Below are 56,361 nucleotides of genomic sequence, written 5' to 3'. Positions count from 1 at the left end.
GGGCTATTTATTAAACGTGAATATGAATTATTAAATGTTGCCAACGGTTGTGTGAAATGGGTTTATTACATGTAAATGCTGCTAATTTATTGTCAGGCTTTTTTGTGGGGAGGGAAATAGGTTTATTTATTAAATGTGTATACTATTAATTCAATGTCGGGTCTGGTCGGTAAAAATTGTTCTATTATTAAATTTGTATACTATTAATTTTATTTAATTTTATATTCAGGACTGGTCGCAGGGAGGGAGGGCTGCTTATTAAATTTGGGTGCTATTGATTTAATGCCGGGTCTGTTTTAGACTTTCACGAACATTCCAGGATCTACACAAGCAACAACTGAGCTTAAGACACCAGCTGCTGCAACTAGTGATGGCGGCAAGAACAGGTAGGAGAGAGCAGGACAATCTGTTCTGAATCTGGTGGGGCAGTCCCGGATTTGGTCCTACTACAAGGACAGTTGGGGGTATGTCCCGCTTCACACTGTACTGCTTGTGAAGCGGGAGCTGCCTGCACCTAACACTAGTGCACATAGTATTGCCTGTGTAGTTTTCTAAAATTATAGCCATATTACACTATAGCCCCCCTCTCCCCACCCTGTCACAGCCCCCCCCCCCCAGAGCCTTAATCCAGCTCTGTATTTAGCCTTTGGGTTTTTGAGACCCAAGTGCATGATTTTGTATTTTTTTGGTGTTAAACTGTAGCTGCCGCGCTGGTAACCATTCCTCTAGTCTACCTAGATCATCAGTCACTTGTTTACCCACAAAATGATTACAGATACTCGGCCAGCGGGTATGTGCAGGAGCAAGTGGTAGGGAGACACGGTTTGGGTTCTATAAACACAGTCAGACAGTCTGTCATATATAATTCAGTTTATGCATCAAACTCTGTCCTAAACACAGTGGAAGCAGTCAGTCTATTAGTGGAGCCTATGAATTCACTATAACTCAATGATTCCAGATGATTTGTAAAGTCTAACCAATAAGAACAGATAGAGAATGCTGTATCAGATATAGAGGGAGCCATTTACCAGTCTGGACGAACGAACCAGCTCACAACAAGAAACGTGCCCGTCCTTACCCTCTAGGGCATCACCTCTGTAAAGTAAAAGTTCACCGATGTATAGAGAGGTGGAAATATCTTTAGGAGGTGCACTATGCAAATGTCACACCATAGTCCAGCTCCTACTACTTTAGAACAATCTCTTCCGTTAAATAAAACTCACATTTTTCTCCCAAAATACTTCACGGTTTAACCTCATTTATAACTTAATTTGAAATCGGCAAATCAATTTGGCCCATTGCAGTAACATTATCCCGCCCCTTACCCCAGCGCCATTCTCGATGTGTCAGTCCCAATTTCCCAGCGCCAGTCCTGATTTCTTAGAGTTGGCCCTGCGGCTCTTCCCGACCCCCTTCCTAATATTTGCTTCTATGGTGTTTAGCAAAAACTGTTGTTGTTTTTATTTAAATGATGTATCCCAGGCCTGTGGCTTTCCAGGTGTTGTGAAACTACAAGTCGCAGCATAACTTGTCAGCTATCGGCTGGCTATCTGCTGGCAAAGCATGCTGGGGCTTGTAGTTTCACAGCACTAGGAGAGCCACAGGTTGGCCAGGTCTAGTGAGATGAATTCAACGTGTTGTTTACATGTTTGTCTATATTCAGTTTGTATACTGACATTTCCGAGAAACAATCTAATTTATCAACCCTCTGGCGCCATCTTTTGGTGGCTATCTATATAGCAGTTAGCTGTGTTTCATAACCATGATCACGTGATATTTGCCACTGTACAGACGACATGTCTCCACCATCTTACATGCCACTGCCACCATGTTAGGTGTAAGAAGGCACCTTTGTGGCCATAACCACGTGGCATTTTTACTTATACTCCCTGGATCATATATAGATCTGATAGTGCTTGATTCTGACAATCCGTTTGGCCCAAAAGTCATACTTGCCAACTTTTTTCATATGGCTTCCGGGAGCTGCGGGAGTGAGGTGGGCGTGTAGGTGGCGGAGCTCCGGAAATCACGCCATTTTAGCCCCGCCCCCTTGACATAATGACGCAAATTGCATAATTTTACACCGGGGGGCGGAGCCAAACACCGCCATTCCCAGTGAATCGCGGCGTTCGAACAAAATTCTGCCCACTTAAGTGGGCAGATCAGGGAGATTGCCACACTCTCCCGGGAGTCCGGGAGACTCTCGCGAAATGCGGGAGTATCCCGGATATTCCGGGAGAGTTGGCAAGTATGACAAAAGGTGTGAAACAGAACGGCCCCATTATCCCACAAGATCATGTGACTTCCGTTTCATCGGTCTGAGGTACCACATTTTAATGGCAAATATGTATGTTTGGGCTTAATAGAGTCGATGGAAGCCGGTTATCTGAAGGTGGGCATGTCCTCTACAATTAAATCCCCACATTTCGCTTATTCTTCTTCCCTCAAGACTCTTTATACTGAGGCCTCAGATTGCCTCACTCTGCTGCCCCCCGGTGTGCAACTGTGGACATTACAGCTTGTCTCTTATGGATTCACATTTCAATATTGAGCTATTCCTCTTTTGATCAACTTGGGTGTTTATAATAAAGTGATTTGTACTATAAAACTCTACAGAAAACAAGTTACTTTTACGTGTTTACCTGGTTGTATGTATTTGAGACCTTTCAACTCATTACGCAGATCTACATATCAATTAAAGAAAAATTGGTGCAACTTATTGTCTTATGGGAGAGCCCCTTATAGGGTCACGTCCGGTATGGGGGATAGCCTCTTAACAGAGGCTATCCCCCATCATTCTTCTTACGGCCGTCTAATGTCCCCACTATAACATGTACCCTAATAAGACACAACAGATTGAGGTGCGGTATTGGTGAAATATTTTATTGTGAGTTTCTTGGATATCCTTAAACACAGTAAGGGTCAATGATGAACCATAATATCTGCAAACCCACCTACTTCTCTGCCACGCGCATTTCAAGTTGAACACCCAATTTCCAGTCTTTGGAAACACCCCCATAAAATAAGATGGCTCCTAGTTAAGTGGGTTTGGCAGATGCTGTGTTGATTTTACACTTTGTGGTTCACAAATGACTCTTAGTGAGTATTCCACTGAGAAATCTTAAGAAAGTATCACCTAAATGAGCTGTGTTTTCATCTCGGTGCTAAAGTCAACATACACAGCAATGATTCTGAGAATCTTGGGGTTACAGGAAAGCACCCGTGTGGAACAACCTCATGGAGATATACAGAGGCAGAGAAAGTCCTTATTACTTATCTGTAGGGAATCTACAAGGCTGTAGACTTGTATCCAAAGTAATATAGAGTTATTCTATAGAATGTTCACTTTCGTTTGTGGCTTTAGCATTTCATCAAATTAAAGGGTAAGTGATTATTACTCGTACATTTCTTAACGGGCAGTGCTCCAATGAAACCTCTCCCATTCACGTGTCATTGGTGGCAATCACTGGCCACTGGAGTGTGGCACGTAGATCTTTAGAGGCTGGGCATTCTTTCCCTTGTCGTGCCAGCAGACATCAAAAAATGGAAAAAGTCGGCCGGAAAATCGCTCATGAAAAGTGTACAGGAGTTTGACATTGTCCTCATCATCAGAATCAAAAAAGGACACCACCCCATCAGAGAAGCTAAGGTAGATTCCTATCTTCTCGGGACGCCCATCCACACGGAGGACTCGTGGCTCCTTCTGCTCTGCGTGGGCTTCGTAAACCTTTCCATCTTTGCAGCCCATGATCCAAAAGCCGTTGGAGGGGGTAGCATGGAGCTTGCCCTTACGTTGAGCAGTTTCTGAGATGACACCTAGTGCCCACCTCGGCTTGTCTTCAACCAGTACCTCCCAGTAGTGTTCTCCATCTGCAAAGCTTTGTTTGCTTACTAAGCAGTTGCTCTTGTCAAATCGAGCAGGATCATCGGAGACGGGCTGCTTGTGGTCAGAACATTCCACCGATTTACCTTCAGAGGAGACGACCAGATTCTGCTGGGCTGTGTCAGGGTCAAATGTGAGATCTTCCAGGGCTTAGGAGAAATATAAAAATAAATATATACAGCTTTTAATAAGGTATGAACACAAATATAATTCCAATACAGAACAAGATGTCGTATGTAATTACTGAGTATAGCCATCTCGATGTAGAAGCCACTCCGGCACGGTCAATGTGAAATACACCATTCCTAAAAATGATTAACCCCATTATAATTTCAAGGTCCCCCTGTAGAAACCAGAGGTAGGCATTGTATATGTTTTGTGGCCAGATACGCTTGGTAAACTATCATTGCTCAGTGTCTCCACCTTCTGGTGTGTCATGTTTTTATAAAAACAAAACTAACACTCCCACCCTACCCTAGATCATACTGTTTGTTGATGTCTGAGAACTTCTATAAAATGATGACTGTCATAGACCTTAAAACAATACCTTGAATCCTATCATACTGTAACTAAACACTGGAAGAATTGTAGGGCTCCGATTTCCAACTAGTGGCCATGCTTGGTAATGCAGCAGCTGAGTCTTTCAAGAATCCAGGCATTACTTTATTTTGGCTAGACTCCAGGCGGCTCTGCAAATAATTTCCTAATTTCCATCAACTCGTACAGAGTTCTCACCTGGCATCAACGCTCGGAACATCTTCCTCCACACCTGGAATTTGAACTCATCTGAGATAATGGGGAGCTGAATATCCAGACGCCCAGGAAGAGGAGACTCCGATAAGATCTTGTTCAGCCTGTGAATTATAGTAATAATTATAATAATCGATTATTTAAAACAGAGGCAGGCAGAACTTCAAGTCCCAGCATGCATAGTTGGACAGAGACAAGCTGCCTAAGCCTGGTAATATATATGTGTTATACTGCTCACCTGGCTGTAACCACACAGAATTTCTGAAAAGGAGAAAATGCACAAGTTTAGAATGATGGATTTAGAGTACAGGCTATATATAAGCAGCAGAATTAGGCTGGACGACAAGGACGGGGCCCAAACCAACTTTTACATATATAATTACTATATACATAATTAATATGCAGATACTACTACCAATACACATAAGGTTAATACATCACTTTTAGCTTTATTTTAGGGCAAATATGGTATCTTTCTACTTCTGGTTCCTAGTGATAGGCTGCATTCATGAATATTGGTTCAACCCCCCAAAAAATAGTCGCTTCCAAAGTCTGTAGGCACCAGAAGCCTTTTAAAGGATAACTCCATTTAAAATGTAGTTTTGGATAAAGTTAAAGGAGTTGGAAAACAAAAATCAAAGTATCATGGATGCACCGTTTGTCGGATTCACTGGAACCCCGATAAGTCTGAGGGGGGAATCCAGGTCCCTGCGATGTGCCTCCGGAACGGTCGTGAGGACACCCGGAAATAAGCGCAGCTGGACATGACTGTGATATCGGCATACCGGTGGCAAGTTGCAGGGAACTGACTTCCCCTACTGTCCCATAAAACATTCTCCTCTCTTCTTAGCTTCTTTCCAGCATCAATACTCCTCCCCTGTGGACTTCAATGTGAATGGCAAGTTTATCAGGGAGGGGCATTGACACCAGATAAACTTGTGTGAAAGAGGCCCTGGCTTAAGAAGAGGGCAGCACGGACCGTTAGAACCATCTGGGATCCCAGTAGCTCTGTCCGACAGTCCATTCAATCTAGGTACGCTGTCAGGTTCTATATGAACTCCTTAAATGCCACCTAAAACTAAATTTTTACTTATTGGGACAAGTACTTCCTTAAGACGTAGAAGCAATACTTTACAATAACACCAGTATATTATACCTTTATATATTACACGGACCTGCCAGTGTTTACCATATTGAATATCAGATTTCTTGACAAATCATATCCACATCTGCTCCACTACTTTGCAAATCCCTACACTGGCTCACTGTGTCCTCCAGAATCCAATTCAAATTACTCACCCTTACCTACAAAGCCCTCAGCAACACCACCCCCGAATACATCTCAAATCTGATAACAAAATACATCCCCTCCCACCCTCTTAGATCTACCTCTAACCTCCACCTTGTCTCATCTCTGGTAACCAGTAACCACCTCTCACTACCACCCTCTTAGATCAACCTCTGACCTGCACCTGGTCTCGTCTCTGGTAACCACCTCTCACTCCCGCATACAAGACTTCTCCCGTGCTGCTCCCCACTTATGGAATTCCCTACCACACTCATTCAGACTTTCCCACAGCCTTCAAATCTTTAGACGCTCTTTGAAAACCCATCTCTTTATTAGACCTTACCTTATCCCTGATAACACTTTTTATGTCTAAATTTATTTTGTCTGTCTTGTATGTCCTCTTTTCCCTACTGTACGGCGCTGCGGAGCACTGTGGCGCCTTATGATAATAATAATAACCACTAAGTTCTCAAACGCCATTTTACCCTGAGGAATTCAGTTTGTTCCTGGCCTTCCACATCTTTCAGGACTCCCTCCATTTGGCTGAGCTGCTCCACATAATGGGCCATACTTTTCCTCTCGCCCAGCAGGGCGGTGGTGGCATTTTGCTCGGCTTTGTCTGCTTCTCGGGCTAGTGAGGTTTCCATGACGGTGAGATAAGTGTGCATGATTTTGAGCTGTTCCTTCACACTGTTTTTAAAACGGGATACAGTGTCCTACAATATAAAGATACAGGAAAAGTGGATGGGCATTACTTAGAGAGATTTGTGAATAGTGAAAATAATCATGAAAATGTGGAGTATTGATAGATAAGACACATGAACTGGGAGGACAAGGAGATATTGGGATATGTGGACTAGTAGATGAGACACATGAACTGGAAGCATGTGGAGATATTGAGATATGTGGACTAGTAGATGAGACACATGAACTGGAAGGATGGGGAGATATTGGGATATGTGGACTAGTAGACGAGACATATAAACTGGAAGGATGGGGAGATATTGGGATATGTGGACTAGTAGATGAGACACATGAACTGGAAGGATGGGGAGATATTGGGTTATGTGGACTAGTAGATGAGACACATGAACTGGAAGGATGGGGAGATATTGGGTTATGTGGACTAGTAGATGAGACACATGAACTGGAAGAATGCGGAGATGTTGAGATATGTGGACTAGTAGATGAGACACATGAACTGGAAGGATGGGGAGATATTGGGATATGTGGACTAGTAGATGAGACACATGAACTGGAAGCATGTGGAGATATTGGGATATGTGGACTAGTAGATGAGATACATGAACTGGAAGAATGCGGAGATATTGAGATATGTGGACTAGTAGATGAGACACATGAACTGGAAGAATGTGGAGATATTGGGATATGTGGAGCAGCAGATAAGACATATAAACTGGAAGGATGTGGAGATATTGGGATATGTGGAGTAGCAGATGAGACAGATGAACTGGAAGGATGGGGAGATATTGGGATATGTGGAGTTGTAGATGAGACACATGAACTGGAAGGATGGGGAGATATTGGGATATGTGGAATAGTAGATGAGACACATGAACTGGAATGATGGGGAGATATTGGGTTATGTGGACTAGTAGACGAGACACATGAACTGGAAGAATGTGGAGATATTGGGATATGTGGAGCAGCAGATAAGACATATAAACTGGAAGGATGTGGAGATATTGGGATATGTGGAGTAGCAGATGAGACACATGAACTGGAAGGATGGGGAGATATTGGGATATGTGGAGTTGTAGATGAGACACATGAACTGGAAGGATGGGGAGATATTGGGATATGTGGACTAGTAGACGAGACATATAAACTGGAAGGATGGGGAGATATTGGGATATGTGGACTAGTAGATGAGACACATGAACTGGAAGGATGGGGAGATATTGGGTTATGTGGACTAGTAGATGAGACACATGAACTGGAAGGATGGGGAGATATTGGGATATGTGGACTAGTAGATGAGACATATAAACTGGAAGGATGGGGAGATACTGGGATATGTGAGCTGGTGGATGATATAAATGAAGTGGGAGGAAGGGTATTACTGACACTGACCTGCACTTCAGACACTTGTCTATCCAGAAGAGCGACAGTTTTCTCCTTCCGTAGACGTGCTTCCTGTAGGAGAACCTGCTGCTGAGGAAGTTGTCTCTACAAGAGATTTAAAAGATGTAGACATTATAGAAATTCAATACGGTGATGCAAACTGTTGTTTAATTATGCAGAATTTTTCAAAGTATGCTGAATGCAGAATTATTACATTTTGGACGTTGATGTTGCAATATCTACAAAATAAAATGTGTGTGGTGAAATAAGACCTGGAGGAGAATTTTCACACAATTTGATTTTTACAGCGAGTAAGGTTTTTTTCTTATGGTTTTGCATCATTTTCTCTGCTGATCTGTGCACCTATTGCGTGTTTATAAAATAAGATCACAAGCATTGTAAGTTCATTGGAGCATGTTATATATTACTGCAGGGATAGACTTACACGTGTTGTGGCCTTCACCCTAATCTACAGCTGGATTTTACTTACTTCCAGCAACTAAAAATAATTTGTTGACACAATTTCATGGCAGGTGGGTCTGGGCTCTGGTTGCCGTGTTCTTATGAAGATCCGATCAGTGCAGTACAGAGTTTAGTATAACGCCAGAAGGTCCAACACAACCCTCTCTACCCCACACAAAATGCTCCAGAACTTCCCACTTCACTTACTATTCCCGCTGCCTGAGCTGAATTGATTGCCGATAAATATGATTTGTAACATCAGTTAATGAATTCAGGCCAGGTAGCAGCAATAGTAAACTATTGCAGCATTTTGTACCAATGGTTGGGAGGTGTCACTTCAGAGTGTCTGCAATCATATATAATATGCTGTGCTTCTGCATCTGAGAACTCCTGGTGGTCACATGATCATCGCCCCCCCCCCCTTCCTACCGGAGGGAGAGCTAGTGGGTATCAGAAGACTAAGATTCAGTGTCTGTGAGTGGAGGGGAGAAGACAGAGCAGAGAGGAGCAGCTTAATGCAGGTAAGATAAGGAAAGACGTGGGGAGGGGAGGGAAGCGCCGATTTTGATTGACAGGGTACCTGCGGCGGGGGGGGGGGCGCCGATATTAAAAGTGTGCCTGCGGGCAGGAGGAGGGGGGGGGGCGCCGATTTTCACAGTGTGCCTAGGGCGCCAAGGACCCTAGCACCGGCGCTGCTAAGATTAGCTGCCAGCATTAAAGAAATAAAAAGCAACTGTGTGTAACTGATAATGATAAATTATAAAAAGCAGGTGCTGTGAGAATAAAAGTATATTTGTAGTGTCCCCAAGGTCTAGCCAGACCTACAGACCTACTGCAGGAGAGTCTAATAAAAATAATACAATTTAGCAGTCGGGAAGACCATCTCTCGGCCTGATGTAGACCCTATTCTGATTTGCAGCTGGAAAAGCGAGGCCCTTCAAGACTTGTCGAAAGAACTTACTTGTAAACCCCCAAGAGAAATAATATTCCCTTTTAGGTACAGTAACTGTGTCTGGTTGGCGAGTGCCCAGCGGGAATGCTCCAGTCTTGGAAGAGTCTGTTTAGATTTGTGGGCAGTGGAAGGTCAGCATGCCAGAGATGCCTCTGGAGTATCTCTTGGTGGTTTGCAAACTCTAACTCAAGATTACGCTTGGCTGCAATCTTCATATATTACAAACTAGTAATATTGGGTGCAAACGACAGCAAATTAATTCATTATTTAAATTATGTTTTTTTGTGTTTGTTTTGTGTGTGGGGGGTTGTTTTTGCGTATGAGTTTTGGGGGAGGGGTGTTAAAAAAATGGAGGGCAGGGCTTCCTAGTGTAAGGAACTTAAATGCTGATTATAGTGCTAAATGTATGTACCTGGATAGAACACGTGGTATTTTGTTTTGTATAATTGTTTTAAGATTGGTCATGAGCTGTTTTCGCATTAAAAGTAGTGGGAAAAAATAAATAAATAAAAAATAATAATAATGATACAAGTTCTAAAAAAAAATGCTGAAAATGAAATAAAACCACACTCACTGATAGAGAAATAGAGGAACGTAAGCTTGCGCGCAGGGCCTTCTTTCCTCTCTGTCTGTCTGTATTACCCAGTATTGTTTTATTACTTTGCTTGTTTCCAAATTGTAAAGCGCTACAGAATCTGCTGGCGCTATATCAACAAATGTTGATGATGTTGATGCGGAACAAATGTAAGAACAATTGGGGGCTCTCTAACTGCATGAAATGTATTTTGAAAGTGTAATTTATATTATTTTAATCTAATTTAATCAATATAGTCCTAAATATCTCATACTTATAGACAAACAGCAACTCAAAATGTGAATGTATTACAAGGGCTCAAGTACCTTAATATCTACAAGGGGACTCTGTTCCGGCAAATATTTTTCTTGCACCACTTGCTGTAAGTATTATTATATGCAAGACTTTAATTCTCAGTGACAGTCATGTTTAATGAGTCTTTTCCAAGGGCCACAGGTGCATTAGCCAGTACCACCATCAATCTGGCCCTTATTTTTTTAAAAAAGCTCTACCACTAATAACATCCTTAAATATACCATGTATGTAAATATTTCAGGAAATGAGATAATTGAGAAAAAAATTGTTATTGTGGTGTGAGATACGGCATTTGCCCTGTCTGCATTCCTGTTGAAGGATCCTTTTATCTGAAATCATTTATAACATAACAATCCCATCTCTGAGGAGATTCCTAATACATACTGTACCTGTTAGGTAGCCCTAAGGATACATTTGGGAAACAGTGCATTAGACAACAGACGGTTATATGGGTTGTGTTGTGTGATGCATTTTATAAACATTTAGCAAATGATAATGTTTTTTTGGCAATCTTTTCTTACAATGCACAAGTAAATTATAAAATGTGTTAATGTAGGAGTATTGTCAAATGGATTGTCCAGTTGTGGTAAAATTGGCTTGTCGGGATGTGAATAATTATGTAATTGTGCAACCTCTATTACCTTCATCTTGCCATGGGCCTCGGAGGCTGTGATGATGTTATGACCCTTGTGCTTCCCCAGCGAGGCGCAAACCCCACAGATCAGCTCTTTGTCCTGCTCGCAGAAGACACTTAGCGGGTCCAGATGTTCCAGACAGTGACCTCGTGGGACTTGCTTGAAGCTCTGGACAAGATGTTCCAACTGGCGATTAATTTTAAGGGTCTCCGGACGGGATGGGGCCTGGCAGCTGGGACAGAGGGTGGCCCCATTTTCACCCTGACCCTTGGGGGCTCCAGTCAAGCAGCTTTGGCAGAAAGTGTGTCCACATTCTGGTGTTACAGGTGATCGGAACAGCTCAAGGCACAGTTGGCAGGTGAGGTCATTCTGCATGCCCTGCATCAGCTGAGGGTTCGCCATGCTGGTGGCCCGGGAGGAGAGTTAGAAAGCATCAATGAGTGAGCGTTACAGCTACATTGACCCACCAGACAATGCACTGCCACTCACACAGACATAACTGAAGATAAATACTACGCCCAATAGGCATCTAAGGTGAAGGAGCAGTAGGAGTTGTGACCCAACTCCCATTACGATACACATTAAATAATATATTATATTGGGTGTCTGAACATATCTGTATTCAGAATATATTTCCATAGCACGCCTCTCCCTCCCAACCAAGTGCTGCCATCACAGGAAATATGGTTAATTCACTGGTCGGACACTTTGAAGGGGTTCTCCATCTAAACGGCAATTCAACAATATATTGCCTGTAGTTCTACCAGTTGCCTATAGGAGGCAGTCTGTTCGAGCTAAGGAGGTTGCCATGCCCACTATCTTATTTTCACATACACTTCTCAGACTAAGCTCAGAGGTTGGAAGCATTGATTCAAGTGTAAATGTTTCAACCCTCATCAGTGCACAGATATACGCTTTTAATATATATATTTTTAAAATCTTAGTTTTCCTTTAAGAATTATGGAATAAAGTATTCCTCCTTCTTCATCCAGACAGCAGCGTCATTACAGAACTATATAGCCGGGACAAACATTGCTCGCTGTACATGACAAGAATTTGGGAGGGACTTTCTTTTCTTTAAATAGATTATCAGGAAAAGGCCCTGGAATGCTACAGAGGCTAATGTTACAGGAGCCGGATGACATACACATGAATGTAGAGAGAGGGGAGGAATTAAGAGAGATGTAACTTTGTGAACAAAGAAATATATGAGGAGGGAAGTGAGCAATGACAAAGAGGGCTTGTAAACCAGTGGTCCTCAGATTGGTGACCCCAGCAGTATTTCTGAATGTGTTCTTTCTGACTAATAAATATGGTACAATTATATAGCTGGGGACCTGCCTAGCTCTCTTAAAGTGGTATGCCACCCATTCACAAAATTAGATCATTTTTTAAAACAAACATTTAGACCGCTATTAAGATCACTTTTGTGAATTTGGGTAGATGGATTCTTTAAAATAAATTGCAGCAACGACACACAGTGTAGGCCAGCTGTTCATGATAATGTTGTACCCGAAGAATTCTATAGAACTCTGAGAACCAGTGATGTCAATCACTCCCAATCAATCGAATTGAAGTTTGGTTCAGGCCGCTGACATTTTACACTGTAGAAATTGGTAGGCTTTAAATAAATAAGTTTATGGGTGCAAAGCATTAAACCGATAGGCGTTAACAAGACCCTTTTACAATCTGCAGACTAGTATTGCCGTAGGAAACGCTATGTGTGCACCTCTCAGTGAATGCAGTAATTTGGATATAGGTGAGACTTGCTGGTAAGGAGTGTGTGAGTCTATCAGGCCCAATGTTCTACCACTGATAAAGGCTCCTCGTGCCTCAAAATGGCAGAGGTACATATAACCACAACCACAGTGCTGAACAACAGACATAAACAAAGTAGTAAAGTACTATTGACTACAAGCAGGGCTGTCCATCTGTTGGCCTGAGGGGACAGCTGTGCATGCCCACTTACTTATACTGCTCTGCTACTCAGCTGTTCTGAGATTCTACATAGATTTGGTTGTATCACTTATTATTAGTTATAGAACATACATGGACCTCCCTATGAAGAGCCTGGACAGTCCTGTCCTAGAACATGGACAAAGCTAGATCAGACATGATGTCACTACGGTTCCTAAACATAGGAGCAGTGTGAGGTTAACCTCAGTGCTCAAGGTCACACAGAAGTTAGTGCTGAACGTGTTACCTGCAGACAGTCTCTAGGTCTCCGTAGGGAGGTCACAGGAAAGGTGCACTCTGTAGCGAAGGGATACAAGAGACACCTTGAGTTAATGGAGACAGATCACATTAATGGAATCAAGATACAAACACTGACTAGAAGAGAGATAAACACTGACAAGATTAAAGACATACACTGAGCGAGGGAAATGGACATGGAATAGGAGAGACAGACACTGACTCTAAACACCGGTCTAGAGTTATGGACACCAAGACACATGGACAGTGACTAAGAGGGACACTGACCAGTAGAGAAACAGACATTAATCAGAAGAGATGGCCGCTGACTGTAAGAAAGACAGATGCTGACTAGGAGAGAAACAGACATTGATCAGGATACAGATGGACACTGACCAGGATAGAAAGAGAGAATGGCCAGTAGAGAGAAAAACAGTGACTAGGAGAGAGGAAAACAACGACTAAGCCAGTTGAACAATGACCTGAAATGAAACAGACTCTGACCAGGAGAGAGAAGACTTTGACTAGGAAAAAGAAGCACTGACTGAGAGAGATGGACACTGGCCAGCAAACAGAAGACACTTATCAGGATAGAAAAGACAATGACGTGAAGAGAGGAGACATTAACCAGCAAAGAGAAGCCACTGACTAGGGGAGAGGACATAACTGACCAGAAGAGAAAAGACACTGACCTGGAGAGATAGACACTGACCAGCAAACAGACGACACTGACCAGGAGAGGTGCACAGCCAGTTCTGAGTGCCCAGTGAGATGTATCCCAGCCCCCTCCACGCCACACTCAGTTATTTCTGACTCACTTATCTGTCCTGGAACAGCTGAGAGTTATAGAAGGCAGGGATAGATAGAGGCAGCTGTATATAACACAGTACCAGGACAGACACATGCATGTTCAGTATATCTATATATCCACGTCTGACCAGCTGCCTGTATTCATTCTAAGGATCACTAAAGCAGGATTCCCACCATTCCATACAGTACTGTTGTTTCTATATAAAGCACCAACATATACCAAAGTGCTGTACCGTCTGCTAACTAATCTCTTGCACTTGCAAAATCTCAGATTCTCATATTTCTTAGGTCTTCCCAACTCTCATTTTTTGCTGTAACATCTCCCCAAAAAATTTAGTTGGTTCTTGCCAAACTAAAAGCTTGGCAATCAATTCAACAAACTGATTTATCAATGTGGCAAGTGTAATAAGGCTATTTATTTCTGAATTATCCGGGGTTGGAGGCATTATAAGATACAGTAGGCTTTTACTGCTGCAAAATCTGTAAAATTAGTCTTTCCCTGCATATATGGGATGATTTACAAAGACCAAGGGCTAGATTTACTAAACTGCGGGTTTGGAAAAATGGAGATGTTGCCTATAGCAACCAATCAGATTCTAGCTGTCATTTATTTAGTACATTCTGCAACATGACAGCTACAATCTGATTGGTTGCTATAGGCAACATCTCCACTTTTTCAAACCCGCAGTTTAGTAAATATACCCCCAAGACTTGCGCCGCAAAGCACACACACCTTGTAGCCATTGTAGGCGCTCACCATTAGCAGATGGCTCATTTTTTATTCTACTCTCCATAATCTCTTGGATCCTCTCCCCCCAACTCCTCCCACTCCTGTCCTTCACAAATTTCCTCTCCATTTCCCTAACCCTACCCATCTTCTTAGAAAAACCTACAATATATATTTATCTCTGGTTGTATTGTTGATGTATGATCTGCACCTATTGTCAAATCATTATGTTACTGACTTGACAATAACATTTATTAAAAAAAGGAGTCTCCACAGTTTCTTTTTCTGTAACCTCTGAGGGCCATGGGCTGCAGTAGCAATAACATTTATCGAGTTAGCTTGATTTAAAAGCTCAGATTCTGCCCCACTAGACAGAAACAGGGACCTGGCCAGCACATTTAGGGTTAGATTTACTAAACTGCGGATTTGAAGTGGGGGCCTTGTTAAAGCCAGTATGCGAAACGCGCGTCGCGTTCGGCTCGCTATGCTTTATTATAATAGATCCTTTCTCTTCTTTTAGTCCTAGATAACAATATTCAGCGGCACTACCTTTGGTATATCCAGGACATGAACCGCTTAGAGTAGCGTTCATTTCTCTAACTTTATTATAAGTAGGCTACTCTTAAGATAGCATTTACTCAGGAGTGAGAGTATCATAACATTCCACTAGGAAGGGGAGAAGCCTTTCATTCAGTCCAATCTCCATAGAGAGGCTGTTACCTGTATAGAGCCATCTAGACCTGGTGCAGCATATTTTTCAATGGCTTTTTTCTCTTGTAAATAGCTAATCCTCAGATATATTTATTTATCTGTCAAATCTTAAACAGTTCTTGCTATATTATATCAATTAGGATATTAAAAGAGATTATATAATTTATATTGAGAGATTAACTATTTAGGATCCTATAACAATTTACTATTGTGATTATTGATTCACCACTAATATATATCCAACATAGCGAGGCGGGGCAGCTGCCAATTTTAATCATACATTCTTGCACTTTTGTCACTGTTTATTTTTGTTTTTAAATATTTCGCTACTGGTGGCTCATTGGCCATTTAGGGATCGTTTTAATATAAATCCAATAAAGTATTTATTTTTAAATATTACTCCAAGAGTGCCCCTCTTTATATTCCATGCTTTATTTCTTTTGCCAATTTCTAGGAGTTTGAAATGGATTCTGTAGGGGAAGGGGAGCCAGCGAAGGGCGAGGCAGAAGAGGAACGTCGGGAGAGGAAGAGGAGTCTCGCAGCCGCCTTGAGTATAGACCTGAGGGGGGCGAGGGGGAGGTCAGCGAGAAGGTTACAGCAGTCGATACGGCAAATGATGAGAGCATGAATGATGGCTTTGGTGGCATATTGGGATAGGAAGAGCTGGATGCGGGCGATATTACGGAGTTGGAAGCGATAGGATTGGGAGAGAGATTGAATGTGGGGAGTAAAAGAGAGGGAGGAGTCGAAGGTGACGCCCAGGCAGCAGAGTTGGGGAACAGATGAAATGGTGGTCTTGTTGACAGTGATAAGAGAGATCGAGATGGGATTAAAATCTAGAAGGGAGGAAGAGGATGAGCTCAGTTTTGGCAATGGTAATTTTGAGAAAACGTGCAGACATCTAAGATGATATGGCGGAAAGACAGTCATATACACAAGAGAAAAGGGAGGGGGGGGAGATCAGGAGAGGAGCGGAGTTGAATGTCATTGGCGTACAGGTGATATTGGAGACCGAAGGAGGCGATGAGATCACCCAAGGAGGTGGTGTACAGCAAAAAGTGTAGGGGGCCAAGAACCAAGCCCTGAGGAACTCCAACAGGGAGGGCGGCGGGGGGGGGGGGGGGTTTGAACCCAAAATGGATACAGAGAAGGAGTGGTTGGTGAAGTAAGAGGGTAAGAGGAGAACCAAGCGAGGACAGAGCCAGAGAGAGAGAAGGGTTTGCAACAGGAGGGGCTGGTCAATGGTGTCGAAGGCCGCGGAGAGGTCCACAAGGATGAGCAAGGTGAAGAGACCCTCAGATTTAGCTGAGAGAAGGTCGTTGTCACTAGCCGCCGCGGCTCCGGGCACCGCCACGACTCGCTCCTTCCTCTGGCCCAGCGTCACTTCTGGTTTGTCCCGGCTGTCGCCGAGGCAACCGTCGGGACGCTCTTTTGCTATAGCGCCGTGTCCCGGTATCCAGGGCAACCGGGCGCACGCGCATATAATCAATTAATCATCAGCCCCCCTGTGGCTGATGATTCCTGCTGTGCCCCAATGCTCCTATTGGTTGTTGCCAGTATATTAGGCAGAAAGGGCCAAGCCTCCCTGCCGGTTATAGTCCCTGCTTGCTAGTATACTTTTCCTGCTGTGTTATATCTGCTGACTTCTGTGTTCCCGTTACTGACCCCTGGCCTGGATTTTGACTTTGCTGATTTGACTGTGACCCTAACCCCCTTGCTTGGATATTGACGCTGCTAATTCTCCTGTGACCTCGACCCCTGGCTTGTATACTGACGTTGCCGATTTACTCGTCACCCAGAAACCCTTGCCTGGATTCCGGATTCCTCCTCTTTGTAAATACCTGCGCTATGATCTCAGGTTATCAACTCCTACTACTAGAGAACAAGACCTGGGGGCGTCCGAGTACGTGTGAGCGTGTCTAGCTCTACGGGAAAGGCGGCTGCTATAGGCGAAGACCTCTGAAGCGGTTCTAGAAGTTGATACCTGGGGCGTGAGCCGTAACATTATAACCAGCCCAAAGATAACAAAGACATGAGTTATCCATCCTGAATTTTGCTAGTCATGGAAACAAGTCCAGTTCAAGTATTGACGGGTCAAATCCAGACCTTGTCCCAAATGGTCCAAGAGCTGTCTCAACGGCTATCCGCTCAAGAGAATGCTTCAAGAACTTCACAGGCCGCCCATTCTTCTGCTCCAGAGCCGAAAATGAACTTGCCTGATCGTTTTTCAGGGGACCGCAGAATTTTCCGCAATTTCCAAGAAAGTTGCAAGCTTTACTTCAGACTAAAACCACTCTCGTCGGGCTCACCACAACAGAGAGTGGGGATAATTGTGTCTCTTCTGCAAGGGGATCCCCAATCATGGGCATTCAGCTTGGATCCTAACAGTCCTCAATTGCGGTCTGTTGACGCATTCTTTAAGGCACTGGGGTTGCTTTATGACGACCTGGATTGGGTAGCTTCAGCAGAGGCACAGCTTCGGTCTCTAAAACAAGGACGATGGACTGCTGAAGAATATTGCTCTGATTTCAGGCGTTGGTCCTCGGACAGTGAACGGAACGACCCGGCCCTCCGCAGCCAGTTCCGTTTGGGTCTTTTTCCAAACAGATTAAGGATTCTCTTGTTCAGTATCCTACAGCAGGATCCCTCAAAGTGCTTATGCAGCTCACTATTCGGGTTGACCGTAGATTCAAGGAAAGGAAAGCAGAGAAGGAAGGTTCTTCACCCTATTTCCCTGTTCTGTCTCAAGCCTCCTCCCGCAATCAGGTTGAGCCCATGCAACTGGGAACCTACCGGTTGTCTTCGGAAGAACGGACCCGGAGACGAGCACTAGGTCTCTGCTTATACTGTGGAGAAAAGGGACACCTGCTTCATACCAGTCCCATCAAGCCGGGAAAAGACCAGGCCAAGTGAACATGGAGAGAGTTCACTTGGGCCTACAGATTATCTCTCCGAAGGATTCCCTACTAATACCTGCCCAGCTGATGTACGGTGGACAAGTAATTACTGTTCCCGCATTTCTGGATAGTGGAGCCGCTTGAAACTTTTTAGACTTGACTCTTGCCCAGTCCCTGGGTTTCTCAGCTGTTCCTCTTGAAACCGTAATCGCTGTGTATGGGCTGGATGGGAATCGCCTGAACAGGGGTGAGATCCATCATCGCTCACCTCCTTTGCAGTTGAAGATAGGTGCCCTTCACTCCGAGACTATCTCGCTGTACCTAATTCATTGTCCCTTGGTACCTCTTATCCTGGGTTATCCTTGGCTGGCCTTCCATAATCCCAGTAACGACTGGACTAAAGGTGAGATAACCCAGAGGAGCTCTCTGTGCTCCTCCTCTTGTTTATCTTTTCCGCTCAGGGTTACTCATACCTGCCTAGAGCAGCTACCCTTTCCTTATTGGGAATTTCATGACGTTTTTTCCAAGAAGGAAGCAGACATTCTCCCTCCTCACCAGGAGTACGATTGTGCTATTGATCTTGTCCCAGGTTCCAAATCACCCAAGGGAAGATTATACGCCCTGTCTATTCCGGAGACACTAGCCATGGAATCGTAAGTAGAGTCTGCAGAAAGGCTTTATTAGGCCTTCCAAGTCACCTGCAGGAGCAGGCTTCTTCTTTGTGGCCAAGAAAGATGGCAGCCTGAGGCCCTGTATTGACTACAGGGGATTGAATAAGATAACTATAAAGAATACATACCCTTTGCCACTTATTTCGGTCATCTTTGATCAGCTTAAAGGAGCTAGGATCTACTCAAAGATTGATCTTCGTGGAGCATACAACTTGATTCGTATCCGTAAAGGCGACGAGTGGAAAACGGCGTTTAATACCCAAACAGGCCACTACGAATACCTCGTCATGCCTGTCGGCCTCAGTAACGCTCCAGCCATCTTTCAAGCCTTGATTAACGATGCCCTTCGTGAATTCCTGGGTTCCTTTGTAGTAGTCTACTTAGATAACATCCTGATCTACTCCCACTCACTAAAACATCGCAAGCATGTACAACAAGTTCTTCTGAAACTCCGCCATCACCACCTCTACGCTAATTTGGAAAAGTGCGAGTTCGAAGTTTCCAAAGATACATTTTTGTGGTATGTCATTTCCCCGGAAGGTTTCGCCATGGACCCCGAAAAGGTACAGGCCATTCTCGACTGGGTGCGACCCTCAAATCTTAAAGCTATACAAAGGTTCCTGGGGTTCGCTAACTATTATAGAAAATATATCAGTTCCTTTTCTACTCTTGTTGCTCCTATTACAGCCCTGACCCACAAGGGAGCCGACGCGAAAATCTGGTCTCCAGTTGCTATTCCTGCCTTCGAAGCCTTGAAACGTGCCTTTGTGTCAGCACCTGATCTGAGACATCCAAATCCAGACCTTCCATTCATCATCAAAGTGGATGCCTCAGATGTAGGTGTGGGAGCAGTGCTATCCCAAAAAGACCTGGAAGACCATCACCTTTACCCCTGTGCCTACTTATCCCGAAGATTTTCTTCCGCTGAGGAACATTACGATGTTGGCAATCGGGAGTTGTTGGCCGTTAAGTGGGCATTGGAAGAATGGCGCCACTGGCTTGAAGGTGCTAAACATGTAATCACAGTATACACCGACCACAAGAACTTGTCCTACATTGAATCAGCTAAAAGGTTAAATTCTAGACAAGCGCGGTGGTCACTCTTCTTCTCCCGTTTTTGCTTCATCATCCCCTACCGGCCTGGCTCAAAGAATATCAGGGCTGATGCCTTGTCTCGTAGTTTTATCTCTTCTCAAACTCTAGTCTCTGAGCCCTGTTTCATTGTTCCCGCTTCTTCTATTTTGATTGCCTTCACGCAGGAACTAGGTAAAACCCTTCAACAATTTCAACCACAGGCACCTCCTGAAACTCCAGCGGACAAATTCTTCGTACCTGTGCACCTCAGGAAGTCGGTCCACTCAAGAGTGTCATGACAATAAGACTTCTGGACATCCCGGTATTTCAAAGACCATTGAAATTATCTCCCGTGTTGTCTGGTGGCCATCATTTTCTGCGGATCTTAGAGAATATGTATCGTCCTGTGATCTGTGTTCCAAGAACAAGATTTCTCAAAATTCTCCTTCTGGGTTACTACTGCCGTTACCAGTCCCGGTCAGACCTTGGACCCACTTGTCCATGGATTTCATTGTCGATTTACCTCCATCTTCCGGGTGCAACACCATCTGGGTAACTGTGGATCGATTCAGTAAAATGGTCCATTTTATCCCTTTGACCAAATTACCCTCAGCACGCTCTCTGGCCGCCTTGTTTATTAAACATGTGTTTCGTTATCATGGTCTGCCGGAGGATATAGTGTCGGACCGGGGTTCAGAGTTTATTGCAGCTTTCTGGAGGGCCTTCTGCTCCCTCTTAGGTATCAGTCTCAGCCTATCGTCTGCCTACCATCCGCAGTCAAACGGGCAAACCGAAAGGGTGAACGAATCCCTGGAGCAATATCTTCAGTTGTATATATCCAAGAATCACGACAACTGGGCTGACCTTCTTCCATGGGCCAAATTTGCATACAACTCATGCCACACTTCTTCCCGGTACTCTCCCTTTTATTGTAACCTTGGGTACCATCCGAGAGTCAACTCATTGTCCTCTCTATCTACTGATAGACCACCCGGCTTAGGAAGATCTGGAAATCTGTACATCAGTCCTTACTCCGAGCTTCTTTTATGTCTAAAGTCTTTGCCGATCTACATCGTTTTGCCTGTTCTTTCAAGGTTGAAGATTCATTGTGGCTCTCTACTCGGAATATAAGACTCCGTCAACCTTGCAAAAAATTAGGACCCAAATTTATTGGTCCATTTACCATCTTAAAGCAAGTCAACCCAGTAGCTTTCAGACTGAAGCTTCCTGAATCTCTAAAAATTCCCAGTACGTTCCATTGCTCTTTGTTGAAACCTGCCCAGTCTTCCAAAAGATTCAAACCTCGACAGTCCTCTAGACCTAAGCCAGTTTTGGTGGATGGACATCAAGAATTTGTATTCGAGAAGATCCTTGATTCGAAGAAGGTTCAGGGTCAGTTTCACTACCTCGTCCATTGGAAGGGTTATGGCCCCGAAGAACATTCCTGGGTGCCACAAAGAAATTTACATTCAGACAAATTACTTGCCGATTTTTTAAAAAAATTACCTGGAAAACCTGGATGTCGGGGTTCCTTGACCCCTCCTCAAGGGGGGAGTACTGTCACGAGTTCTGGCGGCTCTGGGCACCGCCGCGACTCGCTCCTTCCTCTGACCCAGCGTCCTGGCCGTCGTCATGACGACCGTGACGGCACTTCCGGTTTGTCCCGGCGTCGCCATGGCAACGGTCGGGACGCTCTTTTGCTATAGCACTGCGTCCCGGCATCCAGGGCAGCCGAGCACGCTTGCATATAATCAATTCATCATCAGCCCCCTGTGGCTGATGATTCCTGCTGTGCCCCAATGCTCCTATTGGTTGTTGCCAGTATATTAGGCAGAGAGAGCCAAGCCTCCCTGCCGGTTATAGTCCCTGCTTGCTAGTTTACTTTTACTGCTGTGTTATATCTGCTGACCTCTGTGTTCCCATTACTGACCCCTGGCCTGGATTTTGACTTTGCTGATTTGACTGTGACCCTGACCACCTTGCTTGGATATTGACGCTGCTGATTCTCCTGTGACCTCGACCCCTGGCTTGTATACTGACGTTGCCGATTTACTCGTCACCCAGAAACCCTTGCCTGGATTCCGGATTCCTCCTCTTTGTAAATACCTGCGCTACGATCTCAGGTTATCAACTCCTACTACTAGAGAACAAGACCTGGGGGCATCCGAGTACCTGTGAGCGTGTCTAGCTCTACGGGAAAGGCGGCTGCTATAGGCGAAGACCTCTGAAGCGGTTCTAGGAGTTGATACCTGGGGCGTGAGCCGTAACAGTCATTAGTAACTTTGGCCAGGGCGGTTTCAGTGGAGTGGAGGGGTCGAAGCCGGATTGGAGAGGCCTGAAGCTGAGAGGTGTTATAATTACTCCTTCCTATAATATCCAACATTATTGTTGCTTTTTTATATATATATATATATATATATATATATATATATATATATATATATATCCTATTTAAAGTAGGTATAAACAGATCCTTTTATCTGCAGTTAAATGTCTCCATTCAATTTTGAACAGATCTGCAGTATAAACACTTCTTATCATCCAAGCATATAATCTCTGGTAAAAGCAGAGACTTCTAGATTTCTAGTTCTAGCTGGACACAAAATAGAACATGCTGAATTTACTTTTAAGGATCGGACTGGCCCACTAGAGTAACAGGTAAATTCAAGATGCCCACCCACCACCATGCATTTTGCTCTCTACAGGGAGGTGAGCCAGGGCCCTAGCCTGGTATTTTGGTGCTTCTTATTGACTGGCCTCTCCTCAGGGACAAGACGTCGTATTAAATGTCCTTCTGCTGTAGACAGGTATCAGCCCCCTGCCAATACTGACACAGCTCCCAGGGCATACCGCCAGCCAGGGCCAGGGGTTTAATTTGCTCCTCCTCTATGATAGTCTGGCAAGTTCCTACACTTCCCTGCAAAGGTTCATGCTGATGATCATTGTCATCAACAGGGGATATTTGCACCAGCTCTCAGGAACCCGACAGGCATATCTTCAGGAGCCATACATGAACACACTCTTACTGTATTCGGGCTGGGTGAGAGTACCCTTTCTCCCCTCCCGTTCTGCCTCTTCAGCCGTAAGGAGCCGTAAGTTTGAGATGCAAATAGTGGCACATTCAATTACTTAAGGCCCTATCATTGGCTTCCTCAGTGGACCCGACACTGGCTAGCAGGGACTAACCATCCAGCTAGACAGAAAATTAATATATGCAATTTCCTTTCCCCTGCCTATAGTCTATTTAGTAGTTACAACCCTGCACAGGCACACTGGTGTCTTCACAACAGTACATGGGCATGTACATGAAACTATGTTACGAAAGATAAACACTTCTGACAGTAAAAAAAGATAAATTCCTGGAAACTACTCCAAGAGGAGGGAGGAGCCAAATATTACAACTTGCTTTCTGTACGGTGAGCGGTATTATAAGTCTACAACCAGAAAATACAGGAAATAGGAACACATGCTTTCACTTTCAATGTGAAACTTAACACCAGTGCTAGATATATATGTTTTTTGTCTTGCAGAGTAGTTCTTCAGAACTGGAGATTAAGCAATTGCTTCAAGTAGGTAAACCCTAGAGATAGGACGAGATGGTGAGGACCGTGCGGGACGCCCTGGTAACTGCCCTCCATAATTTGGAGAAGAAAGGACTGAAGAAGTTCAAAAACAAGTTAAACGACTGGGAGATCAAAGACGGATATAGCAAGATACCAAGAGGCCAGCTAGAGGACACAGACCATGAGGACATTGCTGATCTTATCAGGAAATACTACACTGATTCCTATGGGATTGAGGTGACCTTGGCTGTTCTAGATGCTATAGATGAGAAGAAAGTGGCTGAGGACCTCCGAGCAGATCTAGTGAACGGTAAGAGAGCAGCCAACAAGACGTGTGAGACTAGTAAGAGCTGCACTATTCACTTCTGCAGATGTGACTGACTTATTAGTACAAGTTGTTTACTTAGAGATATATAAAACTTATGTAGAAGTAGAAAGGTAAATCTAGATAGAAATAATGGTAATTGTGTTAGCAGTACAGAGCTTATATTTTGTTTTTAGATATAGAAATATATTTTCTTCTTGGCGGTAAAGGATGTTTATTCTTGTAATAGTCACCCACAGCTGCAGCAGAGAGGAAGAAGTTAGAAAAGTCTGACTGTGCAGATCTGTGTTACAGATAACAGGAGGGTAATGTCAGACTCCAGCTTGCAGAAATAAAACTGTTTTACCAGGGCTGTGAAACTCCAGTGAGCTCTATAACACACTCACACAAGTCCTAACAAAATTGTTCAAGATACAAATGATGGTTACCTGGAAATACATGTGATTGTATAACACTCGGCTACATATCCATGTGCCACGCCTTTTCAGGATCACTCCATACAATGCTGAATAAGTTAAACAAAAGTGGAAAATATCAGGACACATCTAAGGGTTTAAGGATAAATCTTAGGATCGCTGAGTCCAGAGCATCTTACTGTATGCTTCTCGCTGTTATCATTTATTCCATGTGTTTCAATCACTGACATGATTAGAATGAAGTAAATATTGATGTTCTAAAGAACCTCAGGGGTAGCTTGTCTATAAAGTTTCCGACCATGTATAGAAGGCATGAGAATGAGATGCACGTATATTCCCTTTATATAAGAGGCCTATTATATAGCATCTCTAGCAGCATAGAGGGGCACAGGGCAGTACATCAGGGAGGTCGATTGGGATTTTGGGGAGCCAGGGGGTGAGGTGCGATTCTCTGCATTGGACCAATGATGACATGAATGAAGTGGGGGTCTCCTGGACATTCTGGGAGAGTAGACAAGCATGGGTACAGCATGTGTACAAATGTATGAAGCCAATCTATTTTTTGTCTGCTTTCCGATCACCAGGATAAACAATGACTTCTGAATGTAACAAATGTCTTGCCTCCACTAATCCTTACATTTCTCCCTTTTCAGTGGGTGGCTTTAAATTTGAAGTAAAGCCAAAAGGAACTGATCAAGGAGCGACCTTTAAAGGTAAGCATTGGAAGCGCAGGCTGCTTTTACTATGTGGAGATGACTAGTGCACATTAATAGGAAATGAAATACAGACTCAAAATATGTTATAAAGAGGATGTAAACATAAAAATGATAGAGTTATAAAATGGGTAAAGAGACAAAAACAAGAGATAATGATATAAATGGGAGAGGTACATGGGCGATAAGTTATATTTTTAATATGAGGAAGTTTGGGTAAATTATTATCCTAGGTTGAGGTTGATCTATGATTAAGATGTTTTGTTATTACAGTTGATCCTTTTCCTGTTCATGAACCCAGAAAGCACTTTGTGATAGAACACCGGGAAGCTCTCATAAGTCGGATGTCTCTGGTGTGTCCCGTTCTAGACGATCTTCTGGGGAAGAATCTTCTGACAGATGAACAATACGACACTATCCGCAGCAAACCAACTTCGCAGGAGAAAATGAGAGCGCTCTACAGCTGTGTCAGATCCTGGGGTGATACCGACAAGGACAAGCTCTACAAATCCCTGGAGAAACATAATTCTCCTCTCATCCAGGACCTAAAACAAAAAGCCTAAAAAGTGCCTAAAGCGTTCCAAGAGTAATAGTAATACTCATAACAGTTAAAGAGTTGTCCGACTGAGACCAGTATCCTGTATCTGCAGAGATGTTCGGAGTGTGTAATATCACAATGTACATTGGTGCCCTCTGCTTCATACATAAACATTATAGTCACTTCCTAATGACAATGTCCACAGCTGCAGTCATGCCCTTGACGTTTTTAAAATATTTAACATTTGATTTGCAAAAGAATTTCCTAATATGCAGAGATCTATATTCATATCTGCTCTGTAGGTTTTTTATCTTATTTTACATAATGATGGTCAGTAATTTTCTAAATTTGCACAAAAATGGAGGCCTTACTTTACAACACATTCCTCCTGAGTATTATTCCACATTGAAACGATCTAATGGCCTCTAACACACAACATATTCCACCTCTAAACTTTGTAATGAAATAAAGCTCATTAAAGGCTGGGATCTGATCGGAATATTTACCATGTCACATATATACCTCATAACCCACCAGATCCCATGTGAGATGTGCAGATAAGTTGGTAGCATGTTTTAAACTTAGTCCCAAATAAACAATCTGAAAATGCAAAAACAGCATAGGAAATATTTCTTTCATTATGGTTAAGTTTTCCAAGCCATGTGTACTAAAAATAAAATACATTTTGTGGAAAAATCATATTCTTAGTGGACTGTTTTAAATATGAATGTATCCAACTGTTGAAAACAACCAGTGGTGACAGTTGTACTCTTTCCATTTCATTGTTTTTTCTGATGATCCATTGCCCGGATTTAGCCTTTGCGCACTCAAATGATGTGATCTGCCACTGTCCTACTTGAATAATGTGATCTACCAATACGATACTGTGGAAACACCCCTTGCGGATAAATCAGTAGAGATGCTGTGTGAAACTCTTGATTGGATGGCATGTGCACCATCCAGAATTCCAACCAATCAGAGAACACACATTGTCTCTTCTGATTGGTCTAGTGTGCTGTCCCAGTAGTAGTTGTTATAATTCCCTGGGTGTTTGCAAAGATAGCACAATGAGTCAGTAGCTGGTGAACAATGTAATAATTTTTTATAGGACAAACACTAGTAGCAAAACAAAATAGAAGCCAAGAATGTAGAAAATAAACACCACTTAGTCCAGGTAATAGAAAACACAATCTGGGTGTGGCTGGGTGAAAGAAAACATTCTCTAAACTAATACTGGTTATGCAGCAACCAAGGACACTAACAACATGGATGATAAGACACTGGTAGGTAGCAGATAACTGCTGGGATAATGCAGACAGAGAAGCATTATGAGGAAAATGCAGGATTGGCGATAGTCAGTAGAGCCAGGGATGCACAGAAAACAGATACTGAAAACACAGTCAAAACACAGGGTAAAAACAACAACAATTAACGAACAGCCATGTGCAATGTGTGGGGCAGGTATAAAAAGCAATGGGGCAGGTTCAGGTGATGATCAGGAAGTGTTAACTCCTCAATATTCCACAAGAGCAGTACCTCTGGCAAGATAAAGGTACTGCCGAGGCGCATGTGTGTGTGTATATATACTTACACACACACACAAACACATACACATACACACACACAGGGTCTTAACAGTAGTGCACTGTGGAGTCAGAGGTGCAGAGGAGGGAGAGCAAAAGGGGGAAAAAAAGGAGAACTTAAGGGTGGGGAGCAAAACACTGGGGATGGGAAAAGAAACTTGGGTAATGCAAAGAGAGAACTGTATAACAAGACAAAAAGAATCTTGCAGGGAGAAGTAAAGCATTGAGGGTAAAAAAAAAAAAAAGAAAGATCTGGGTAAAGAAAAAAAGAACAGTGAGGGAGGAGAAGAAAGCTCTGGAGTAAGAAGATATACACTGATCTGCCACAACATTAAAACCACCTGCCTAAAATTGTGTAGGTCCCCTTCATGCCACCAAAACAGTTTTGACCCGTTAAGACATGGACTCCACAAGACCTCTGAAGGTGTCCTGTGGTATCTGGCACCAAGACTTTAGCAGCAGATCCTTTAAGTGCTAGAAGTTGCGAGGTGGGGCCTCCATAGCTCGGACTTGTATTTCCAGCACATCCCACAGATGCTCGATCAGATTGAGATCTGGGGAATTCAGAGGCCAAGTCAACATCTTCAACTCTTTGTCATGTTCCTCAAACCATTCCTGAACAATTTTTGCAGTGTGTCAGGGCGCATTTTCCTGCTGAAAGAGGTCACTGCCATCAGGGAATACCGCTGCCATGAAGGGGTAGACGATAAGTGTCAAAGTAACATCCACATGAATGCTAGGTTTCCCAGCAGAACATTGCCCAGGCTGCGCCGACTTGTCTTCTTCCCATAGTGCATCCTGGTGCCATCTCTTCTCCAGGTAAACAGTACACACTGAACTCGGCCATCCACATGTTAAAGAAAACATGACTCTTAAGAACAGGCCACCTTCTTCCATTGCTCCAAAGTTCAGTTCTGGCATCACACATGCCCATTGTAGGCGCTTTCGGCTTTGAACAGGGGGCAGCCTGGGCACTGTGCCATTCATTGTGTGTTCTGACACCTATCTATCATAGCCTGCATTCACTTTTTCAGCAATTTGTGCTACAATAGCTCTACTGTGGTAATGGACCAGGCTAACCATTGCACCTCATGAGCATCAATGAGCCTTTGGCGCCCATGACCCTATCGAAGGTTCACCGGTTGTCCTTCCTCAAACCACTGCATATCGGAAACAAGACCTGCCGTTTTGTAGATGTTTTGACCCAGTCGTCTAGGCATCACAATTTGGCTCATCAAAGTCGCTTAGATCCTTACACTTGCTCATTTTTCCTGCTTCCAACACATCAACTTCAAGAACGGACTGTTCACTTGCTGCCTAATATATCCCACCCCTTTACAGGTGCCATTGTAACGAGAAAATCAGTGGTTTTAATGGTATGGCTGATCGGTGTATAAGCTGTAGAAAAGACCAACCTGTGGTAGAAATATGAGCTAGGTGTGATAAGAACGAGTGGAGCACAAATTTAGACTTCGGGGTTTTTTTGCATTTTTTTTTTTTAAAATTAGTTGCCTACAGTTTTTGGCTCTCAACAGCTGTCATAGTTTGACCGTTATGTGCAGACTCTTGCTCTGAATTACTATTAGCACACAAAATAAAATGTGTGCTACTGTGCAGGTCTCCTTCCATATACTAAAAACAGATGATGTTTACCCAAATCACACAGAATGTGAAGAGACACTGGTAATGTCTAGTTGCTAATGAATATAACAATGCAGCAACTCTGACTGGCTGGATTGCTTTCATATTTGGCTATAAGCAATGACACGTGCATGGCTTAATTAATCAATGCTTGAGCAAAATGGCCAGTTCAGACAGGGCACATTAGTGCAGTCTGAGGATTACAACTACACAATCAGATGTTGTCATCATTTAATGAATTTACTGAATCCCAATGAAGAATTGATAACTGGGGATGTTTTGCCACAATACATGCTGTGATTTGTGTCCAATATAGTCTAAAATGACTGTCAAAATCAGAACGTATACAGGCACCTTGAAAATAGATCCTTAGGGGCATATTAAATTAGGGTTCCGGTCCGCGGTAACGCGCGTTACCGCGGAAAGTGCGCGTCATTGCCGGTATTACGGTACTGCAATAACGCAGATTTTTGTACGCAACCCTATGGGCTGCAAACGAAAATCCACGTTATTGCGGTAATGTGGATTGAGTTCACGGCCCGTTCCGACGCGATCCCGCGGACCGGAATTGTAATTGAATATGCCCCTTAGAATTACATCTAGCATACTTGAACAAGAGTAGAGAAACTTGTTGTTAATGCATATAGGAGTTGGAAATACAGAGAATTAATTTCAGCTTATACGACAAAGGGAATGATACCAGATAGAAATAAGAAAAGTTACTGAGATTTACACACACACACTCAGTTTATGTAATGTCCTGCATGAAAATATATATTCCTTGCATTGACAACAATGAAGGCCAAACACAGTAAAACATAGCTGCCATAGGCCTACACAGCACATGGCATTAGGGTGTGCACCCAGGGACATCTAGAGAGGGAAATTCTGTGCCATTGTGCCAATGTAGAGGAGTGTCTAAAACCACCTAGGGGGTTCTCTTCAACTTTCTTCTCAGGGAACATCACAATTCCCTCCCACACTGAGCAGAGTTGAAGTTTGGATCCCTAGAATGCAGGCTCATGTGCACTGCAATCTTGATACCCGTGACCTCTACCTTCAGATCAGATTTGCGGTGGATGGTTCCCCTTGGCCTGTCTCACTCACCAGAGCTGCAAGGTAGTGAGCCGAGCATTGGTACTGGAATGCTGGGTTGCAAGCTTAAAACAGCCAGATAATGGATTAGTCTAATCTGTAGGTCACAGGAATTGCCACAGGTAAGTAGGCATCAAAGCAGTATCTAGAAGCAGTCCTGATAAGGACAGTGACACACGCCAATTTGTAGTACTAGTGATCTTTCCAAAAGTTACCGATGGTATGATGCATTACATGGTAAACAGAGCCAGGGGGTAGCCCAGTCCGCTGATCCGACGAGGCACCGACATGTCTGATATCACATTAGATAATTTAACATCAGAATATAATCTAATTTAACCTCCAACACAGTTTAATTTTCGGACCAACCTGATTTCCTCCAATGTGCTGTCTATATTGTTAGGAGGCTTCCTGTCTCTCTAACAAACCATACACGCACCTAACGACCCCCTGACGAGCCTTCAGGCCAAAGTAGATGTTGGTCACTTTTGAAAAACAAAAGAAGAAATCCCTTGGTGCTAAATATAACAATGAGCGTGAGGACCACTGCAGGAGGGCGACCCGTGTCACTTTTGAGATGAAAAGAATTAACTTAATTTAGGATTTCCTTTCCTCTGTGTTAAACTAGGTACACACTACAGAAAAAGTAAATGATTAACGATATACTAACGACAGAATAAATTAAAAAAATCCCGATCAGCATACCGATTGACATGTACACACTATACATGATTATCATCATATCTCTGCTCTTATCTGTCAAAATTATCGGCTGCAAGGTGGTCCATAAAAGGCAAAAGTGACAGCTCAGGTCTTAATTCATTGAGAGACATTCAGCCCGGCAATTGTATTGGGCAGCCTGTCTTGACACAGCACTGTGCCAAGTGCAGAACTGTAAACTGGCCGTAAATTCAGGGCGACAGCTTTATCTCCGGCAGCTGAAGCTTAACCCCAGGAACGGACGCTGCTCTAATCTCCGCCCGTACCATTGATATCCGTCTCTTCTCTAAAGCAAAACCTTTGAGGATATTCTGCAATGCTGCATGCCCCTTTTTCTACCTGCTCTGTCTCTGACAGCTACTGGGGACAGCCGCAGACAGTTGACAAAAACCGTGGATCATGACGAGCAGCAGCAGGCAGACAAGGTGAATGAGACCTGTCACTTTCAGATCCATTATTGGCCTACAGTCGGGTGAATTCATACACACTGCAGGATTGGAAGGTGATTGGTCAGATAATATTAAACAGTACGACCAACCAAATGACACGATGATCGGCACTTTGGGGCGACTTTAGATCATTGTGTAAATATACACACTACACGATATCTGACCAAACAGTCGGATGTCGGCTGATTTGTCCAGTTATTGGACGAAAAACCTGTAGTGTGTACCCAGCTTTACCGTTTGGAACTGTGGGTTTGGGGTGCAATGGTTAAACATCATTTGCATATAATTTATAAACACGATCTCAGACTTCTATTGATTTAATACTGATAAAAGCTTCAGCATGTGCCGTAACTAGCAATGTGTAAAAGGTTCTAGAAAGGCCTTGATTAAATAAGCACTGCGAAATCACTTGGTTATATAAATGAATTTAGTCTTTTGACTGGTACAATAGAGATAAGAAGAATACATTTCTCTGCATCTGCGCTGAGAAGTACTCAGGCAACACCTGGCAAGATATGTTGGCACTGTCTCGACTCTGCCGTGTTTAGTAAAAGCATTTAAAGTAAAACGCACATGAAAGTATAAAACAACAAAATGGAGTTTTCGGCAGGCATTTTGTCACACACTCCATTCTTACACAAACACATTTCCTCCCCCATGGAAACAGTACATTCAGAATACACAAATATAACACAGTATCAAAATCCTAAGATAAATTGGCGCACTGTGCTAATAATTTAAATATATTTGTACAATAAGTTATTTATAAGTGATCCAGCCACAGGGAGTAAGATTTAAATTACAATAGGCTGCAGTGCAGACTTTCTTTCCCAGTTGCTAAAGGAGAACACCCAGCATACAGGAAGTGGGTGGGTCAATACATTTTCCAGCATATTTAAGAGCAAATATTTACTTTCACTATCCAAACGAGCATTCTATACTCAAAGCGAAGATCATTTTCAATTGTGCAGAAAATTCTAGAATGTGCGCTGCTCAAATAAAGAACTCATCTGAGATGGCTGGTAAGTGCAAACAGAAAAGCTACTTGGTTAAATGAAATATCCACCTTTGTAGTCTATTTTCCATTAATTTCTATACTCAATGAGGCTTATTTAGTTAGGAGCAAATCGAATTACTGGGTGCAAAATTTACATCATGAAAAACCATTTAGTGTTGCAGGGGAACATAAAAAAAATAACCTGTGTTAGAGGAAGGTGGGGTGACAGACTACATCCAACTCTAAAATGTAGTACAAAGATAATGCTGGCTAATATAAATGTGCAGCAAGCAGTATTATCCCTGCATGGAAATGAAAAAGGTTTGCATTTGCACCACTTGCAGTGCAATATGGTTTTGGTGCATGCAAGATTACACCCAGAAAAAGATAGCATCTAACTCTGTATCAGTCCTTGCCAAACCTGTTTCTCTGCACTTGTTCATCATCACCACCACCACCATTTATTTATTCCTACCCAATGTGCTTGTATTAGTGCTGGTAGCTAGGCAGATCTATGTTGGATTTTCATGACAATGGAATTGGACTATGTATTTATGATTGGTTTTACTATAGGAAATAGTATTGTAGTGCTATAATACTCTCTCCACACTAAGGCAGTGGGTGACTATAAATGATGTGTGACCAGTTATTTGGTGCCTGGGAAGTAGGTAAAATGGTTCTTAAGACACAGTGCTGGAATCAGGAGAGGGTAGGCATCAGATTACAGCCATACTTACCCCTGTATGATAAGTAAAAATATTTAGCTCCCTTGTAAGTTCCATCAAACATAAATAAAAAAAATAAAAAAATAGGAACTGTAAGGCAGAATGAATTTATGAAGCAGTGTAAAGTGTAAGAAATAAAGTTTCCCCTTAATTTTGCAGCAGGCGAGCACTTTGTGGATAAGAATCGTCTTGATTTGATAGCTAGGGTGGCACTGATAGCTCCTATCCTGGATGAACTTTTGCAGCAGAAACTGCTGACATATGAACAGAATGACACTGTTTGCAGCAAACAAAGTCCACAGGAAAAGATGAGAGAGCTCTACCGTTACGTCACGCCCTGGGGCAACAGTGACAAGGACAAATTATATCAAGCTCTAAAAAAACATAATGGTCCTATGATCAAATACCTGGAAGATACCAGTAATGCTTCACCTTGTACCCGAGATATTTGAAGAGTCATAACAGTAGTGCTTTCTGCTACACAAGTCAACGTTTCCAGTAACAATGTCCCGGTTTTAACTTCTTTTAATAACTGTCCATATGGACTAATAATAACATTTCAACTGACATTATTTCTCAATGTCTACTTCAATATGTATTTGTGCCTTTTCAAATTCACTATATATATGCATGTACGGTATATGTTTATTTATATGTTGTATACAGTACCTTACGGTTTAAGGGAAAATACATATCGGGAGCAACAAAGGCATTGACGGTATATAGTCCTGACCCTGTCCTCAGATCACAGATGGACAGGATCAGGACCTTTGTCTGCTAACAAATACCTCATTGCACATTAGATCCAAGTTAACCAATGTTACCTACATATCATTTCTCCCAGAATGTTAATAACAATATCAAACAATTTACAAAGCAATGCAGGAAATATATCATGTATTCTGCATATATTACAACATATTAAACAGAAGTGTATTTGGAAACTGTTACACACCACGTTACAACACAGCTTATGTCTGGGGGGTTTCAAACCCAAAAATAAATTCATTCTCTGCAGGTCTTTGTTGATAATCTATCTGCATTGTAAGGTGAGTTAAACTGGCCAAACACAAGGTGATCTGGCTACTCCGTCCAACTACCGTATCTCTGGTAGATTTGTTCATACACAAACATATGCTCCGGCTACACAGCTGCATCAGACATTGTATCATGAAAGTTATAAATAGACCCCACATGCCATTCAAAACCTGTACTCAACCAAAAATACCCTTCAACTTCCTCACAATACCCATACTCCTATATGCTCTTTAGCACCCCAAAGAGCCTCAGTTCTCAACACGCCTCAACTTCCCCACTATGGTATTTAATAAGAGCTGATCAGTGGGGGCCTCGATGAGACATCAAACAGAGAATAAGAGTTGTGGCCAACAGGGCACAAAGCAGTGAAATGGACTGTTGAGTTACAAATCAGGAAAGACCTGGGGGCCACCTGTCATCTGCAATGAGAGATTTGACTTAAGCTAGGTACACACTACAGAAATTTCAACCAACTTTTTATGCCGAGCGATTTCACATGCCATCGATGTTCCGATCGCTCGGTCCATGGACTGCATACACACTAGCCTTGTTTAGGATAATAAAGGGAAGAGCGGACGTCCCTTTAGCGACTTTTTACAGCCATGTTGTCGTGAGCAATGACTGTAATTTCGTACACACTGTTGTGGATCGGTCGGAAGTTTATACACACTACACAGCGGAAACGAGATTGGAATGAAAATATTAAACGGTGCGACCAACCAAATGAGACGACAATCGTCCATTTGGGCAGACTTTCGACCATTGTGTCACTGCACACACTGACCCGACTTTTGAATGAGCGGTCGTATGTCGGCTGATTTAGCCGATTATTGGACAAAAACCGTGTAGTGTGTACCCAGCTTTAGACAGCATGCTGCCTATTATAAGGTCACACAGAATGTGACAATCTGGAAAATCCTCAGTAGAATGTAGCATAAAATGATGGCGCTTTACAAAGGATAATAATGGGGTTTGCAGCGTTAAACGTACACTTGTAGTGTTAAGCTTGAAAGTCTTCCCATACACAACAATAATAATAAGGGCCAGTTCCATCGAAAGATATGGACCTGTTCCTGCTCGCAACATTGAACCCACCCAACAAATTTCTTCCAAGCCATATTATTGCTGCACCAATCACCAAATTTGGCAACTAATTTGAATTACATAAGTATCTGAGCAACATGGGCTCTGGCTATGGAGCTGGAAAACTTTCAGGAAAGGGGCTTTGCATACGACATACACTGTATTCACATAGCTGCCATATTATCCAGCCCTAAGACTGACATATATACTGCTGAAAAACTCCATTTTATACCACGGAGTCACGTGACGTCAGCCCTCACATTTGGCGGGCTTTTTAAGCGGCTTCATCCCCTCAGCGGGCACCGCCGCCATTTTGTGAGATGCAGCGTCAGTCGCGGTTAAAGCGGGAGCTGCTGCTCCTGAGCACCGAGCCGCCCTCCGGGGCCAGCTGCTGGCAGCTAGGCGATAGAATAGACGAGCTGCGGGCACAGGTGGTGGGCGGCCAGGGATCCCCGTACGAGGGCGGCGTGTTCAGCCTGGAGATCGTGGTCCCGGAGAGATACCCCTTCGAACCCCCCCGGGTGCAGTTCCTGACCCCGATCTACCACCCCAACATCGACTCAGCCGGCAGGATCTGCCTGGACATCCTGAAACCGCCGCCGAAGGGCGCCTGGAGACCGGCCCTCAACCTGTCCTCCGTGCTCACGTCCATCCAGCTGCTGATGAACGAGCCCAACCCCGAGGACCCCCTCATGGCGGACATCGCCAGGGAGTACAAGTACAACAGGGCGGCGTACACAGCCCACGCCAAGAGCTGGACCGAGAAACACGCCGTGCCCCGGGCTCTGAGCGCGAACAGCGGGCACAGCCCGGCACCGGGGGCAGCACACAAGCGGCAGGGCCCGGAGGCGGCGGAGCCCGCCAAGAAATCCTGTCAGGGACTCTGATCCCGGTCATGTGATCTGTGGCCGTTGGAGTGATGCGGGGATCGTGACGTCACGGGGCTTTGGTGTTGTTCTTCTGGCGCCCGGCAGGTGGCGGTGTTGCAGTGACGTCACTACACCCACTGGACATGTAATATATATAATAAATCGGTTATTTCTATTTCCTGTACTGCCAAGTCTGATATTTCAGTATTTAATTATGGATCTAGTGTGCCTGTGGTGGAGACTGGCAGGTATTTTATTTGTTATGCTGCAGAGGGGGGCTGCACTAGGATTTATGGAAGGAAAGGGCTGTGCTAAGTAGAGAGCTGATCTGTAGTTATGCAAGTAGGAAATAACATGTCAGTAAGGTCTATGGAGTAACCTGTCAGTAGGTAATGACATAGGAGCAAGGGTATATAGAGTAGCATGTTGGTAAGGTTATGGAGTAATGTCACTAGCATGGTGGTCCCCAATGTTTCTCAGTTTGAGGCACCCTTTCCGACTCTCCAACTCCAGTGGGTCTTCTGGATGTGATTGCATCGCAGGGACTAGTCCAGAACAACGCAAAAATAATGCATAGTGCTACCCAAATGTTCCCCTTGCAGAAGAAAAACCCCTTTTTGTGAGACATACTACTATGGTTTTTATGTATTTATATTAAAATACAATATTTATTAAACACCCCATTCAAATTCTTCTACCAATTCCCCACCCCTATGGAAAAAAAAATCAACCACCCTGGACTGAACAAGGATCTTACTGCAACTTTCATGAAACAACCTGTTGAATATGCTAAAATACACATACAGCTTCAATAATTAATGGTAACAACCCTTCTAGCAACGTATTTGCTAAACAGTATACTCATTATCCATACAAAATAACAGCTTCTTGCAAACTAGGCAATTCAGCAGCAACACTAAGTGATAGAAACATGATTTGCAGATGTGCGTTATCAGGTTTGTTTGTTTTTTTTAATTGCCTTCATCGTGACTATTGTATGACTTATTTTTTTTAAATATCCAGATTACGTAGAACCCTGAGCCTGTAGGTGCAGCTGTCCTGCCTGTACACCTATGCAGGAATTGCTCCAAAAACGTGAATCATGCCGTCGGGCCCAAAGGACCAGCTGCCCAGAGACATTTTTCTGACTTTTTTATTACATCACCAAACATGTGATATCAGCTGTAAACACTAATTCTATTCTACTGGGTTAGACTGCAACTGTTTGCCAATCTGAATTGTTCAAATTTAAAGAAAACTGGGACTGATTACCAGCACCAAGTGACTGCAAAGTACAACATTAAATACAGAGGTGGCTTTCCCTTTTAGCTTCAAGTCACTAAAGTTGCGATAGTGGACCTCATGTATCCCCTCCAACAGTGTGGGCGATAACATCATGCATTCTTGCAGTCAGCATTCTCCCGACACAAGTGACAGCAAGGCAAATTATAAGAAAAAGAAAAAAGTTCAAAATCACATCATCAATAACCCCTCAGAGGGAGATTATAGAGTCTAATATCACTAAAGACTTTTGGTTCTCTTTTTAAGTTTTACGAAAATTACACATTTCTGCACCAGAAAATCGGTGCCTATCAAGCCGCCCTGTACCTGCAAGCTCCATGACATCCCGAGCAAGGAAGACCGGGTACAACAGAGACCTAAAACACCTAAATTATCTAGCAGAAATCAGAACTCTAGAGAAAGCTTACAGAGTTGTGGTGACTCCTGCATTCACTTTGCCGGGGAACCCAAGGAGAACTGATCTGTCTGCAGCAATAGCAACATAGCCAACAAAATGAATACATTACATGATATCGGCCAAGTCATCAACAGTGTCAGCAAAGATTACCTCTAAAACACTCATCTTCCCCAGCAGATTTTGGAAATGAATCACCGCCAACCTCAGCAGCTTTAACAGCTGCATTAAAGGTCTCAACAATATCACAGGTCACATAAGGAAAGCAATAACCAAGGTGCACACATTTGATCATACACAGTTTGTACAGGGAGGAGGGGAAAAAATTGATCCCTCGGGTCTGGTGATAATAGCCTGGATATATAAGATATAGTATCAGTGCAGACTACAAAGAGGCATCTCACCTACTATATATTGGGCATAATTTGTATTAACGTGGTCTCAATTCAGGCAGCTGGAACACTAAGACCTACAATATCATCTTTGCACAAAGTCAACTATAACCTTAGATCTGCAAACACTGGAAAAGGTGTCAACAATTTTTATAATCTGGGAATTTGCAGGATTTTTCAGAAGCCTGATTAGTGGGGGTCACTAAGGAGTGCAGCATGCCCCACTGCCCTAAATAAAACACCAGTCATAGTTCATTATTTATATTGCAGGAATTTTATAACTCCACTCCATTTATTAAGTTGAAGGAGGTCGGGGACTTAGCTGTCCTGTAGTGGCTACTGAAGAAAAATACAAAGTGCTTCTATCAAAGCTCTATATTATTGTTCAGATCCTGAAAGAAAAGAACACAGACTTGGACAATCTGTTTAATGCAACAAAAGACAACATGGCTTGGCTCAAATGTAATACTCCTCTAGCAACTAACCTACGGATAATAATGGAAAATAGCTGATTCAATTCCATTGTTAAAAAAATTAAACTATAACACTGTAGTGTAGCAATTTAGTTACTAAGTGTATTAGGGGGACATCTAGATTGTACGCTCCTCTGAGCAGGGCCATCTCTCCTCCTGTTTCCACCACTTCTAACTCTGCTCTCCAGCTACTTAGCCCTCCTCCTCGAGGGTCCTCCACCCCACGTCCACTCTCGCTCCCTCCTCCCCCCTGGGGGTCTCCCTGTCTTCCGCGCCCACTTTCTTGGGCCCCGTCGTTTGCGGATCCTCCCTCCCCCTTCCCCGCCCTCTCTAGCTGTGCATTGAGTGTACTGAGTTGCTGGGTTTACTGTACTGTGCTGTCTCCCATTGTATTGTGATTTTGTTTGTCTCTGTACGGCGCTGCGGATGCCTTGTGGTGCCTTATAAATAAATAATAATAATAATCTAGTGGCCACTGCAGGAATCTCAAAGGGTCTTAAAGCTCTGTTGTATCAGGAAAAGGATATAACAATTTTTTTCAAGGCAATCGAAATAGTCATAAAGACACTGTATGTTCAAATAGGGCTTTCCTTTTAGATTAATTGTAGATGTGGGCGTGTGACAACCCAACATCACAGATCTCAACAAAGGCAGGAACCTATATCATAAACTGAACCTCTGCTCATTATCAAGTAGGAACTGAATCTTTAGCATCAAAACTGCACACAGCTATAAGTGTAGCGTTATTCAATTTATTAGCTTATCACACTTTACTCATTAGTGTTAAATATGATTAGTCAATGAAGCCATGGAACACAGAGGTCCCATCTCATGAGCCTAAACTGACTACATTCTGATATAAATAAAAATATATTTACATCCTTATTGGACTGGATTTATTACAAAACGCAGTTTGAATGCTATGTATATATTCTGTAGGCAATAAGGGAACAATTTCTATTTTACGTCCTATAGTTTTAGCACCTGAATCTATTCTTTGAGAATCACATGAGGCATGAGAGAGACCTGGGTGTTTCCCCTGATGATGAATGGTCGATCATCAGACACAAGAACTGTATAAGCTTCTTCCGATATAGCTATTCATGAAAATGTGTTTAAAATATATTCTAGATGGAACATGATTTCTGCCAAAACCCACAAGGTCTTCCCTCAATCCTAAAACTGAGAAATGGAGAAACTATGGTGATGTGGGAACTTTTCTTCACAAATGGTGGGAGACTCCCAAAGCTGGTCTAACACAATTACACTACTGATCTTGTTGCATAAGCTGTAATGTATTAGCAAATCCCTGGAAGCACATAATCTATATTAAACAAGACCTGTCTTTTTATAAACTTGGGAGCCCTGATTTCAGTTTAATAACTCGCCTATTTCCCGGTGCAGCTTAAACTAATGAATGGATTGTTAAACTGCATCCTGACGGAATACCCCTACCCTCCCACCTATTTTCCACTCTATCCTTCCTTCCCTACCACCCCTTCTATTCTTTTCAACACAATATTAAAAAAATCAAGTAGTATATTAAAGAAGATGCATATAAGCTCTACTATAGATGCATAGATCCACTGTGTATACTTTTCCCCAACATTGTCTTATTTATGTTGGAGTTAATGTGTCCAGGTTGGCTCATTTAGCAACATATACAGTCAGGTCCATAAATATTGGGACATTGACACAATTCTCATATTTTGGGCTCTATACACTACCACAATGGATTTGAAATGAAACTAGCAAGATGTGCTTTAACTGCAGACTTTCAGCTTTAATTTGAGGGTATTTATATCCAAATCAGGTGAACGGTGTAGGAATTACAATGGTTTCTATATGTGCCTCCCACTTTTTAAGGGACTAAAAGTAATGGGACAATCGACTTCAAAGCTACTTCATGGACATGTGTGGGCTATTCCCTCGTTATTTCATCATCAATAAAGCAGGTAAGAGGTCTGGAGTTGATTCTAGGTGTGACATTTGCAATTGGAATCTGTTGCTGTCGACTCTCAATATGAGATCCAAAGAGCTGTCACTATCAGTGAAGCAAGCCCTCATTAGGCTGAAAAATCAAAACAAACCCATCAGAGAGATAGCAAAAACATTAGGTGTGGCCAAATCAACTGATTGGAACATTCTTAAAAAGAAAGAACTCACCGGAGAGCTCAGCAACACCAAAAGACCACGGAAAACAACTGTGGTGGATGACAGAATAATTTTTTCCCTGGTGAAAAAAAACAGTTGGCCAAATCAAGAACACTCTCCAGAAGGTAGGTGTATATTAGGGATGTGCACCGGCCACTTTTGGTGTCTCGTGTTTTGTGTTTTGGATTCGGATTTGCTTGAGGTTTTGGGTTTGGATTTGTTTCGCAAAACACCTGACGAAAGGTTTTGGTTCGGATTTAAGGTTTTGGATTCGGATTTATTTTGAAAAAAAAACCATAAAAAGTGTTAAAATCAAGTTTTTTTTGTTTATTTTCACTCCTACGCTATTATTAACCTCAATAACATTCAATAACAATCATTTCCACTAATTACCAGTCTATTCTGCAGAATCAGTGAACTTTGTAATATTGTAGTACCAATGGACTTATACTGCAGGATTGTTTTTGGATATTTTTTTTTTATTTCTTTTTTTTATAATTATTTTTTTTATAACTTTTTTTAAAATTTTTCGTGCTGTGCTCAGTCCAGTGGTGCTGTGTCCTGTGGTGTGTCCTTCTAAGGGCATTGTTATTTCCCCAGCACAGCACGAGATATAGCAGGACAGAGGACCACCTAACACAACCTCCCTCTACCCTGATCAATGCCCGAGTGAGGATGGCGGCGGCTAGCGGGGAATTTATAGGATCTGAGTATCGCGAGATCCGACAGCGGGATTATGACTCAGAGCCTCGGTTTCAGTTTTGCAATTGGCGGGAATACCCGGATCTGGCTCGGATCCGGCTCGGATCGGCAACGTTCTGGTGGGCTCGGATTTCAAATATCCGAGCCCGCTCATCTCTAGTGTATATGTGTCAAAGTCAACAATCAAGAGAAGACTTCACAAGAGTGAATATAGAGGGTTCACCACAAGATGTAAACCATTTGTGAGCCACAAAAACAGGAAGACCAGATTAGAGTGTGGCAAACAACATCTAAAAAAGCCATTACAGTTCTGAAACAACATCCTATGGACAGATGAGACAAAGATCAACTTGTACCAGAGTGATGGGAAGAGAAGAGTATGGAGAAGGAAAGAAACTGCTCATGATCCAAAACATACCACCTCATCAGTGAAGCATGGTGGTGGTAGTGTCATGGTGTGGGCATGTATGGCTGCCAATGGAACTGATTCCCTTGTATTTATTGATGATGTGACTGCTGACAAAAGCAGCAGGATGAATTCTGACGTGTTTCGGGAAATATTATCTGCTCATATTCAGTCAAATGCTTCAGAACTCATTGGACGGCGCTTCACAGTGCAGATGGACAATGACCTGAAGCATACTGCAAAAGTAACCAAAGAGTTTTTTAAGGCTAACAAGTGGAATGTTATGCAATGGCCAAATCAATCACCTGACCTGAATCCAATTGAGCATGCAGTTCACTTGATGAAGACAAAACTGAAGGGAAAATGCCCCAAGAACAAGCAGGAACTGAAGACATTTGCAGTAGAGGCCTGACAGAGCATCACCAGGGATGACACCCAGCGTCTGGTGATGTCTATGCGTTCCAGACTTCAGGCTGTAATTGACTGCAAAGGATTTGCAACAAAGTATTAAAAAGTAAAAGTTTGATGTAGGATTGTTTAGTTTGTCCCATTACTTTTGGTCCCTTAAAAAGTGGGAGGCACATATAGAAACCGTTGTAATTCCTACACCGTTCACCTGATTTGGATGTAATATCAAATTAAAGCTGAAAGTCTGCAGTTAAAGCACATCTTGTTCGTTTCATTTCAAATCCATTGTGGTAGTGTATAGAGCCCAAAATATGAGAATTGTGTCGATGTCCCAATATTTATGGACCTGACTGTAGAAGGAATTCCTCAGGTGGTCACTGTTCAGGTCGTCGTAAGTCAGCAGACTAATACAGACCATTACAGGTGTGTTGGTCCCCAACTCATCAGAGTTTTTCCTCCTCCCTCTCCCGGCCACTTGCCACACTAATAAACTAACAAATTAATTAGTCATGTTTGACGACAGCAAACTGCCAAATCACTGTTTTTTGTAAAGAGCTTAGCTCCCTACGCCTACCTCGTTCATCAACAGAATTGGGCATACTTACAGTAAGTAATATATAAACACTATTCTTTGTGACTAAGCAAAACATTTTACTAGAATATTACTCCTGTGGATAAACCAATTTAAAGCTCCTCCTTCACTTTAATTACTGCACCTTTTTAAAATGCATGTGCCACTTTCATGTCTGTTTCGTCTGTTTAGTGCCCACAGTGTTTAGACCATAATGAAAGCTCACTTCTCATGTGGACACATCTACACACGCACAAAGGTTTATTTGTGTCAAAAACAGATTAACCTAGCCAGTATGTGTTTTAGATTGCTGGAGGAAACCTTCACAAACACGGGGAGAACATACAAACTTCAAACAGATAAGGCCATGGTCAGAATCAAACCTGTGGCCCCAGAGGTTTGAGGCAGCAATGCTAACCACTGTCCTGCCATGCTGCCTGTACATTCTAATCTATTGCATCATGCTTGTATTCATATATGACCCTGTAATGTATGTATGTCATTATGTATGCTCAATAAAGAGATTATTTAAAAACAAGAAATAACCTAAGTATTTTTATTAAAATATGAATATCTGATATCGCTATAAAACTACATTTGTGAATTTGCTACTACATTAATTGCTGTCAGTTTTTTGGGGTGCTTTTTCATATAATACACCAAAATAAAGCAACCAGATAAACATGAGCAGTACCTATACAGCCCAGGTTGTTGCAAATGGAAATAAGTGGGAAAATAGAAGTAGAACATTATTGCGCTGTGATGCATCTGTTACTAAACCACATAATGTATAATACAGTCTGCTCCATCTGCATGTAATCTAGCAGCTTTGCTATTGTTTCCTTCCAAGGAAAGCTGACTTAACCAGGCATCACTAAAACTCATTTAGCATGAACCCTTGTTCTGGTGCACCCCCTTTATCAGCCCGTTAGTGGACTGCATGCAGCCCACCTGTGTGATACATCTCTGGAGCTTGCCCAGTGTTATAGTATATCATCTCTGGCAATCTTTTGCTTAATTTTAACCTCTCACTTGTTTTTCACATTGTTCTTTAGCACACACATTTTTAACATTTTCCATATTTCCCAGGATATAAGGACATTTGTAATACCCTGTCTTCTTTAGATTGATTGAATAAAGATTATGTTTTAGACAGTATTTATATTATATCTCTGGGATAGCTACGTACTTAGCTTCTAGAGTGCTCCATTTATAGAATGCTTTTTCTTTTCCTTCCTATATATAATTTACATTTTCTCCAGTGCACCCTCTGTGATGATATAAACATATAGATCCTGATTCAGAGTGAGACGTATGCCCGCTTGCGTAGTGTATCTTTGCGATTTTTTTTGCACCGAGTATGCTCAGAAAGTGAACTATGTAACTGGATATTCAGAGATGTGACTTTTTGGCACTTACAACTCCTTCGGCCGGAAGAGATGTGACGGGGGAGGGAAGGAGTGTTCTAACGTAGTCAATGTACAGTAAGGGTTTGAGGACTCAGGAAGAAAAAAACAGCATATCAATGGCTTGGCAACATTGCTGGAGATGAATGCATATTAATTACACCTTTTGTTCCTGCCTATAGACAATGCAATGTATTTAAAACAGAATAGAATCTAATCTCTATGAATATATTTCTTGTTAACATGCCCACATTGAGGTTCCACATGCTGAGATTATGGAAACTTTTGCAAAAAGCAATGTTAAATTTACAATTCCACGTAACCATGTGACGACAATTAGAACAATGATTACTGCTTCTAATGATCCCACCGCTCTCAACCTCCACAGCATAACACAGGCTGGATTTTGGCCAGAGCTGTGAGAGGAGTTCTGGGATAAACCTCTTCACGGAACGGCTCCCAGGACTGCGGGGAGGGGAAGGAGCATATTACTGAAGTCTGACAACAGGTGGTAATGCAGCTTCAAGCAATGTGAGGATTCAAAACACTAGCTCCAGAGTACAGCTGTCAGAAAACAATTACTGTGAGGATTCACAGCACTAGCTCCAGATGATAACTGCCAGAAAACTATTCACAGTGACAGCCACAAACACCTCTCAATTCCTGTAATCGGCACTCAATCAGCAATCTAGCTAGTCTCCTAATTTGGACTACTGCACAGGTTCTTTACCCTGCAATCGCTCCTTCAGTGAAAGGGTAGGTCAATCAGAACAATTCATCTCAGTTTGCAAGGTTTTTGTTGGATTTCTCTGATTGTGCTTTGAAGAAGACTTGTTGTGCTTGCTTGTACATCATGAGTCTACTTTCTCCAAGCCTTCGACCTCGGGTTTGTTGCCCACTATTATACCCTCTGCATTCCCTTGACTTAGCTACATCTATCATTAATCTCCTTTCTACGATCCTTTGACTTCGGCTTGTACCTCACTACCAGTCCTCTCAGGACTAATCGGCTTGGCCGGATGTGGTGCTATCCCAGTCAAGTGGTTTTTTCCTGGGAGCTGCCACCGCCATGACACAGTGATGTGAATATCAGACTTTTGCCTATTTTCATTAAGCTGAAAACTCTGCACATTGTAAGTGAATGGGTTAATGCATATTCCCGCAATTCATATCTAATTGTAGATCATTTTCACTTTCAAACTGATTATTTTCTACAGGCAGTGAAGGTCACTGTTAAATACTGTGCAATAAATTCATAAACTGCTCAAATCATTCATTGTGAGCTTCTCATATACAGGACTACCCAGACATGGCTGGTAAGTGCAAACGTTACCTTCTTAAAAGAAATAGCCACCTTTACGGACTTTTCTTTGTCTAATGTAGACTTTATAAACTCAATGGGGCTGATTTACAGCTAGGATCAAATGCAGTTAGTGGGTGCAAAATGTACACCTGGAACAAAGGTTTGCAGCAGGTAAACAAAATGCACAACCTGTACTAGAGGGGAGCTGGCTAGTATGTGTGTGCAGCATGCAAGAACGTGCAGTATTTCAGCTGCATGCAAAATAACTTGTTTCTTTGCAGTCGTTCCTGCTCTCACCCACGTGCTTGTATTAGACGGGTGCTGGGAGCTAAGCCAGATGCACTGGATTCTCATGACAATGGAGCAGGACTCAGGGAAACTCTCCTATAGGACAGTGGGTGATTATATCATAACATTGTGCAGCATGGTTGAGCCCTGATTGGCATGGGGCTATGGTGGGCATATGGAGGATATGTGATGGCTTTATTAGGCATGGGCGTAAGGATTTGATGCTCGCCATGTTACTGTAAATATTGGTCACCGAGACTGTATTTGATCGGCATGGTGGATATTTGGGTATGATGTGCACAGCATTTACTTTTTTTTACTATACTATCACATATGCTACATACTTTCTCTTGCTGCATTCACTTTTATTTCACAATGCTTTGTCATACTATGTGTGTCACAGAATTTACTTCTGCAGAGTACCATACCCGCTGCACAGCACACTCACAATGTACTTTTTATTACTTGCTACTGTGAGCTTGCGGGTCTTCATTCTGTGGATCAAAGATAATGTGCTCCCTCCCCCCAGATGTTTGCTTAGAATAGATTATACACACTCTCTGCCAAGTGCTGGTGTTCTGTGAGCCCTATCCTGCCTCGAAGTTTAGTAATATGTCTAATGTGAATCATATCCTCTGGATTTCTTTTTACATTTATTAATGAAAGGAGATTTAATTTGTGTGAATCTCTGGCAAGTTGGAATAGATTGGTGGAGTGCAGGAACTGCGGAATCAACTAAAATAATGCATTATTAAATGCGTTACTTGGTTTCTTGTAAAATGGACCCTAGTCTAGTAAGCTAGTACCATATAGCATGTAAAACTTGTTTAAAAGAGACACAATAAAATATTGCATGAAATGTAACAAATATTTCAAATGGTTATATTTAGAAACCAAATTGACAATCTGCAACTTTTACAAGACACTTTGTGAAAAACAAAAGTCTGTGTGAGCAACGCAAGCGCATTTTAAGTTAAACTTATTTGTTTTTTCTTACAAGTCAGGGAGTGGGCAAATATGTGTGGGTGCACACTTCATAGAAGGGCACAGGTGTGTGGGTGCACACGTCAGAGGAGGGCACAGGTATGTGGGTGCACAAGTCAGGGGAGGGCACAGGTATGTGGGTGCACAAGTCAGAGGAGGGCACAGGTGTGTGGGTGCACACGTCAGAGGAGGGCACAGGTGTGTGGGTGTACACGTCAATGGAGGGCACAGGTGTGTAGGTGCACACGTCAGAGGAGGGCACAGGTATGTGGGTGTACACGTCAATGGAGGGCACAGGTGTGTAGGTGCACACGTCAGAGGAGGGCACAGGTGTGTGGGTGTACACGTCAGTGGAGGGCACAGGTATGTGGGTGCACAAGTCAGAGGAGGGCACAGGTGTGTGGGTGCACACGTCAGAGGAGGGCACAGGTGTGTGGGTGCACACGTCAGAGGAGGGCACAGGTATGTGGGTGTACACGTCAGTGGAGGGCACAGGTATGTGGGTGCACACGTCAGAGGAGGGCACAGGTGTGTGGGTGTACACGTCAGTGGAGGGCACAGGTATGTGGGTGCACAAGTCAGAGGAGGGCACAGGTGTGTGGGTGCACACGTCAGAGGAGGGCACAGGTGTGTGGGTGCACACGTCAGAGGAGGGCACAGGTATGTGGGTGCACAAGTCAGGGGAGGGCACAGGTATGTGGGTGCACACGTCAGAGGAGGGCACAGGTGTGTGGGTGTACACGTCAGTGGAGGGCACAGGTATGTGGGTGCACACGTCAGAGGAGGGCACAGGTGTGTGGGTGCACACGTCAGAGGAGGGCACAGGTGTGTGGGTGCACACGTCAGAGGAGGGCACAGGTGTGTGGGTGTACACGTCAGTGGAGGGCACAGGTGTGTGTGGGTGTACACATCAAAGGAGGGCACAGGTGTGTGAGTGCACAAGTCAGGGGAGGGTACAGATGGGGCAGCCATACTGGGTCTCAAGGTTGTGGGCAGTCGAGTGGGTGGCTGAGCTCTTGTGGGAAGGATGTTGCCGGTGCCAGGATGATGACTCCAGCCTCTGGAACATGCCATGACTGGGAGAGCACTGTCACCTCAGCGGCTGCAGCGGGACATAACTGAAGTCTCAGCCAGACGGTTAAAAGTGGATGTTTGGTGTTAACTTCATTCAAGATAAGAGTTATTTTTGTTCAGCTTCTAGATCCCCCCTGAATCTCAATAGCAGGGACAGGTACTGTTACAGTAACCCACAACCACTGAAGAACAACCTTTATTTACATTGTCATCTTATGACGGAGTTTCTCCTATTGTAACTAAATTTGACATGATCCCATCTATTACAAACACGGGCACAGGAGCAAAGGCACAGTAGCATGTAATGTAATGTAGGACACAAACTATCGGAAATTAAATCCCATCAGGTTTTTCATTTGGTCACAGATACAGATTTAGCATAATATGGATTCTCCTCAGCACATGAAGATCCATGTTAAATAAAATTATAATACTGCAAACAAAGTGTAATATAATGTATGAGATTGACCCACCAGTGAGGGGTACAGCTGATAGCAGCAGCCATGTCTCTGAGCTCCCACCTACGTCCTGCCTCACGGTCCATCAGGCGGTGTTAGGACATCAGTGCTGCCCCCTCAGGCTCACACTAGTAGTACAGCGCGGCAGTTCAAAGAGCTCTAAGGATTTACACAAGGGAAGTGCCTGACACAAACCGTTTTTACTAGATGCTGTCGAATATGTTTCACCTGAAAAACAGAATGAACATATAGACACGTATAATAGGAACTGTAAGGCAGAATGAATTTATGAAGCAGTATAAAGTGTAAGAAATAAAGAGTTTCCCCTTAATTTTGCAGCAGGCGAGCACTTTGTGGATAAGCATCGTCTTGATCTGATAGATAGTGTGGCGCTGATAGATCCCATCCTGGATGAACTTCTGCAGCAGAAACTGCTGACAAATGAACAGTACGACACTGTTGCCAGCAAATCAACCCCTCAGGGGCGGATGAGAGAGCTCTACCGTTACGTCACGCCCTGGGGCAACAGTGACAAGGACAAATTTTATCAAGCTCTAAAGAAACATGATGGTCCTGTGATCAAAGAACTGGGAGACAACAGCAAATGTTCACATTGCACGTGTGAGCTCACGAGAGATGTGCAGAGAGTCATATAACAGTGTACAGTAGTGCCTTCTGCTACACAACTCAACGTCTTCATCGACAACACCACCATTTTTATTTTTTTCTAATAATTTTTTATATGGGTAAATAATAAAGTGCAAACTGACATTATTTCTCAATGTGTACTTCATTATGTATTTGTGGCTTTTCCAAAGTCAATATTTATACGTGTGTACAGCATAGGCCTATTTATATGTTGTATAAACGGAGAGGGCACCGGGTGTATGCACGTAGTCAATCTACAGTACGGGCGCGCCAAGCTCAAGCACACGCTGCAATGTCCCATTCAAGCTTTGGGCATCTCAAAGGTACGTGTTATTCTGTCGTATCACTTGCACCAGCTACAGGTCTGGTGTAAGTGCTGAGTGATAGTGATGACGGTAACGTATGCAAGTTAGAACATGTGTTTGTCCTTTATATAAAATTACTTTTGTTTTTAATGTTTCAAACGCCTACAGTTTTCCTCACACAAGGGCATTTATCAGTACTCGTTAGTACCAATGCCTTCGTTTACAAGAATCAAAAATTAGATGAAAGTTGCATATAAAATAACACTGTAGTGCATTGATAAATAATAAAAAAAAATCATATATTCTGTCTCTGGGGAATCATGAGCAACACAACATTGGCAGCGATCTGTACTCAATGCTTCCACCTGTCCTTCTGCCCCATTCTCCTCTACCTACATGTGACATTATCAATACCTCAATACACCAAATCCTCTACACCCTATACATCCCCCATCAGCAAAATTCTATTACACCCTAATAGCGATCATTTTTTGACTCACGATATTACCTAAGAAACCCCTTGCCCTGAAAACCAGGAACTACGTATTCGTCCATCTCTACGGACCATTCTGCCACACACCCATCACCTACAGACCACAGCTCCTGTACAACACCATGGCAACCTTCTACAAGCAGCGCTCCATGGCTATGGACAGATAAGTATAAATGGGGGCTCAATCTTGTTCTCGTAAACGCCCAACTTGGTCAATGCATCAAATTTACTACATGAACGGTTGCACAATTGATAAGTTGCTCTGGAGACCACGGTCGATCGCCAGGAACCTTTAAAAGACTGCTTGAAATATTGCATCACTTTGTGGTGATTCCCCACATTTTAAGATATCAATGTTTGTGCTGTCTTGCCGGAATCCTTTGGATAAGGAGGTAAAACTCTCCATAGTACTTTGTCCTTTATCAGCAACAACCAATATGTTTAACGTATATCTTCATCTTGGGTGTGTCGATTTTTAGTGCCATGTTCTCTATCTCATTAATATAATTTGTATGATGTGTTTGTATGTATTTAACAGACGTATTTATATCTAAACCCCCCCGCCCCCCAAATCTTGAGATCAAGGAGTTTTTTTTCTGGTTGTGCGAACAACGAGAACTTTAAAATCTCTTATTTTGTTGTGTGTCCTGTCCACAGTTCTCATCAGTCAGCACGCAATGGTTGACCAGAGTTGGTGTTTAGCCTATTGGTGGTTGTGTGCCCTTCGTAAACACCTCTTGAGCCCTGCGCAGCCTCTCCTGGACCCTATTTGCTGAGCAGTTGGAAATTGCATCTAAACCACCAAAGTTACCCTACGACGAAAACGCTGCAGAATGCTGTTTAAGCCACAACCAACTTTTACTTTACTGGAAACACCCCAAGAATTGTAAAACTGGGAAAAAGACACGAAAAAGTCACTAACCCAGTTTATGAAACATGCGCTTTTTGTGGTTTTGCCACTGTTTTCTGTATTTGGTTGTTTTCCAAATGTTTCTCTATGTTCGCTATCTATTGTACACCGTCAGATGTCTGGACAGGAAACTGGATCCAGATAATTCTAGTGCCACTAACAACAGACTGTGAAGTTTACAGAACATACGGGATAATTATTAACCCAGTTTGTTAAATCTCATGTCAGGAAATCATCAAAGCCTGTTCACGAATTCAGGAAAGTTGGAATTAAAACCTCATATCATTGAGAGCTTAGGATAATGCCACTCAAGTTATGAAAATGCTGGCTTTCAAATGGGGCACTTAATTCAGAACTAGCAACTGTTATTTCCACGTTTAAATTCATTCCCGTTTATCAGTTCTTTAATCATTAAGCGCTGTATTTTAATCCCCTTTGTGACATTATCCTAGGATAAGCATATGAGAGCATATGAGACAGCTTACATCGGCTATAGACATTTAATTTGTGTCTTGATTAATCGCACATAGGATGTGATTTTCTAAGCTACGGGTTTGAAAAAGTGGAGATGTTGCCTATAGCAACCAATCAGATTGTAGTTATCATTTATTTAGTGCATTCTACAAAATGACAGCTAGAATCTGATTGGTTGCTATAGGCAACATCTTCACTTTTTCAAACCCGCAGTTTAGTAAATATACCCCATAGTCTCTGAAGACAGCAATGAACAATTATACTAAAGCTACTTGATAATGATTTTCGATCAGAGTTATTGCAGGGATGTGTCTATAGCCAACCCAGCTGCTACCATCATCTGCCTCAACCTCAAGTCCAGTGTCCATGACCTGGACGATCCCTGCTTACACCATCCACCATCACATCCCACAGATCTCACTATGTCCATTAACCACTTGCCATACCTTGTGTGCCCCCCATCCATACTGCTCACCTCCCTATTCTAATTGCCTCTGAATATCCAGTGCAGGCTCCCCAATAAGCTGTTACTTCCTTGCACCCCATAGCTCACCCTGCCTTCCCAATATCCTGATAATTTTCGAGGCCAAACCCCACTCCCCTACTACTCCACGGTGCCACACTGTCCTCATCCATACTATTGCTTCAACTCCCGCTCCCACACACATAAACTCAATCCTGCACTCTCCATTATTTGATGTTAGGCCATCTCATGCGCAATCTGCTTTTTTATATTGTATTCAATTCAGGGGTAAAGGAAAATATGCTAACCTTGGAGCTTGGAGACAGTGTGAGGGGCTATTGTCTTTGGAGTATCGCGCCTGCAGCATATGTATCGGCTGTACTTATTTATTGATCTTATTGTTTTGCTTTTCCTATTAAATCGCTTTGTGCTTTGGAACCGCACAAATCGCATAGACAATGATTATTGGTAAACGATAAAATTACTTTAATAATTGTTAAAAAAAGTCAACCAAAACACAATGTATTGTATCAATTTAGTTAATAAGTGTATTCGGTGGACATCTAGTGGTCACTGGAGGAATCACAGAGAGTCTTAAAGATCTATGTTGGCGTATTAACAGACTGTGCCACAGCCCAGCTTGCACCTTATCAACAACAAGCTGATCTCTGGAACCCAAAAGAGAGGGGAACAACCTTGGTCCTTCACTAAACTTATAAACAAAAAAAGTTCTATACAAAAATGAAATGCAACTAGGGCTATGAAAGACGACAAACCATCCAAGCAATGATCACGGACCCAAGAGAATATTCGTCACTGTAATTCAAAGAAGCAGTGTGAGGAACAAGATCTCCACATGTACTACACGAACCATGGGCATGGGGAAAAAAACAACTTTTCAATCCGAGACAGAAAGAGACTCAGGAAAAAGTGTATCAAGCTCGATTTATTAAAATTGCTGACTTTCTGCGATTTTTTTTTCACGGTTTGCAAACTGCAGATGTATGAAAAAAAGCTATTTTCAAAATTGTTGCATGACAAATCGACATCCCCACTGTTAAAGTGTAATTTTTAATAAATCGATAGGATTGTATCTTTAATTGTCAGTTCATTGTATTTTATTATGACACTATAAATTTTCCTTAATAAATATGATACAAAACTAAGATTTCTATATTAAATAAAATACCTTTCATTCACTAACTAATTTGAATATTAATTAAAGTCTTACATGAAACTTTATAAAACCTAATCTATATGTGAAAACTGGATTTGCACATACATTTAGTATAAACACAGCCTTTTGTTGTATTCACAAGTTTCATATGTAAACACAGTAACAAGTAGGTTTCCACACTGAGACAACACACAATGATAATGGTAACCAGACCCTGAGTAACATTCTGAGTTAGACTGGTATCAATGTTTAATATCTTCATAATAAGATAAGTATTACGTAAAAGGTTTAGAGTCTTGGAAAATGTCACTATCATATCTGTTGTTAAATCCTTATTAATTTAAAATGATATATGACTTCACTAATTGTAATATTTCTATGTAAGACTTACCTGTGATTAATTTACCAGATCCTGATATCAACATTGCCTGAGGAACCAAAACAAAGACGCATTTAATTTGCCCAGAGAGACAGAACTTATTGCATGTTATAATTAACTTAATTTTGGAACATTGTATAAACACTGTAATTACTTATGTATTTATGTGAACTGATCCCATTGTTCAAATAGTATAAAACTTCAGCTTGACTGACTATAATCAGAGGGTTCAGTAATGAAACTGTAAGCTAATGTTAGCCGCGCTGAGTAATTCAATTTTAAACTAATGTTTTATTAATAAATATATTTATTTTCCTTTTAAGCAACTGTACTGTACAATCAATTATTTACCACTTTAATACGACCTTTATTCACTATAACAATAGAGAGATTGCTCAAAGAGCATGCTGTTTCAGCTATCTAGCCTTTCAGCAGCAGGTCTAAAAAATCTGCCTTCTTTCTGCTGGTTTTTCTGGCAATTTTTACTAAACTGTTTAGGTGTTTTTAATTTGCCAGCGATTTGAGTTTAGATTTGTTGGATGTTTCCGTGGCGTAGTGCTTATGGAGGTGTGAGTGTTGTGAGTGAAGGGTGAGGTATGGGTGTGCGCTTACCTGGATGATGTGTTGCTCTTGTCTGTTGTCTTGATGTTGAGACAGATGGTGGCTGTATGTCCTGGATGTTATTTTGATGTAGGTCTTAATTTGGACTTTCTCTAGATGATGGTGGGTGTGTGTTCAAGTCTCGGTGTTAGGTGATTGTAGGGTTCTGTGCAGAGAAGAGAGAGAGACAGAGACAGAGAGAGAGAGAGAGAGAGAGGCTCACCGTGTGGAGGTCTGTGGCTTTGTGCAATTGTATTGGTTGTCCAGTTGCACAGCTCTTTTCGGTGGTTTATAGCTCTTTTGTGTGTTGTATATTGCCCTGTTTATAGCTGGTGGGTAGTATGTATCAAGTGTCTATAGCCCACAGTGTTTGTGGCTCTCTTGTAGAATGTCTATAGCTCTGTGTTTATAGCTTGTAGTAATGTTCATGGTGGGCAGCTCTGATATGTGCGGTGTGTGCCAGACAATGTTTATAGCCGTCTATGTTTTTGATTCTTTTTTAAAATGTTTATTGCTCGTGGTATATTGCTTGGAATGTTTGCGTCTGGTCATGTCTGTAGAACAATGTTTAAAGCTTACTCTCTCAAGGCTCATAAGGATATATATGGCTCTGGGTGTTTGTAGCATGTGGTGACTGTGCCGTAAGTGTCTATAATCAATAGAAGAATATCTTCCTGCTTGTCTGCCTATTCTGATAGGTGATTGTGTGGTTTAGGAATAGATGTGAACTATAATGGTGTATGGTGCTATAATTCAATGGAACGTGTTAAGCAGAAGTACTATACGTTTGCAAAATAATAAATGAATATAAGTTGTGATTGCACGCAATAATAATTGGTACAAAATTGATCTTTTCATAAAAATATGATGTACTTAAATTAATGATTTTTGAACGATCCACCCTTTGATAGTCTCAAACTATCACACCTATAATAATTCCTCTTGGTGTTCATTATATTTAATTGTAACACTTCCTCAAACTTAACATTTCCAAATCTAAGGTAATCATCTTTCCTTTTGCCAATGTTGCTATTCCTCCAATATCTCCTCTTGGTTGACGACATTACTTTCTCTCCTCTCACCCAAGTCCGCTGCTTTGGAGTCATCCTTGATTCTCCCCTCCCCCCAGTTTTACCCCTCATATCCAGTCCCTCACCAAATCCCTTTCTCTCTCAGGAAGAAACCAAAATCCTGGACCATTCACTCATCATTTCTCATCTCGACTATTGCAACCTCCTTCTCACTGGTCTCCCTCGCTCTCACACTTCTGACCTTCAATCCATACAGAATGCTGCAGCTAGGCTCATCTTCCTCTCCCATCACTCCTCTTCCACAGGACCTTTATACATGCAGAGTTAGAGGCTATTGATGTTGGATATTCCAGTTCCCATTATGTTTTTCGGTGTACATACTCTTACTAACAGGCAGTAGCCAACTAAACTCCATTAACTCTGAAAAGGCATCCAAAACCGTGAAATAGGTAATAGAGTACAGTTGCAGTTCTATGACAGGAGCGACTAATAAGCTAAAAGAAACAGAATTAATTATATCAAAAGCAAACAGGATCAATTAATATACAGCCCTAAGAAGATAGCATAAGAATTTGGCAAAATTTATTCTACTCTTTATAATTTAAAGAATACACACATGTCCATCTCCTCAGTGGATAAATACCTGCAGTCTTGTGGTATACCTAAGTTGACCTCGGCTCAGCTCTTCTCTTCGGCTCTCTAAATTTCAGCTGAGGAACAACACAGGACTTTAAATCCCTAAAATCAGCCTGCACCCAATACTTACAATACTGGCTCCCTTGTAAATGTCATTGTTTAATTCGCTCCTACCTGGCGAACAATACGAACTGACCACCACATGCTCCAATATAGTAGTGATGCACCCAAATAATCAAAAAATACCCAAATGTATGTTGTCTATTCTTACGAAAGTTTTGAGGAATAATTCAAAGATGAAGTCTCTTCAGAATATTCTCAGTTTTATTCTTGTATGCGTAATACAGACCATTCAAATCAATCAGATCAATGGTGATTACATATTAACTTTGCAAGCATTTTATGCTCTAAAACCACAAACTAATACGTAGATAGAACATCATTTAAGACTTTAACCAATAACATCATCCAACATCCCCCCAGATACAGGTATAAATCCAAGTAGACCTTATTACCTCAAATCCAATATAGACCCTTTGGCAACGGAAGTGCTCTATATCCATTATATACAGTACCAAACGCTTCCATAAAGACAGCTATGTTCTTTCCCTTTGTGGAGTTACAGTTTTATTGATTAAAATCACAACTTTTTATTTGAATATCTAACAATGTCCGATTCCCAACTAAACTTCCATTCTTGGCTACATTGTACCAACACAGTCCCTCATAATTGTACTTTGTAGGGAATTTAGTCACAAATTTTGATTGTGAACACTTAGTATACCCTATCTCCTGACCTGGCACTTCCCTCTACTAGCTCTACCGTACGTTTGTTCTTTATTTTACGGCCTATTACTCCTATATCCCTTATTTTTATGCAAAATTGAGGAATACCACTCAACACTGTCACTGTGATTGCTGGAGAGCTGTACAGAGATTCCTTAGTCACATTCTTCCATGGTATTTTTACCTCTATTAATGATGGGTCTGCTTCTTCTCTACATGTCTTATACTCTTGCTGAACCTTTTCAGCAGCATATGCAGCACAAATCCAATCCATATCATCTATATCCTTTTCTGTAAAATGTGCCACTAGAGGTATGCCTGATGTAGCGCTCACTGGCAAATGTGTACATACCCAAACTCAC

General features: G+C 42.4%; 3 protein-coding genes across 5 annotated transcripts; 2 read left to right on the top strand and 1 right to left on the bottom strand.

Annotated features, from left to right (window-relative positions):
* Positions 1–2,862: 2,862 nt before the first annotated feature.
* Positions 2,863–13,979, bottom strand: TRIM72 (tripartite motif containing 72). 3 transcript variants are annotated; one of them, XM_075178895.1, is made up of 8 exons: positions 13,830–13,978; positions 13,148–13,197; positions 10,951–11,347; positions 8,016–8,111; positions 6,407–6,637; positions 4,872–4,894; positions 4,619–4,737; positions 2,863–4,032 (listed from the first exon to the last, which is right to left on the bottom strand). In XM_075178895.1, exons 3-8 carry the CDS (start codon positions 11,344–11,346, stop codon positions 3,464–3,466), a joined length of 1,434 nt encoding a protein of 477 aa, XP_075034996.1. In that variant the 5' UTR covers position 11,347; positions 13,148–13,197; positions 13,830–13,978; the 3' UTR covers positions 2,863–3,463. The 3 variants fall into 3 exon arrangements, with proteins under 3 accessions (XP_075034996.1, XP_075034997.1, XP_075034998.1); XM_075178896.1 differs by having other exon boundaries at positions 13,850–13,978; XM_075178897.1 differs by lacking the exon at positions 13,148–13,197 and having other exon boundaries at positions 13,830–13,979.
* Positions 13,980–23,309: 9,330 nt separating this feature from the next.
* On the top strand, positions 23,310–26,281 carry LOC142097228 (apoptosis-associated speck-like protein containing a CARD). Its single transcript, XM_075178893.1, has 4 exons — positions 23,310–23,443; positions 23,558–23,900; positions 24,985–25,044; positions 25,318–26,281. Exons 2-4 carry the CDS (start codon positions 23,624–23,626, stop codon positions 25,605–25,607), a joined length of 627 nt encoding a protein of 208 aa, XP_075034994.1. The 5' UTR covers positions 23,310–23,443; positions 23,558–23,623; the 3' UTR covers positions 25,608–26,281.
* An 8,881-nt stretch (positions 26,282–35,162) lies between these two features.
* Positions 35,163–35,959, top strand: LOC142097229 (ubiquitin-conjugating enzyme E2 T-like). Its single transcript, XM_075178894.1, has one exon. The coding sequence runs from the start codon at positions 35,234–35,236 to the stop codon at positions 35,798–35,800; it is 567 nt and encodes a 188-aa protein (XP_075034995.1). The 5' UTR covers positions 35,163–35,233; the 3' UTR covers positions 35,801–35,959.
* Positions 35,960–56,361: the final 20,402 nt, after the last annotated feature.

The sequence above is a fragment of the Mixophyes fleayi genome, chromosome 7 (assembly GCF_038048845.1).
Source record: "Mixophyes fleayi isolate aMixFle1 chromosome 7, aMixFle1.hap1, whole genome shotgun sequence".
Classification (NCBI taxonomy): Eukaryota; Metazoa; Chordata; class Amphibia; order Anura; family Limnodynastidae; genus Mixophyes; species Mixophyes fleayi.
Note: the sequence above shows the minus strand (reverse complement) of the source record. Positions and strands in the feature narration are given on the sequence as shown.

What these genes read in the sequence shown, in the direction of transcription:
- TRIM72 (XM_075178897.1), bottom strand. Translation starts at nt 11,346, where the DNA reads ATGGCGAACCCTCAGCTGATGCAGGGCATGCAGAATGACCTCACCTGC. An exon ending in AGGCCCATGGCAAGATGAAG is followed by an intron (nt 8,112 to 10,950) that starts GTAATAGAGGTT and finishes AATCTCTTGTAG; the next exon opens with AGACAACTTCCTCAGCAGCA. An exon ending in GACAAGTGTCTGAAGTGCAG is followed by an intron (nt 6,638 to 8,015) that starts GTCAGTGTCAGT and finishes TTTATATTGTAG; the next exon opens with GACACTGTATCCCGTTTTAA.
- LOC142097228 (XM_075178893.1), top strand. Translation starts at nt 23,624, where the DNA reads ATGGTGAGGACCGTGCGGGACGCCCTGGTAACTGCCCTCCATAATTTG. An exon ending in CCGAGCAGATCTAGTGAACG is followed by an intron (nt 23,901 to 24,984) that starts GTAAGAGAGCAG and finishes CTCCCTTTTCAG; the next exon opens with TGGGTGGCTTTAAATTTGAA. An exon ending in TCAAGGAGCGACCTTTAAAG is followed by an intron (nt 25,045 to 25,317) that starts GTAAGCATTGGA and finishes TTGTTATTACAG; the next exon opens with TTGATCCTTTTCCTGTTCAT.
- LOC142097229 (XM_075178894.1), top strand. Translation starts at nt 35,234, where the DNA reads ATGCAGCGTCAGTCGCGGTTAAAGCGGGAGCTGCTGCTCCTGAGCACC.